The sequence below is a fragment of the Haemaphysalis longicornis genome, unplaced genomic scaffold, assembly GCF_048455015.1.
Source record: "Haemaphysalis longicornis isolate Haplotype H1 unplaced genomic scaffold, Haemaphysalis longicornis Haplotype H1 scaffold_10, whole genome shotgun sequence".
NCBI classification, from domain to species: Eukaryota; Metazoa; Arthropoda; class Arachnida; order Ixodida; family Ixodidae; genus Haemaphysalis; species Haemaphysalis longicornis.
The window spans coordinates 57497278-57569366 of record NW_027526204.1 but is presented as its reverse complement, the minus strand read 5'-3'; the positions used below and the strand labels follow the sequence as shown (position 1 = coordinate 57569366).

The 72089-nt window shown below is 49.1% G+C and overlaps 2 protein-coding genes across 2 annotated transcripts; both read right to left on the bottom strand.

Annotated features, from left to right (window-relative positions):
* Nucleotides 1–6261: 6261 nt before the first annotated feature.
* LOC144159853 (uncharacterized) lies at nt 6262–7111 on the bottom strand (the record flags this gene model as incomplete). The annotated part of the gene is made up of 1 exon (XM_077691517.1): nt 6262–7111. A coding segment is annotated over one exon (795 nt), but the record flags the coding sequence as incomplete, so codon positions are not given.
* A 39382-nt stretch (nt 7112–46493) lies between these two features.
* Nucleotides 46494–71816, bottom strand: LOC144158583 (uncharacterized). Its single transcript, XM_077689567.1, has 2 exons — nt 71456–71816; nt 46494–48271 (listed from the first exon to the last, which is right to left on the bottom strand). The coding sequence occupies exons 1-2, from the start codon at nt 71773–71775 to the stop codon at nt 46672–46674; spliced, it is 1920 nt and encodes a 639-aa protein (XP_077545693.1). The 5' UTR covers nt 71776–71816; the 3' UTR covers nt 46494–46671.
* Nucleotides 71817–72089: the final 273 nt, after the last annotated feature.

Genomic DNA, 72089 nt, shown 5'->3' with positions numbered 1-72089 from the left:
GAAGCTGCTGATCATGGACTCCACATGGCCTGGCATCGGATAGTTCGCATAGCCAAGGAAGAGGCCGCGCACCGATTGGCTCGGCGTATAACGCATCCGCTGAGACGATACGTCGCGCTAGCAGAGTCTCGTTCGAAAACGTCGACCAAAACGACGAGCTCAGTCTGGCGTTCCTCAATTCATGGTCATTGAAATTCCTTGCGGACGGCGTCAAACACGACAACACAACGATACTGAAACTCAACTTTGCGTCCGTCAATGATACCCTACAGCAGCCTCGCCATTCACGACTTCCGCAAGGGTGCAAGCTTCGCTGATGTTTTAATGCCCTTTTTAACGCGTCTGTTAACATCGACGTTATGGTACATTCATCGGTAGCTTGATAAAACAATTAAGGTGCCTCCCCTACATTGGCGAATTACGGGAATTCATTTGAACGGCCCGGCCACTCCCGAAGTGGACATGAGTTAGGTTTTCGTATTCCGAGGAATTGAAGGGAATTGTAATTGGATTGTAATTGTAATTGGAAGAAAATGGGGACGCTCATTCCACCACACTTCCATCCGCGACAGGGCTTAAATGTGATAGTTGCTGTGCGGCGCGCGCTATGGCGACAGATCCGTGCCAACACACGACACGCACACAGGCATTCCAGTTAAAACGTTGGAGCGATACCAGCCAATCTTTTCCATATTCTCATTCCCTGCCCGACGCTTCGCCCGGGGTCCTCAGCGTTTTACATTAAAGCTTTCTAGCTCTACAAGGAAACGGTTCTTTCGAGGCTGCGGTATGACAAACTCTAAACGCGGCGGAGGCATCGGCGGTGGCGAAGAGGGGTGCGAGAGTTTTTACTCACGGAGCACAGTGGAGGTGGCGCGACGAATTTACCCAGCGTTCCCCGCGTGGAGTCCCTGCTCGCCGGCGGCGGTGGCGGCGGTACGGCTTGGTCGTCCGTTTTAGCGACGGTTGTTTTGGGCCTGTTTTGGCGCAGCTTCGCGTCCATTCCGCGCTTCGCTCGCACGGCTTGATTAACTTGTTCGACAGCACCTCCAGGGCAAACAGCACCCGACGGAATGACGGGGTCGTACGGCAAACACACGTTAATGATTGGTTTGCAGGGAAGCAAAACAAAATGTACAAACCACATACAGACATCAGGCCGCTAGAGAGACGCTACCTTTTGCGCACTGCTTCCCACGAATGGGACTCCGTTTTCTAAATTGGTGAATACCAATTAGGTTGTGTTTTAAGAGGTAGCGCAAAAGGCGAAAGTAGCAACTGGTTCTGATAACTAGCGATTCTAAAAGTTCCCCAAGCTTTCTTGCAATTCTCAAACTTAAACTAACTAGTTTAAATCGGTATAAATGGGAATCACTAAGCTCACGTGCCGAATTGTTTCGTTATCTGCTCTTGTGTCGCGCGGTGGTGTAGCCCCAAGCTTGCACACCGCGAGGGAGGAACTCCGGGCCGCACTCCAGCGACTCGGTGCACCAGCCCACAAGCTGGAAGACTTCCTGTTCCCCACGGGATCCGACGCCTTATAATGGGAGGTCTTCAGGCACCTCCTCAACTTTCTGGTTGGGAGAGGACTAGCGCAGTGTTTGTAGCCGTCGAGCGTCGGACCACGCAGACGAAGGCGACATAGGCTGTCCCCCACTCACCTCCTTCTTTCCTCTTTCTCTCTCCCTATCTTTTGACAACCCCACTTCCCTTCCCTGGGCTGGGTTGTATGAGGGTGAACTCCCCGACTGAGTTCAACAATATCCCCAGTTCCGTTTCCTTTCGCTTCCCTGTTCTAAGCCGGCCCTGGCCGCGCTGCTGCTGCGTCCAGGAATTCCAGGTAACGGCTGGCAGAATCTCTGGTTTCACTCTTTGTAGAACCACGTGTGTGAACTCAAGCGACGTCTCATAGCAGTTGTGCGTGTCGTCTAAGGCTTTGATTTCCAACCACCTTGACAGCATGGATTTGAGCGATTTTTTTTATTTCCCCACCCTTCGTCACCGCGCTGCCCGCGACGTCTATCGCGCAGAGGGCGGGTGGGAGAGGATGGGGTAGTGAAAAAGGTAAACGGAATTCGCAAACAAAGCAGGCGATGAAGTACCGTTTACGCTCTCTCTCTCTCTCTCTCTCTCCACCTCACACGAAGTAGTCTTGCTTCTGTGCAATGCCCCTGCGTTTTTGCAGCGTGGAGACGACTAGTTTGGTTGCATAATTTTGATTGATTGATTGAGGGGTTTAACGCGCCGACGCAACGCAGGCGATGAGGCGCGCCGTAGTGGAGGGCTCCGGATTAATTTTGTCCACCTGGGGATCTTTATCGTGCGCCGAAATCTCGTACACACGGGCGTTTTTGCTTTTCGCCTCCATCAGAAAAGCGGCCGCCGCGGCCAAGGTTGCATTATGTTGGGCTGCGCTTTAGGTTACACTGTACACAAAATAAGAGAGAATCCACGAACAAAGGCGACAGCGCAGAGGCGATTTATTTATTACGAGTAGGACATTTGCATGGACATCATGAGGGACACGAAAATGCCTCAGTAAGAGGCTTCATGAACACCGCTGCAGAGGTCAGCAGACGGCCCCATCGGGCAATCCGTGGCTCCACTGCATAATTCTTAGTTCAGCGAAGTGCCTGAAAATACTTCACTTTTGTCAAACCCACCGATCAAGCGAGCAGAGCGCATACGTGAGCTCATGCTAAATCATGCTGACGGCGCCTGAAAGAGACTTTATGAAAAGCTGCTTTATACGTTCGACAAAATGAATGATTTATTGATTGTTTGATATTAGGGTTTAGCGCGCCGACGCAACGCAGGTGATGAGGCGCGCCGTAGTGGAGGTCTCCGGAATAATTTTGACCACTTCGGGATATTTAACGTGCGCCGAAATCTCCTATACACGGGCGTTTTTACTTTTCCCCTCTACCAGAAAAGCAGCCACCGCGGCCGGGAATCTAACCCGCGTGCTCGTGCTCAGCAGCGCAACGCCTTAGTTACGGAGCAACCGCGGCGGGTGACAAAAGGATTGCAAAAGCAAGCGCAAAGTAGACGGGTTCGATTCCCGCCTGCGGCGTCCGCTTTTCTGATGAAAGCGAAAGGCAAAAACTCCCTGCCTACACGTCAACGCAAACGTTGGAAGGCACGGGCACCACGATCACGCTCCACGAATTGATCACTACGCCCAAGATCGGCCAGGTTCGCTGACTCCGGGATTCCAAACAGGGTATCCAAATTTCGAAGAGCCTCGAGTATGAACTGAGAGAAGAATATCAGCGCAAGACCCAGCTCACTCCAAAGACCCGAGCTAGAAAATTGCTCCCTACCAACTAACATGAGCAGCACAAGGCACAAGGACCGGAGAGCACTGCACGCGAAGGCTCTCCTGAAAATTATTGAAAGGACACATCCGGATACTGGAATGCTGTACACGGAGGCCAGTTTCTCCAACGAAACAGTTATCATAACAGTTGTGGACAGTGAATTGGAGCCAGTTCCAGCAGCCACAGAATAGAAACTGCAATAATTAGCCGACTTTGAATCAAGAGCAATAGCGAGAGCCATTGAAAGCTACACACAGAAAGACTGCCCAATAATATTCTCCGACTCGCAAGCGGCGTGTCGCCAGCTCATTCACAACCGTCTGAACACAACTACGGCAATGATAAAAGAAAAAGCGATGCAGAGTAGCTCGACCCGATTCAGGCTGCTCTGGGTCGCTCGGCATGAATGCATCCCTGGATATGAGTCCGATAATGCTCCGGCCGCGAACTCAAAAGCCGGACACCAGCGGATGGTCATCCTAGGGCAATGCCCTTCTCAGGCAGCCGCTACATTGAAACACGAGAAGCTCTTCGGGAGGCACGCCTTTCCAGACAGCTTTTTCCGGCACCTCACAGCACAATAACACGACGGCACTCAGCTCATCATCATCATCACCAGCCTATCTCCGCCCACTGCAGGGCGAAAACATCTCCCACTATTCTCCAATTATCCCGGTCCTGTGCTAATTGCGACCAATTTATCCCCGAAAACTTCTTGATCTCCTCTGCCAATCTAACTTTCTGCCGCCCCCTGCCCCGCTTACCTTCTCTAGGGATCCACTCTGTTACCCTAAATGACCAACCGTTATCTTGCCTTCGCATTACATGGCCTGCCCACGTGCATTTCTTTTTCTTAATCTTTGCTAATATGTCCTTAGCACGTGTTTGTTCCCTGACCCACTCCGCTTTCTTCTTGTCCCTTAATGTTACACCTATCATTTTCCGCTCCATTGCACACTGAGTCGTTCTCAATTTAAGTTGAACCCTCTCAGTGAGCCTCTAGGTTTCTGCCCCGTAAGTGAGTACCGGTAAGATGCAGCTGTCATACACTTTCTTCATCAGCGACAATGGTAGGCTGCTATTCATTATCTGAGAATGTCTGCCATATGCACCCCGCCCCAATCTTATCCTTCTAATTATCTCTGCTCATGGTTGGGATCTGGAGTCACAACTTGGCCTAAGTAGATATATTCGCTTACCGCTTCCACTGCCTCACCACCTATCTCAAACCGGTGTGCTGTCCCGAGGTTATCATTACGTTAGTTTTCCGCATATACATTTACAGACCCACGGTTCTACTCTGTTTGTCCAGTGCGGTAACTATCCTTTGCAATTCGGCTCCCGAGTTACTTACCAAGGCAATGTCATCAGCAAATCTGAGGTTGCTGAGGTATTCTTCATTAAACCTTACTCCCACCTGTTCCAAATTCAATGTTCTGAATAATTCTTGCAAACATGCCGCAGATAACATCGGAGAGATTGTGTCTCCTTGTCTGACGCCCTCCCTTATAGATATTTTACTTCTCTCCTTGAGGAGGACGATGGTAGCTGTGTACCCACTGTAAATATCCTCTAGTATTCTTACATAATGCTCGTCTACACCCTGGTTCCGTAATGCCCGAATGACTGCTGAGGTTTCGGCCGAGTCAAAGCTTTACATAATCTATGAAGGCTATATATAGAAGTTGAGTATACTTGGCGCAGTTCTCTATCACCTAATTGGTCATGTTATTATGTTACATTGTTAAATGGCCTTTACATAACCCTGCTTACTCATTAGGTTGACTGAAATCTAAGGTGGCAGAAATTCTGTAACCGAACCTTGGTAAGTACCTTGTAGACTGACAGTAGGCTGATCGGCCTGTAATTTTTCAAGTCGTTCATGCCACCTTTCATATGGATTATAATGATGTTCGCGTACTTCCAAGATTCCGGTACCCTCGCGGTCATTAGGAATTCCGTGTACAGGTTTGCCAGTTTTACAAGTACAATTTGCCCATCATCCTTCAAGAGGTCTGATATCTAACTCACCAGTTGCTTTGCCCCCTTTCGTTTCTTTCAAAGCATTCCTTACTTCTGTCGTTACCGATGGGATGTCTATCTCCTCCGAACTTTGTCTTTCGGCATTAACCTGCATGTCCCGTTTACTGTTCAGATCTCCATAGAACTCCCCGGCTACTATGACTATTTTATCCCTATCTCTGATCACATTGCCTTGCTTGTCTTTAGGTGCATACATCTGATTTCTCGCCACGCTTACACGCCTCTTCACTGCTTTCAGGCTGCCTCCATTTTTTACAGCATATTCGATTCTCTCCACATTATACTTCCGTATGTCTGCTGTCTTAGGTTTATTGATTACGCTCAATAAGCGTAAGACGGCACTCAGCTATACTTAGACAAATACGGACCCGGTCGCTTCACACTCATTGCATAATGCATGAACTCCGGAAAATGGAGGGTACACCACAATGTCCACACTGCGGGGAATAGCCGGTCATGTATCACACACTTTGCACTAGCACCCAGATTCCCGCCATACCTCACGTAACTTCCGCAAAGTGGGAGGAGTGGCTGGCCGACTCAACCACTCAAGGTCTGCGACAGCTGACCGAACGGGCAGAGTTGGCCCTCAGCTCCATACCAGGAGCCCCGGACTAGGGGCACCTTCTTTCAATAAACTTTTATCTCTCTCTTCTCGTATCTTTATACTGTGCGCATATCTACTTCTAAACGGCATCAGCTAACAGAGACCACAGGTCATCATCGTGTCGCGCAAATAACTCCTAATTTGAAACATCACTTTTATTTGAACCAGATCAACGCATAAAAATCATAAAAAGGCACTCTGTCAAAAATCACGCTAGAAAATCTGAGGACGTCCACATTTGCCAAAGCAAAAGCCTTCGGAGTTCGTTCAATGAGTATGTTCAAGGTGTACTTTAGGAATGACTGTGGTCTCAGAATTTGTATAGGGCAGAGATTTCACGCGCACATTACCGCTTTTTGCGACAGAAACAAAAAGTATGAGCACGGTTTGAGCACGTAGACGTCTCAGCGAACCAAGTGACACGGGTCAGAGCCGTGACATTTGTAATGCTGCCCACACGCACTTGGACAGTGCCTTCGAACACTGCGCTGCCAGGAGAAAGCTTGACAGTCACCCAGTAGTGGTGCACATTACTTTCTCGCTCAGCAGTCGTTTGCTGGAGGGTCGTGACGTCAAGAACATCAAGCAGCGTATACTGCGAGCATTCGGGCGTCTTCCGAAGCTCGTCGTTGATCTTTAACACCATGTAGTCGGCCATGGATACGGCGAGTGTTTCCGACACGTAGTCGTCGACCTGGATGCTGCACGTGCACCAGTCGCGCGAGATGGAGGCGTCAGCACACGTCCTCGTGTCGGGCACCTCGTGCAGTAGGCTCAATCCGTACGTCGTGTTGGGCCGCTCCAGGCGCGGGTATTCGAGCAGTTCGACGAGCGTGGCGTGGATGTCGAAGGGGGTGGTGAGGCGCCGCTGGTTGACTCGAAGACTGCGTGCTGCTTCCGGGTGCGCCCCCAGGAACCACGCTGGGAATGCGAGGAAGGCAAAGGGTTGCCGGTCTTCTAACTTGCCGAAATATGTCTCCCTGATGCCCCCGAACCTAATGCCGTGGTCACTGAGGAACACGAGTAACGTCCGACTGAGCACGCCGGACTCGCGAAGCGACTGCAGCAGGTGGTGGACAGGGGCATCAGCGTAGCCGGCATTGTTTATATCGCTGTGAGTGATGTCGTTGACCCAGGCGAAAGCGAAGAAAGGTCACTGTCCTATCGTCTGTAAGAACCTTCTGAGATAGTCAAGGAGCTCCTCGAAGGGCATAGTAGGTCCCAAGCATGGAACGCCGAACGAAGCCTGCCTAGAATATTGTTCCATGGCCTGAATCACCGGTCGCAGATAGTAGTCCGCTGGTGCACGCCTGAAGCCACGGCCGTGGTAGGTGAACAGCCCAACGGAACTGCTTTCTTCGAGGTGCATCGTTGTGTAACCGCGCTTGCCATAATTACTCGCGATGAAGCGACTTATTAGGGGATCATAGAACCCATCCGGTGCAGCTTCGGTGACTTCAGAGTTCGTGAGACCCATGAGAAGTGGATACAGGTTCGGAATGGTGTTCAGACCAACTTTGTTATATCCATGCAGTTCAAAAGCACGGAGCTCTTCACGCATTAAGCGCACTGTGTACGGAAATTGTCTTTGCAAGTTTAAATTCGAAACCGAATGAACGCCGAGTATTAAAACACTTAGGTTATGGGGTGTTTGCCGTATCTTTTTTCGAAGTCGTTCCTCGCTGCGCTTTTTAAAGATAGGATTGAGGAGGAATTGCTTGTGGAAATACGACTTTGGATATTGTTTTGATGCGCACTTGACGAGCAGAAACTCTTTGGATAGGGGCTTCCCGAATGAGAGTCGTCGATTGCGCCCTTTCATGTACGCTTTATCAGGCTCCTCCAACGATTTATTCCGGTATATCTCCCGGTATCTGCACGTCAAATCACTGGGATGCACGCTGTGAGCCACGAGATTTTCCTTAATGATGACGGGGTGGCCATTCCTGTGGGGGGAAGCACAAAACATAGAAAGGTTAGCAGCATGCGATCAACTGTGGTTCATAAAATGATCTTGCACATTTGGTATGACGAACGTGTTGGCGCCATGCGAAGGCGGGCAGGTGCGGGGATTCCCTAAAAAGTTGAATGTTACGCCGTAACGCATTCAGCAATAAAACATTAAATACCAGATTCGATACGATCCCTTATCCATACTAGGTATCGAGCCTTCCTTCCGTAAGGGCGTTGGTAATGGAGAGATATAAAAGAAAATTACGCCCACCTCCCCTCGCGGGAACCCTGGTGTGATGCGACACTGCATGGGGGTTCAGTTTGGGGTTCAGTTTGGGGCGGCATGCCGCCGCAGCGCGGCATGCTGCTTATGTTCACATCGCCCGAAGGAGAGGAAAGCGCGGAGAGAAAGATTACTGCACATGCGCACCGCGCGCGCAGCGCCGCCCACCGGCGAAGTAAGAGCACATCACGCCACGCGCTGCGCCGCGTGCCCACCTGCAGCTGTTTGGGAGAGAGCGTTCGCTGTCGGAGAGAGGAGAGGAGGAGAGGCGCAGCTGCACAGACGCCGACTACGCCGGACAGACGCAAGAGTGACATAGCACAGCGCATGAGATGCTCTCAGTGTCGCATCGAAAATATTCTATCCGATTCCACCCTGCAAATGTGGATGTTAACAGATCTGTTCAGTAATCGCCACTCCGTAACAACGGTCAAACTGTTTTTTTATGTCGTTACGATACACACTTACGGGCACACTCAAAATTGCGGATATATTACTGGATAATTTCAAATCGATAAACGCAGGCGTTTTCTTTACTCGTTGGCTGGTCATGATAGGCGTGGCATAGCAAGCCGAACAAGAAGGGCTTTTTGCTTCGCTTTGCCGACACATCCACCTTCAAATCAACGACTACAGCCACAGAGGTTGTGCAATCGAAACGAACCACTTTCCGGGGGAACTCCGGGAACACCTAAGCATATATGAAGTGTTCCAAATGCGAAAGCAATAATGTCGAGTTGTGCGCGTGAGACGCTTTGCTTCCGCCCAGCGTTCTGGAAGGGATTCGCCGTGTGGCTGCTGAACTCGAGTTGCTTGGCTATCAGTCCATTCCTTAAACTTTCGATTGGCTTCTGTTCCCCCTTTACCAGTTCTGGGGTGCCCCTCAAAGACACTTTTTCCCCCTCTGCTAGTGCTCGCATTCCCCTTGCCTGCATCCCAAACAATGGGAGCCAGCCTTGGGACGCTCGACTGTCGAGATCCAGACCGTCATTATCTCCAGCGCCGAACAGGTTGCAAATACTCCCCGCCCCCTTCGTTCAGCAATAGATAAAGAATTTTTCTCTCTCTATTTAAAATTATTTTAGGGTCATGCACTTTAGGGGATCGGGCTGTCGGCGTCTCATGCCGTCGTCATCTCACGTAGTCACGGTACTAAAACACCGGAACACTCCTTTTGCAACGTCTCGCGCTAGGAAGTAACGCGTAGCAAACGAAGACACCGGGACACTCGGTGTTTACCGCCTCGTGCTGGAACATTTCACTTACGTGAGCAAAGACACTCGTTTGCCAACGCCTTGCGCTAGAAAGCTTCGTGCTTCAGAGACACGACACTTTTCCAGGTCAGCATGCTGCAGCGTGTGACACGGGGAGAACTGACGGCAAATCTGTCTCTCATTTAATTGCTTAAAGGGACAGACAACCGATTTTTGTCGCGTATATGTTCTCTAGCTCATATGAAAGCCAGCGTGTTATATAGCCCGGTAACCACAAGCAATTTCTAAACAGATCGGCGGAAATAATTTTAATTTGGCAGGAAACTTTCTGAAATCAGAAGGGTGGCGGTTCGTAGTGTCGAATCTTGGCACTACAATATGTGTCCCTGTCACGTGTCCTGCAAACCTAGCAGCTACTGTAACGGCTGAAACGTTTATTTACGTATTGAAAACCTTTTAACACAAGTATTTATGCAATGTTAAATTGTATATGTATTTCTAAACGTTATTTTGAAAATTCTAAAGACACGCCGCCCGCCGCCGCCGGGTTGCTCTCAGTGTGGCTAACTGAGCCACCATGACCAGAATCAATTGCAGCGTTCAGTAAACAGACCCAGTGAAGGAGCTTTGACGATTCTGCCTGAGGCATAGGCGTTTGTTCTGCCAAAATCTTTGATTTCAGTTTCCAAATACACCAACGGCAGCTTAAAAAAAAAAAAAAACGTCGCGCCCGGGGAGAATCGAACTTCCCGCCTCCACAACGTGAAGCCAGATTCTACCCATCGTCTATCCCAAAATATGGCGCATTCGTGCAAAATAGACCGTTGCATTAAAAACACACATAAAGGAACAGAAAAGCCTGTGATTCAAAATTTTTAGCTTGGGACAAGTTTTTAAATGTCGTTTTTTATTTCGCATACAGACAAAAGTATGTTGCCGGGCTGCTCTGTGCCATGGTTGCCAGCATCATTTTTGGGAGGGACACATACGCATCGCAGATCTAAAAATTGCGATTTAAAAAGTTCTAGGGTGTTATCAGCAAAACCGTTGGTCGTCAAGGTGCTTTAAGTGATGCCCTTTCATTTGGGATAGAGAATATATACTCAACAAAAATCGGTTGTCTGTCCCTTTAAATCCGGTTCCACGCAAAAGTTGGCGCCACACGTGCAAACCTGGTAGCCTAGATACAGATAAAGGAAGACTCACACGTAGCGTCAAAGCTGAGATAACTACGTAAATAACTTCCTTTTTATATGAAGATATCTCCAAGCGAATTTCAGCAGTAATAATACGCACAGTTTCAGCAGCAGTAATACGCAGTTTGTTAATAGTAGGAACCCTGATGACCTTGCGAATTTCAAAAGGTACAGGAATGGAATAAATCGACGTCTCCGTAGAGTAAACAAGCCTATTTTAGTAGCGTATTCAAAGAATCGGGTAAAAGCCACCCAGAGGAACTCTGGCGCAAGTTAAACACCTTTCTGAACCGCAATAACTCCATAAATGATGTAAATGGAATCGTAAATATTATTACGGTCCTTTCACGCTTAGAATTTGCTGAAGCGATTAACACGTACTTTATAAATCCTATAAATAGCTCACCAACCAGCCTGTTTCTGATTATTTAACTGTGACGAATAAAAATACACTTTTCCGAGTCCTGAACAACGCCGCACAAAATACACACACTTTTCGCATCCATAAACAACAGCAATGCGTGGCATATTGATGGTCTTAAGATTAAGCCAAAAAAATGGGTTCTAGATTGTCTTTCACCTGCCCTGAAACATATCTTTAACCTCCCTTCGAGCTCTGGTATGTTCCCAGAAAAGATGAAGCGAGCCAAAGTAACAGTTATACACATATCTGACAACAAAAATAATTTTTGGAATTACAGACCGATTTCCATGCTCCCAAGAAGCGTTAGAAAAGGTCATATCTTCAAGATTGATATCTTTCTGCGAAAAGCATTCTATATTATCCCCACGTCAGTCTGGATTCCGTAAGGGAATGTCTACAGAGCTTTCCCTATCAACCAAAAAAAAAAATACTATTATTAAATCCTTTGAAAGCAAGAAACTGGTTATGGGCATTTTTGTCGACTTCTCAAAAGTATTCGACTCAATAAATTACCGCACCCTCTCAGAAAAATTCAAGTATTATGGATTTCGTGGTGTTGCACTGAAACTTCCGAATTCGTATATAACTAGCAGAAAACAGTGTGTCAAAATCGCTATTTTAGTTCCTAGTTTCACAAATTTGACAAATCGAGTCCCTCAAGGGAGCATACTTGGACCAATATTATTTAATTTATGCATTAACGATATTGTAAGCATAACAGATCAAACTTCCTCCATAATTTGCGCCGATGACATAAGCCTTTTTGTACAAACTGATAACCCCAAATAACTGTGTTTTAGTGCAAATACCACGCTAGAAAAGCTAAACTGCTGGAGTGCTGTTTATTCCTTGCAAATCAATGGTATGGAAACAAAAGCTGTCGTATTTAGGCCATATCAGAGACATATTGAGTACAATTTTTTCATGCATGTTGGTAATATTAGGATTGAAGAATTTTTGGATGTCAAAACTTAAGGCATTATTTTTAACCGGCTTTTACTGTAGAATACACAGGTAAAGCGGGTGCTGAGCAGTCTGGCAAAGATTTCTGGTATTCTTTGCAAATTTCGTCATTAGTTGCCCATAAAAATAAATATAATTGTTTATAACTCGCTTTTCTCAACCAAAATCAGTTACTGTGATTTGGGTTTGGGCACAATATCGAAGAATAATAATATAAACAACATATTCTCTATTAAAAAGAAAGCACTTCGAAATGTTGCAAATGTTTCCTACGATATGTCATTACGCGATTATTGTAATTCCCTGAATATCGTACCCGCCCACAATTGTACAGTTTTATTTTGCTGGCTAGTTATAAAAGGAACTAAAAGGTAATATTACCGCATTTCTATCACTATGGAACCTGAGAAAGGTTCTTGATACAGGATATACATTTCTTAATCAAGCCACTTGGTCGGTTCCTTTCCCTAGAGCCACTCATGGGCTAGAAAACATTGATAACCGTATATCTCGTCTATTAAATGACCTGATTTTAGAAGGTGTTAACAGAGACAGTATTTCTATATCCGAATTAAAGCATTATTTCATAAATTGCCATTCTTGAATTGTACACAAGCATTGTGGTTAAAAGCGCAATGACAGGTAAATACATGTAGATGCTCAAATTTTGTTGTGTTTTTGCTCGGTTTTCATTTCCAATTAACAGCTTTATTTCACTGAGTCGTAAACTGCTGTCACATTATTTCTCGTTGAACATGATACGGTTCCTATTTCGTACATTATTGTGTTGTTTTGTTTCAATATTTTGGGGGCTACTTGGTTTTTTTTCTTTTTTCCATACTTGATTTCTTTCTTTCTCTCCTAAATTGGGTCACTTGAGTGATCTATTAGAAATATTTAAGTTAGCAGTGTTTTTACCGTGTTTTTTTGTGCATTCCTGTAGTTGATATTTTCTATTATTTCTGTTTTTAGTAACGTTGCACAATCTGTTCCTCTACTGTACAATGTGTATTTCATTTCATTAACAGCTGCACTCTGCCCCAGCTCACTGCCTTGTAAGGGGGGATGAGACAGTCAAGCCGATATAGCATCAGCTTCTTGTTTCCTCTCCCTGCATTTTTTGCTATATGAAAAATACAAAATAGACTGAAATTGAATTTGTGTAAGAGCGATTTTAAATCACTTTTAACATTCACGCGCACGCGGATCCTCAGAACGGACGCACTTTTGACATCGGCATCCCCGTTACGTCGTCTGCTACTCGTCTGCATCGTTTGAATTCACACACGTGGCTCTACAAAGAGTGAAACCAGAGATTCTTAGAGCCGTTACCTGAAATTGGCGGCGGCGGCATTCTGAACGCGGCAGCATCGGCCAGGGCCGGGCTAGAGCGGCGGAGGCCACCGCTGTAGCCCGGTCGTGAGTCGGGAGAAAGAAAGCGAAGAGGAGCGTCTGTCGAAGGATGAGACAGCGGAACCTAACCATTCTGATGTGCTAGCTTGGGTCTATACCACCGCGCGACACAAGCGCAGACGCTGAAACAATTCGGCATGTGAGCTTAGTGATTCCCAATTAAACCGATTTAAACAAGTTAGTTTACTAAATTTGACGATTGCGAGAAAGCTGAGGGACTTTTTTAATCGCTATTTATCGGAACCAGTTGCTCCTTTGGCCTTTTGTAACACCTCTTAAAACACAACGGAATTGGTAATCGCCACTTTAAAAAAACGGAGTCCCATTCGTGGCAAGCAGTGCGCAAAAGGTAACGTTTCTCTAGCAGTTAGATGTCTGTACGTGGTCTCTATGTTTTGTTTTTCCCGCTCTGAAAACCAATCATCAACGTATCTTTGCCGTACGACCACTTAATTACGTTTGGTCCGGGTTACCTAGGACGTGCTGTCGAACAAGTTAATCAAGCCGTGCGAGCGAAGCGCGCAATGGACGCGAAGCTGCCCCAAAACAGGCCTAAAACAACCGTCGCTAAAGCAGACGACAAAGCCGTCCCGCCCACGCACCCGCCGGTGTGAGCAGGCACCCGTGCGTGGGGAACGCTGGGTAACCATTCGCTGTGCCATCTACACCGTGCTCTGTGAGTAAAAAGAGCCCTGCCCTTCCCCAGGCGCGTTGGGAGTTTCTTGTCGCCCACGCCACGGAGGAAGAGTTGGCTATTAAAGGCAGAAGGCTTTTACCCCTCAAAAACTACTTCGACTTAAGAATATCAAAAAGCGCTCGCGGCGCACGTTCGTAGCAGTGCTCCGAATTCAAGAGTAACGAAAGGTTACAGTAGATGCCACGACCAGTAGAACGTGGCAAAATTACAAGTATTTGCACGTTTACTGTAGACTACGTGCACTGACATGTCTAATTTCAAGTAATATTTTCATGCAATCCATCACATCTTTTTTTATTGTAATCTTTACTAGCCACTGGCTATGGGTCATGGGTCCAAACACTGTTTTGCATATATTTTGTTGCGGAGAAAAAGAACAGTAAATTTAATTGAATTGAATTGAAGAAGAAAACGAATCGACCTAAGCAAAGCTCCATCGTGATTACCCTGGGAGGAGCGAAACTGGCAGCGAAGAGCGTAACAAGCGCACGATAACGAGACGAGAGGCATTTACGTGGAACAGGCTACAAAACACACTTGTCTTTTGAAGACATTTGCACTTAATTGAGAAGACACCTCAGTAACCTCCGATTTGCTGATGACGTTGCCTTGCTAAGGTAACTCGGGGGACGAATTGCAAAGCATGTTTATTGCACTGGACAAAGCGAGTAGAACCGTGAGACTGAAAATTAATATGCAGAAAACCAACGTAATGATTAATAACCTCGGGACAGAACACCAGTTTGAGATAGAGGACGAGGCAGTGGAAGTGGTAAGCGAATATATCTACCTAGGCCAAGCTGCGACCCCGGATCCCAACCATGAGGCAGAGATAATGAGAAGCATAAGATTGGGGTGGAGTGCATACGGCAGACAATCTCAGAAAATGAATGGCGGCCTACCATTGTCCCTGAAGAAGAAAGTGTATGACAGCTGCATCTTACCGCTACTCACCTACGGGGCTAAAACTTGGAAGCTCACTAAGAGGGTTCAACTTAAATTGCGGACGACTCATCGAGCAATGGAACGGAAGATGGTAGATGTAACATTGAGGGACAAGAAGAGAGTGATGTGGGTCAGGAAAAAATCGTGTGTTAAGGACAATTAGTAGAAATTAAGAATAAATGGACGTGGGCAGGGCACGTAATGCGAAGGCAACACAACCGTTGGTCATTAAGGATAACAGAGTGGATCCCTAGAGAAAGCAAGGGTGGCAGAGTGCGGCGGAACGTTAGATGGGCAGATGAGATCAGGAAGTTTGCGGGGCTAAATTCGTGACAGTCAGCACAGAATCGGGGTAATTGGATATTAATTGGTGAGGCCTTTGCCCTTGAGTGGGCGTAGATAGGCTGGTGATGATGATGCTGAGAAGATACGCGGCCAATATTTTTTGCCGGCCTCTGATCTATCGAAAGAGGCACCAGTCGGCATCACCAGCAAGCTCTTAGCTGACGCGAGCAGCGTCTACAAAAGTGGCGTGTCCGCGAATTTATCAAGCAACATGTCAAAACTGTGAAAAGGGTGCATCATTGAGCGAGAACAACCGCATGTAGGCCCATTTAGGTAATTCCCGCTCATGAATCACGCCCCACTGCGACTCGGGACATAGTAATTCGCGCCCAAAGTGCACTTCACAAAAGCTCGAATTGTTTAATATTGCTTTAGTAGCCCAGATTTGATTGCAGAAAGTAGCAGAAGGTAGCACTGTGGTAGCACAGATTTGATTACAGAAGGCGCACGGAAGGAACAGTGCGGCCACCAAAAAATTGGCCCCGTATCTGCTCCTTTCGTCGCAAATGTGACGAAAGACGACATTCGTCTGGAGGCTTTGCGATGTTACCGCCTGCTTTATCTTTCCCGCTCACCTTTCATGCTGTTCCTCTCCCGTCTCGCTCCTGCCAAGATATACACGCTAAAGGTTTGCTCAAGTCAAGTTACATTTACGGCGTTCCACTGCTGCAGGCCGGGTGCCTCGATGCCAGCGCCGCCGTACGGCGTAGACGCGCGTGAATTGAGGCACCCTACTCCAACGTGTATACATTTAAACTTAGATGTAACGAACCCCTATGTAACGAATTCCTGGATTTAAAGAAGTTTTTCAATTCCCCGTTTCAACCTCCATTGAAGCCAAGTGTTTGCGACCTCTATGCAACAAAGGAGTTGCGACGGGTAACCTTGATGTAACAGATTGGCTACGCTGATTAGTTAGTGTTTCATGCACTTTTTTTGGAAAATCCGCAGGCGAACTGCACTAATTTAGCGAATGTCGCCGCCCGCTCCGGAATCTCCCGTGCGTTTCCACGTGTGAGTGCGGTGCCGGTCACGTGCTTGGCCTGCCTGTCGGCGTCTTCACGGATATGTGTGGTGTCGGTTCGTCGGTGATCAGTTTTGCTGGCAGAAAGCGAAAAGTGTTGTCCTCCCAATACAAGGTCATAATTTTAACTGCCGTCTCCCCCGGCGAGAAAGAAGAATGGTGCAGGCTCCCAGCTAAATCCCCTTAACAATTTCGAGTGCAGAAAAGAGCAACAGTTTCGCGAAAAGGCGTCATTTAGGTGTAAGTCTGGTTCTTGAAACGCGTTGAGGCATCGACAATCGGTACTAAAAAGCACAAGTGATGAAGTTACGTTTGTGAATACGGAGGCCGTGTACTAGCAGCAGGCGCAAACGACCCAGTGTTTCATTGTGAAATATGTCCTTGAAGAAGCGTGAGTTCAGCATCACTGATGTATAACATATTGGTTTCGTTTCTGCTTCATTCACTCGAGCTTCAACTCGAAAAACTGCGTGTAACGAAAAAATGCGAATTTCTGTCGACTTCGTTATATCCAGGTGTAACGGTGTACCGTTAACAGCGAGCAGTTACCCCCGCCTTAGCCAGATGGCGCCAGCGCTGCACTCACCACTACTCTGGCTTTTTCGAGTTTCGGTTTCACCGTAGACCCCCATGTGTCCGGTGGCAGTTGTTTAGCCACGAAGAAAAGTGATAATTTAATATTGTAGACGCACTCGATGCTCATGTTGGCCGACGCGAAGCGGAACAAAACGTTCGTGGAACCACGTCAATGTACGGAACCATGTGAATTCTACGGCGCGGCAACACCAACCTTGATTCAGTCATTCGCTCTTACGCGCTTAGGTTCGCTCTACAGGACCCACGTGTCGGTCGTATTACAACAGGTAGGTCAGCGGAAATGTGGAAAAGCAGAGAGTGTATTCAGAGAACTGTATTGATGCCTGCAGTGCGCTCTTTCGCTCGTAGAATGATTCGATGCTTGAGTTGGAATATGCGCCGTGTGTGATAAGGTGTTGTTGAAAGCACACGATCGTCTCGGGATACAGCTTCTCTCTTTCGAGGTACTCTTGCCACCTGTTTAGCAGGACGTGCTCAAGGTCCTTGCCCACGCAGGACGTGAGCGAGATTGGGTGGAGGTTGTCGGTGCTCGGCAGTTTTCCTGGTTTGGGGTGAGTATGATATTGGCCTTCTTCTGTTGTATTGGTTGTGTGCTGGTTTTCCAGCATTTGTTGTAGTACTCCGTTAGTTTCCTCATGGATCGATCTTCTAGATTCTTGAGGGCTTTGTTTGTGATGACGTCTCAACCGGGTTCCGATCTGCTGGTGAGGTCACACACAGTGCCGTTCTGACCTCCTCTACTTCGATGTCCCCGTCGAGGCGCGCGTTGCATCAGCCCTTGTACAGTCCGTGGTTGTCAGTTGGTATCGAGGGGAGGTATTTGTCTTGTAAAGCAGAGAAAAAAACGTTATCGATTGCAGCTGCGGCTCCGAACGTATGCTCAGTCTGGGCCCTCAGAGAGCTTCACATACCTTCCAAAGGCAGAACCCAAAAATCTGAAATTTGAACGATACATTCCACTGCGCAAGTCGCTGATGTAACTTGTTCTTAGGGTACAGCAGAGTCCGATGCAGAGCGACAACTGAGGTGGAAAAAGTGAAAATTCGCCCCTTCAACTCTCTGTAATTAGATCCTATGTCGGGTCCCGATTGGCGGCATACATGGTTATCGCTGTCAAACCATTAAGTCATCCATAAATAAAACTTTTTGCAGAAAACCTGACAAGAATTAGTGCACGAATGCACGAGCAAACATTCAAACTGAGGACACATCCAAAATGTCATCTCGCAGAGGCTACCAAACCAATTATGAAATGCATAATATAAAAATACGAAAAATGCTTTTATCTGGTACTAATGTGCCAGATCGGGAAATATTGGTATGTGTTAACAAAGCTTGATCACCCGAATTGAGTGTTTATACACTTCACTTTATACGCGCTAAGTATTATTTTGCGATTTCAGCGCGAGCTCGCATAACGTACGTTGACATATCCACACGTAAATGCGATGTTTCCGTCCACTGTATGCGCCATATGACAGTTTGAATGTATGTGTTTCCATAGTCGCAAATTAGCACATACCTAGAAGGAAACAATTGATAATGCGTGAGAGGTATTTAAGGCAGAACGCGTCAGCTCGAAGTCAGCTGGCAATAGAACGCGTACCGCTCCAGCTTTTTCATCGCACGTTGAAGCATAAAGAAGTGGCAAAGGGATAATATACAACTTCCACACCACTCCAGAATTATTTTGTTCTACAGTGCTTCACATTCATAATATATATTGTGTCCACATCCAATAATTTCAACGTAGGCCGGAAAGGAAGCCTTTTAAAACAAGTTTCAGAGGGTTATTGCAGTTAAACCCGGATATAACGAAGTTGATAAAAATTTGCAACTTTTCGTTACATCCAGGTTTTCGCTACATGCAAGTTTCGAGTTATGGCTCACGTGAATGAAGTAGAAACGAAACCGATATGCTAGACATCAGTGACGGTGAACTCACCATTCACGGATTGATTCCACTGTGAAAAACTGCGTGCCTACTGCTTTCCCACGAGCTTAGTCTCTACACGGCATTCCAAAAAAGCAAGGTCATTTACCCCCTTCTTGACAAACGTAACTTGAGTATCACTATTGCTTTTGACACTTTTCGGTGCCTTAACGCGTTCCAAGGAACAAACTTCCGCTTAAAGGACGCCTTTTTGTAAACTTGACGCTCTTTTCCGCACTTAAAATTTGCGAGGGGGTGCTCGCATTGAGCGGCAATGTTATTTGTCGCCGATGAGGACGGGATTTAAAATAGCGAGCTTATCTTGGAAAGACGAAACTTTTCGGTTTCTGGCAGCAGAAACCATCACCGACTAACGGACACCACAGATAGCAGAGGAGACGGGCGACACGCCGACAAGCAAGACTAGCTCCTAACGGACACCGCCCTCACACGTGGAAACGCACGGTAGTTTGCGGTGCTGGCATAATTCGCTAAATTAGCGCACTTCTTCAGCCGAATTTTCAGAAAAAGTGCAAAAAAACAATAGCTGATCAGGGTAGCGAATTCGTTGCATCAAGGTTAACCGTCGCAACGCCTTTGCTGCATAGAGGTCGCAAAAACATTACTTTCAATGGGCCTGGCGTTGGGGAATCGAAAATCCGTTAAATTCAGGAATTCGTCACATAGGGGTTCGTCACATCCAGGTTTGACTGTAATACAGGCATAATTGTGCTTTATTACACGATGTTACAGCACTTAGGTTTTTATTTTCTTACTCTTGAGATAGTTCCTAGAAGAAAAAAAAACTAAAACAACCGGACAGTTATTTGGACAAAACGCGTCAACAGGAAACTAGGCGACGAACTCCAATCAAAACCGCGCTAAAACAACATCTACGTGGGATTCGTTGTGACTAAGTAACGTCTGAACGTAGGAACTCCTTACATAGTTGGACAACAAGCCCCAATTCATTGCAATACTTCAAAAAAATGGCCAAATTCGCCCATCGAGACGCGCCGGAGCCCTCCGATGCGAACGGGCACCAGCGATGGCCACGGCGAGAAACACGTGCGAAAAGCTCGACAAAAACTCGTCTGGCGAGGAAATAACATTGTCGGTACTAAACCTACACTCTCCAAGATGCTAAAAACAATAGGTAAAAAACAAATGACATTTCGGGGCCTGTAGGGGTGCCTTGTTCACATATGAAGCGAAAAGCAGCTCGGCCTTGTTTATACATGCGTAGAGTTGTGCAAAGCGCATGCGTATGTTGCAGGCATTGGCCATTGGATGTGGTAGGATTCTCGGAGTAGGCGGGTTGATAATATTTTCTCGGTGGCACTGATTCTGGCCGAATCCCATGCGATGACATGACCGGTTACGTTTTCGTGTTGTGCCAAGGCGTTTAGCTGGGTGCGGCCGTTAGCAACGTCGTTTTTGTACTCCTTTTTTCGCCTCTTGAAGTTTACAGTTTCACCAATGTAGGCTGCGTCGCAAGTCTGGCAAGGAATCTTATAGACCACCTATAGAATCCTATCTGTAGATTATTATCTATAGAATGGAACCTTATCTTATCTATAGAATGGAATCTTATATAGCGGGGTGGTCTATAAGATTCCTTACCAGACTTGCGACGCAGCCTACATTGGTGAAAATGGAAACTTTAAGAGGCGACTAAAGGAGCACGAAAACGACGTTGCTAACAGCCGCACCCAGCTAAACGCCTTGCAGAACATCAAAACGTAACAGGTCAAGTCATCGCATGGGATTCGGCCAGAACAATTGCAACCGAAAAAATATCATCAACCCACCTACTCCGAGAATCCTTCCACATCCAATCAACCCCGCACGCTCTTAATCGGACACGTGGGCCCGGGCCTGCAACATACGCATGCGCGTTGCACCGCTCCACGCATGTATAAATACGGCCGAGCAGCTTTTCGCTTTATATGTGAACGAGGGACCCGTACGGGATCCGAAACGTCATTTGTTTTAAATGCAGAGCATCTCATTAACTCACGATGTCACCCGCGTTGGCGTCCGTACTCCGCGTCCGCATCGCCCCCCCTACACTATATAAAAAAATAATGCTTGCCGGCGCCAGGTTTAGATCCTACGACTCGGCGGGCGGAACGCAAGGTGCACGGTACTCTACCAACTGAGCCACAAAGCCGACACAGAACGGAAGGTTACGAACGTGCCTTATATCCTTGACTCATTCAACCGTCGGCCAGAGGTGCGCCCTCTCCCCCGCGTCCTCTTCGCCTTCTCTCCGCTCGCAACGCCCTCTCTCGCCGGGTTCGGTTCGGGCGCACAACAGGTGGGGACGTGCGCAACACCCTCTCTCGCCGCCTTAGGTTCGCGCGCAAGAACAGGTGGGGCGCTCGCATCGCGCTCTCTCGCCGCGGTCGGTTCGCGCTTAAACCACATATGTCGTTCGCGCGCGCTGCGGTCGCTAACATCTGTGGCGTGATCGTGACGTCAGCATCACGCGTTCGCGTGGTGGCGATTTCGGCGCTATAACACTCTCTCGCGAGGGGCATTGGATTGGATTCGATTGGATTGGCTTGGATTGGCTTGGATTTGGATTGGATTGGATTAAAGTGGATTGTGTTGGATTGTGTTGCGTCATAGCCGCGCCACGTTGCGTCATAGCCGCTCCACGTTGCGTCATAGCCGCGGCAGAGGCTTCACGGCACCTTTCACCATCGACTTCATCGACAATGTCTACGCTGGAAGACAACAATTACAACAAAAACAACCAATACGTAATCCATACGACTTGCAGGCGCGCCCGCCCGCAGAAATTCTCTGCATTTGATCGTGCCCTCGCGAGGGGGATGTTTGCTTTTTTTACCTATTGTTTTTACCATTTTGGCGAGTGTAGGTTTAGTACCGACAACAGCCCGAGAAATACTATCGTCTTTAAAATTAAGGCGACTGCGTCTCATCCTAGATCCGCAATAAATTTATGGCAAGCTTAAAGGTAAAATTACAACAGCGGAGCCGTTTAAGTGCACTGGTGGCTTTCAATGGACATCGTGCGTGGGTGTTAAGCGTTATTCGAGTGCATTTCCGCCGAGATCACCGCTCACAGTATTTGAAGCAAAGACCCGGGTTGGAGTGAATGAGCACGCGGGTGCGTAATGGAGGTGTTCACGGTTACCTTCCGACAGTGAGAAAATGGGGCTTCCCTCGGCAAGGGTGTTTCCCGGAGCGTCGCCGAAAGTATTGCCGGACCGACGGGTCGAAGGGGTTGTACTGAACCATGGTGCAGCCGGCGGTTGTGATGCGGTGGCCGATGGGCCTCGGACGAGGCCTAGGATGGTAGCCACGGCCCATGGTGAATGGTGAACGTACAGGTGCCCGCTGCCCCGCCGATGAGCTCCCCATTTTATAGCACACGAAGAAGCACAGGGCCACAGTTTGCAGGGCAACCAGCATTGCATGCGTCGACCGTAACGAGGATAGTGGAAAAACGCCCATGCCACTGTTTCTGCGTCTTCTGTTCCGCCCGTTGCCTCGAACGTTCTGAAAAGATGTAGAAGAAAAGGAATGGCCTGATATTATACTGGTCACTGTAGTTCTCGAAATATGCAGTAGAACAACGCTATAGTAAACCCATTGGGAAAGAACGAAGCACTTACTGTAGCAGGGAGCTTGTTTTAAAGGGAACCACTGCGAACACTAATTGTGGAACCTCGCAATGCTAGTAGTCGATCATTTCGTAGCGGAGGCGGTGTCTGCAGGCCCATCCACGCACTCGACCCCGATTGTTGGTTGGTTGGTTGGATCCTTAGGTATGGCGCATGCCCACGCGGGGGATTGGCCAAGAAGCTGCCTGTAATGATGAGGCTCTAACCGTTTTATTTTAGAGAGAAAAAAAAGTGTACGAGAAAACTATTGAGAGAAGAACAAGAAATCTTTGGATAGAACAGGATTGTCAGAAGAAAAATTACTAATGAAGACATAGCTGTCTAGCAGGCCATCCGGCCTGTCGCTGAAACAAAGGAGTGAAAAACGATCACAACATCTCTGTGGCGATATCCTAGGACGGAAGCACGCAGGGAAAGAATAGCGGGTAAAGATAACGGGACATTCAGCTGAAGGTGCGTGCGTCGCATCGAGGAAAAGCTGCGGCAATTTAAAAGAAAGTGTTCAATAGTTTCGGGGGCCTTGCAGAAAGGGCATTGACGAGATCAAGCCTGACCAGCTTTGGGTCGATAAAAATTTCAGGGGGGATTCTGCAGCGAAATTTTGTGATTGCACGTCACATTTACGAGATTCACAGAATTTAGCCTTCCATAAGTGAGAGAGGTGAATATAGTCGGAGTGGCTACGGGAATGCGAGAGTACGCGCTCTTCTCTGCTCCCGGAAGGAAAACATCCCAGGACGTGCTGCTTGCACTCAGCCACCCATCAAATAAGTTCTTCAAGAAGATTTGATTTGATTGGAAAAGACTTTACTGCCAAGGATTTACAGAGGCGGGAACCGATTTACGGCTCCGCCTCAACGCGGTCTACCTCGCTTCTTTTTTCGCAGCCCTACTGAGCACTAGCTTCTTTTCGGATTTCGTGCCCATCAAGCGCGGTGAAGATCTGCTGGATGGCGCACCCTTGATCTGACTTGCTGGCCGACTCGATGGCTTTTTGAAGTTTCACTGGATACACAACGAAACAAGCACTGCCGGTTTCGGTGGCACAGTCCAGCATACCGTTCCACCGGTCGGCCGGTCCCTTCTTACACACACTTCACAGGGCGTCAGACTACTCCTGCAAGCAAATCCGATGCAGGGCTGCCGGTGATGTGACCGACACTTTCTAAAGTGTTTTTAGCAACGCGGTTTCCTCGCGACACAGCGACCGATGTGGCGGCGGGCACGCACGTCTCGAAAGCCGCATGTTCTTGAGTGTTTCGCCATAGCCTCTGGCTCTGTCCTTGTTCTCCGACCACCATTCCCACTCGGGATGACTCTCCACATTGCCGCATGTTCTTGAGTGTTTCGCCATAGCCTCTGGCTCTGTCCTTGTTCTCCGACCACCATTCCCACTCTGGATGACTCTTCACATTGGCAGCGTGGTGTGTAATAGCGCGAGCCTCCCTGCGGGGCGTCTCGTTGTGGTTGAGTGTATACGGACAGCATTCACCCGCGTCCGTGCGCATCAACCTGACTTCCACTCTTCTTGACTCCGCCAACGTCGTATACCTGCGGGAATGCACCCTCTGAGTAAAACACTACGCCGTCTGGTACCACCGCCTACCTGGTGTTCAGCTTCTAAAGAGCGGTCTTGACTTTGGCCGTCGTGACGTCTCGATCTAGTTACGCGGTCGAGACCCCAGCGTACGCCCAACGTTACTAAGCCCCCGTTTTGGATAGATACTGAGGTGTTCGCGAGTCGGAGTCCGAGGCAAAACTGTTTATTGGAGCCAAGCGCAACGTTGGGAGCGAGTGAGTCTCGAGAGAAGAGAGAGAATCAAGAACATAATGAGGGCAAAGACCCGAGCGTGCCGACGGCGGGCTGTAACACGAGAGGTCGTGTCGAGGCGCCCGTGGAGTTCACGCAAACGAAGTGGCAGTATGCAGATTGGGGGCTGCAGTCTGTGGGTACATAACAATAGTTGATCCGACCGTTCGACAGGTTTCGGCCGGCTTCTATACTCGGTGACAACTAAAGAACGGCACCGGAAGTTGCCGCTGTGCCTTATCACCGTAGCCGGATGTTTCTCCGCGCGGCGCAAGTAGGGCGTTACTGGGAATATTTTGAACATGGCGTGAGCCGTTCCTATAATTTTTTGGACTTAATATGCTTATAAACGACAACAGTGACGACAAACAAACTGCGCGAGACAGTCGCAGACGATATCACGCATTCATAGCAAACCCCTTTCAAAACCCGCGCGCACTGACGTCACGGGTCCGGCGCTTTGGCGGAGTGATACACTCCAAGACGTGGTGCCGTTCTTGAGTTGTAACCGAGTATAGCGAATCATTTTGGACGGTGTCACACCCCGGCTCGGCCATTGCCAGAGCGATGGCGATCTCCTCTGCTTCGGTTGCATTCTCACACCGCATACTCGCTGACGTACACACTCGCTCCGTTCTCGCATTGTTGCTAACCACTGCGTATCTCGCCTCGACTTCGTCTGCTGCATCCACGTATACTTCGATCTTGGTCTCCTCCGCTCCCGGTTGTGCTCTCGCTGTACGTTCGTCAGGATGGGACTCCTCCGTACGCTTTCTCGAACCTTATCACTGAAGCCTTGCGAGGCGAGTACACCAGGAGTTCAGACTTGGGCTCCTCGATGTCGCAGACTGCTCTCTGCCGCTTCCTCTCGATAGCAGCGTTCGTGCCGCCATTCGCCTATAGCTAAATATCGTCGGCATAGATTGGTAACGGACGTCCTTGACTCCCGCCACCGCTTCGGCGATCCGGATCACGACGATTCTGGACAGCTTAAGTTCCGCCAAGGCAAGGAGCTTGTTGGCCGCCGACGTCCGGTACGTTGCGAGGGATGCAAAGTCTTCCGTCTGGCGCGCTTCGATGAATGTGTTCGCACGTTGTTGTTTAGAGAGGCCGGCGGCTTGGTGAACGAAAAAGCTGAGGCGTCCGATTTTCATGGTAGCGCGGTTGGCGCACCCCGTGAGTTTCTGGACGATGGTGGTGGGCGTTGCCAGACGGCTTGAGCACGTTTGGCGAACCCTACCTAGCTGCCAAGAGGCGCCCATCGTGCTCTGCTATCTGTGCCGACGAGTGTCTGAGGCGGCCCAAGCAACACGGCTTCAGCCGCAGGACCAGCGAAGGCGAAGCAAGGGCTAGCACGAATTTCTTGTTTGCGTGCGGGTAGGCAGGAACAGCTGCGAAGAGAAGAATTCGCCTTGTCTTGCTTGTATCGGTTGGCAGGAGCGTTCGCAGACGCCTGCGCAAGACTGGGGGTTTGTGTTTGACCTCCAGAGCCAAATCGAACTGTGGACGGGATGGTGGCACCTTCGAACCAGACGCACACGCCGGAGGGGGGCCCGTCTTTTTCTTCATAGCTTGTAATGGAGGTCTGGGGACGAATAGGGGATGGCGGAAATTTAACGCAAGCATCATTGACCGTTCGCATTGTGGAACTCAGTTATATTATCGAAACAGATCTATTGTTCATAGCAAGTTTTATATCCCCCTGATAACTATTAGCACAATAATTATGATTTTAATGTAACGTCAGATTATATTTATTCCCCTCGTGACTCAGCTAATTAACTTGAGCCATCGCGCTTTAGGCGCGGAGTGGATCACAGTGACATCCTGTCACGACGCACATACAAACGGAGAAATTTTCCCTTGGAGCATAGGCAGCGTGCTTGTCTCTTTTCCGCATGTAGCAGCGTCATCATCATCGTCTTCCCCACCTTCAGTGTCATGATTGTAAATCAGGACGCGGTTGGTACGTGGTGGATTCCTAGGACTAAAGCGGCGCTCTGCTTTCAGCTGCTCGTCTACTTAAAGTTTACCGAAAAGTGTACTAGCAGCCTTATGGTATCCCTAACGCGACTTGAAGCGACACTGAAGTGATTTGTAAACATTGAGGAATTACTAACGCTAACTGAAGTCTGGAGTCTAAAGGCGATGTTTCAAACCACTCTAGCCGCGTTTCCGCGGCGTTGTTCAATAGAAAAATCAATTCGGAAATGCTGTCCTCTCTGCATTCTCATTGGCTAATACCTATAACGTTTCGTATGACGTCAAAACAAGATGGCTTGGTTTGACTGCCCTGCAGCACGGCTCGCTGACCCTCCCACATAATCAGTCGGCCCAGCTTTTGGTCGGCCCGGGTCGTCGGAATTCTTTCGCTATGTTGAAGCCAGGACACGTTTGTGCCTGAAAGGATGTGCTTTTAGTTTATTAGTTTGTAGACTGTACCAACCTTTAAGTCCAAGCCACTCTACACACGCGCACGTTACGCGTCGCTTTTTGCTACGCTAGTAAAAAAAAAAACCTTAGGCCAATGGAAGGACGGCAAAAAGTCAGTGAAGAAATATTTAGTACTAGGGAATAAAATCAACCCAACCGTTTATCGCATAGGGTAAAACCAATGTGCGGAAAACATTTTTTGCCCTGGGTGAACTCGCACATCGGTCAGGAGCACGACCAGACACCTGCGAACACTTTTCCGCCTAAGTAACGCAGTCGCTACAGGTGAGATATTTGTGGAAATATTGGGGGATGCTACTGCACAAGCGCTATTCGAGAAATGTTCATCTAAGTTGCTTTGAATGCTAAAACTAAATAAAAGCTTGTGTAAGCTAGCTCTGCATTATATATTTATATTTTCATCTGTGGCAGTGCTGGCTTATGGCAGAATGGTCTGGAGCTATAGGCATTTGGTTTGCAATTCGCAAGTTGCAATCCCCAACAGGGGAAGGTTTTTTTTAGAGTGATTTGTTGGCTTTGGGGCAATGTTTTCTATACTGAATTCTGGAACAGTGCTGGAACAGTGCTGGATGAGTGCCTGGTACACGAGCATTGGCTGTAGTACGGATCACGGAGTAAGATAAAGAGGAGCGCCGACTGTGACCCAGAAAACATCATTTGCGAGGGGCGATAATGTCCCCGCGCGACCGGCGCCCAGCTTTCGCTTTGCTCTCTCCCTCTTCTGCGCCCCTCTCGTCGTTGTGCCTTGGTGGTACGTTGCTCTCCCCTGCTCGCTCTCCGCAGCGACTTGTTGCCCTTCGCTGGGACATCTCTCTTCTAACATGTCAAACTCTGCGCGCAATCACGAGACGCTCCCGGAATCTAAATCACGGTGCGGCGCGGCCGCAATGAGCGGCGGGGTAATCGCACACCGCCACGTATGTGACGACTGCTTATTCGCTAACAGGGAACGCTTAGTCTGGAATAATCAAGGCGGGCTGTAAAATATCGATATGAAATCTAAGATGAAATCGGACGATGATGATTGAGCCAGAGTAATATCGCACACTGCAACAATGCACTCTAGCCTGATTCGGCTTACGGTAAAGCGGTACAGTGCAAAAATTGCTCTTTCTTGGTTGCCTGCTACCCTGCCGCGCGCTTAACTATTTATGCTTGTTCTGCACACAAAGTTTACGTCCGCAGTCGACAAAGGCGTGCGGCAATGATGCGTACAGTTCCACGCAAGAAATTTGCGGCTGCGACCTTGCCATGGATATCGAAAGGCGCTGTCAGCATCATTACGCGAACATAGAATTTCGAACGCTATCTTTGCTTCCACCCGCGTCGTAACTTACGGCCCGATGTTCACTGTCACTGTGCGGTCGGGTAATCTTGTCGATGCCGCCAGCGCACACCACCAGGTGCATTGCTGAGCATGTCGGCAACAATTTGGGACAAGCCGCGTCAGACGCTTCGCTCTCAGCGCATCAAAACTTCAGCGGCTGGCGGCGTGGCTAATCTCCACGCCCTTCAAGGACACAGAGGCCCCGTCGATCGCAACAGAGTCCTCCTATGCCCCGCGACTGCCGGTCCCTCCCGACAACGGGAGCCGATCGGACCGACCGGGGACCTCGAGTAGTCCGAGCGACGGCCGGGCACAAAGCCTCGTGGTCTAAGCCCGAAGTCTTAGGACTGAATAGCCTAGACTGATAGACAGGGGGACGAGGCCGAGCCCTGCGTGGCCGGACCGAGTCTCTTGCATGCCGGATGTGGTCAATAAAGTCTTTTCTCTCTCTCTCTCTCCTCCTCTCTCCCCTCTCTCGGACTCAACGTGCCCGAGGCTATGAACGACTTACGAACTCTGGAAAGAGTGTTGTGCGTGTTCCCACTTGTTGCGTTTGACCGTTATCGCTTTTGGGTATAAATAGAGCTGCCCAAGCGTTGTAACTCATTCCTGTTTGAGCAGCGAATCGATGTTGTCGCTCTGCTCGAGTCCTGTATTGTAACCTCGCCCGTCGGGGCATTCTTCTTTGGCTTCGGCTCACCTCTCGCTATGAAGTAAACAGTTTACGTTAGCCTATCAGCGTCTGGACCTGTTCCCGGCTGCAGTCGGCCCGCCCGGTCGCAACAACTGGTGGCAGCGGTGGGATGGCAACTTCGTAACACCTGGAGCCAGCGGTGCGAGACCTAACACCACGGACGTCAAGGCGGCTTCGGACTTCGCAGACTTCACGGCGGTCAAGGGGGAGTGCGGGACTTGTCTTCACTGAGTTTTACCAGGCTTCTGAGGATAGCTGGTAGGGCGTGTGTTTTTGTCGCGTGGGTTAATCGCGCAAAACATTTTTGGAGCATTGGGAAAGCAGTACTCTAGACCGGCCATGAGTTTGAATGCGTTGAAAAAACCGCAGTTGTTGGAGCTTGCAAAAGAGTTGCGCTTGGATGTTACGGACGCGCTGAGAAAGCCAGAGCTGATACAGGCTATACTCTCTGTCGGGGCTGACGATGAGGAGCTGTCGGAATGCATTGAGCTGATCAATAGCAGGGAGACCGCGAAACGTCAGGCCGCCGAGGCAGAGGCTAAACGTCAGGCTGCAGAGGCTGAGTGCCAGCGTGAGGAACGCGAGGAGAAAAAGCGAGAACAGGAGCTCGAAAGGCAGAAACAAGAACAGGAACGCGAGGAAAGAAAGCGGAAAGAGGAACGCGAGGATAGAAGGCGAGAACAGGAGCGACAGCATGAGCTGGAAATGAAGCGTCTAGACGTCCAGGCGTCTCGACCTAGGCGTGAGAGTGACAGCAGCGCGCCAAGCGTGCAGTCTGCGGCGACTGAGCGACCTACGTTGCGAATGTGTGACCTAATGCGACCCTACAAGGTAGGAGAAGACATCGGTCTTTTTTTGGTCAACTTCGAGCGTACGTGTGAGAGGGCCCAGTTTAGCCGAGACTCATGGCCGCAAAAGCTGCTTACGCTTTTGCCAGGTGAGGCATCCGACGTGATGGCCCGCTTGCCAAAGGAGGAGGCGGAGGACTATGAGAAAGTCAAGTCTAGCCTCCTGCGTAAGTACAGGCTCTCAGCAGAGGCGTTTCGCCAGAAGTTCCGTGAAGCCGAGAAAGCCAGGGGTGAGTCGTACTCTGAGTTCGCCTACAAGCTGAGGGCAAACATGGAAGAGTGGTTCAAAGAGGCAAAGGCTTTCGGAGAGCACGATAAGGTAGTTGAGTGCTTCAGTCTTGAGCTGTTTTACCGCCGTCTACCTGAAAACCTGAGACTCTGGGTGCAAGATAGGCCAGGGGTAAATACTGTGGATAAGGAAGCTCAACTAGCCGACGAGTTCATCGCACGTCGAGGTGCGCAGGGGCCGAAAGGCGGCCAAAAAGAGTTCAGGCCGTGGCCTGATAAGTTAGGGCCGAAAGGCAGAGCTCCCTACGAAAAGAGAGGAGCAAAAGTGACCGAATCCGCGAATAATGAAACGGGATCGGAAAACGAAAAGAGCGCAAACGCAGAGGCACAGCGCCGAAAAAAGGCTTTCGAAGCGCGCAAGCAGTCCGCGTGCTACAATTGTGGCGAGACAGGGCATTTCGCAGCTAGTTGCAAAAAGGGCAAGCTTGTCTTTCACATAGTACACCAGGATGAGGAGAGCAGACAAACTTTTAGAGCCCTACGTACGCGAGCTTGCAGTTAACTGCAAACCGTGCCGAGTTCTTCGCGATTCCTCAGCAACAATGGACGTGGCCCACCTGTCCTACGTCGAACCGCACCAATTCACGGGTGATTGCGCGTGGATAAAACAGGCCGTAGAAGTGCAAAGCGTGTGTCTTCCGATCGCCAGGATAACCATCGATGGTCCTTTCGGAAAGCTCGAAACCGAGGCCGCTGTCTGTCCCAGCCTTCCGGCGCAGTATCCGTATCTTTCCTCGAACAGGTCAGATCAGCTGCTGCGCGAAAGGGGACTCGTTTTCGGGGAAGGAATGGTGTTCGCGCTGACGCGCTCGAAGGCTCGCGAACTCGGAGCGAAGGCGGCGGTTGAAAGCAGGAACGATTCGCGAAAAGAGGAGGTGGGGAAGCTTGCTGCGACTAGCGCCGACGTTGCTTCCGAACGCGGCCAGTCGGCCTCCTTGCAGGTTCACATCGCGGGTGTCGAGCAGCAGCAGCAGCCCGCCGAAACAGATGATTCTCTGGCAGAGCTTTTTGTAGCACCTACGTCGGAAAGTTTAGAGCGGTTGCTGCACGTCGGTAGTACGGCACTGAGCGCGGAGCAAAGAAAAGATCACACGCTGGAAAAGTTACTGGATAATGTAACTGAAGTGGTTGCGAAAAAGAACGTAAGGTTCCAGGCGAGGGAGGAGATACTTTACCGCAAGTATCGAGACCGGAGAGGGGTGGAGTATGACCAATTAGTTGTCCCGCAGGTCTATCGTCAGGATTTGTTGTGTCTCGCACACGGCAACTCGTGGTAAGGGCACCTAGAGCACAAAATTCAACTCGAGCAGGAAGAAGCGAAGCCTGAGTTAGAACTATTGCTCGAAAAAGACCTCGTTGTCGAGGAAAGCACCACCGTGCCAGCGCTGCCAGTAGCAGACTCTCGGGAGCGCGAGTCGGAGGTGACGGTTGCAGCCCAGCAGCGCGGCAAGGTTGCTGAGAGAGATAAAGACGGCGCATTAGCTCAGACTGTCGGCAGAGGCGGCAGAGGGCAGTCCGTGTCCACTGAGTGCGATCATGTGTCGGCGTTTGTTTTGGAGATCTCGGCGGAGTGTTCGGACGGTTCGAATTCGCGGGAGGCCTTGGGAGCGGCTACAGGTCTGAACATGAACATTTCGCAAGATAGCGAGGTTTCACTGGAGTGCGTAAACCATGAGGCTACCGAAAGGCATCACGAGTACGCTGAAACGGAGGTTGTTTCTTCAGACGGCGGCAGTTCAGAAGAGACCTACGTTGTGGCAAAGCCTGCTGCCGAGGCAGCGAATGGTTTGCACGGCTCAGTTGGGAGTAATCGCGACCTCGCCACTGAGCCAGCCTATTCCGTTCTTCCACCAGCTCAGGTAGCTGACCTCGAGCAACGGTCAGCCGAACTCGTAGAGACTCTGGTGTCTGGGGCGGCTCAGCCGTCTTTTGAGACAGGGCAGCCTGGTTGTAGTGTAGTTCTGGCAGTGAGGAAGGAGAACAGGAACACGCTTCGGTCTTCGCGTGCCGAGGCTGTCGCTGAAAGCGCGAGGGACGACGAGGTAGTGACTGTAGGGAACTACAAGGTGACTAAAGAGCTCGTCGTGCCCATTTCACTCCCAGCTGATGCTCCCGACGATAGGCCAACATCGGCTGAGCTAGTTGAGGTTCCGGAGTCTCCTGTGGCTGAGCCGAAGTCGGGAACCGATCAGCCTAGAGGAGAGAACATAAACGCGTCCCGACGTTTGTTTGCCGAACGCGTTGGTGAAAAGGCGAGCAAGAAGGATAGAGGGAAAACTTCCGCGCGTACTTGTGGCGCATGTTTCTGTACGGGCACGCCTAGGGGCAAAGCCGTGAGCTCGCATCGCGCCAAGGGAACGCCGCTTCCAAGAAGGAGTGCGCGCCTTACGTTTGAGCGTTGGAAAATATCGCTCGCTCCTCCGCGCGCTCGACTGTTGTCGAAGCGAACGGCCGGTGTCCTCTCACGCGGTCGCAGCAGTCTCTTTCAGAGAACGGGCGCACCTAAAGTGCGATACAAGAAGGGGAAAACTCGAAGCAATGATGAGAGCTCGAATCGCAGCTCTCAGAGCGAGAAGTGGCCTGTAGACGCCTGACTTTCTCAAGTTCAATGTTTTTCCTGACGCAGGTTTCGCCCTTTACGATTACATTTTTTTTTGTGTGTGGGACATTTTCAATCACGCGAAATGCCACCTTTCAAGTTTGTCACTTGTCTGAAGTACTGCTGGGCAAAAATATAACTAGAGGAGTTAGTTATTAGCGTATTTTATCGTAACTAAAAGCCTGGTACAGCTTCAGTGTGGATTTGTCTTCGCACTTGCCTGCGATGCGGTTGTGTCTTACTGTGTTGTTCTGTTGCTTGCGTGACCAAGCCAGAGACGTTCTTGGGGAGCACTACTCGTCCAGTGACCCGCCCGGTGAAGCTCCAGCACGGTGTCGTACAGCGAAGGCCTGGAGTCGAGCGTCTGCCGAACACTTCACTTCGACAGCATCCCTCCGGACAATGGTTGAAGACCCTTGTCCATCGGGATCTCGGACCCCCGGCGGAGAAGCTGTTACAAATCGGCTAGCGCCGCAGTACTTCCCCGCATCACTCCTCGGCTGTGCAGCGAAGCCACTCGTGCGCCTTTGAAAACACGAGCCACCATGTCGGCAACAAGTTGCGACAAGCCGTGTCAGACGCTTCGCTCTCAGCGCATCAAAACTTCGGCGGCTGGCGGCGTGGCTCGTCTCCACGCTCTTCAAGGACACAGAGGCCCCGTCGATCGCAACGGAGTCCTCCTCTCTCCCCTCTCCCGGACTCAACGTGCCCGAGGCTATGAACGGCTTACGAACTCTGGAAAGAGTGTTGTGCGTGTTCCCACTTGTTGCGTTTGACCGTTATCGCTTTTGGGTATAAATAGAGCTGCCCAGGCGTTGTAACTCATTCCTGTTTGAGCAGCGAATCGATGTTGTCGCTCTGCTCGAATCCTGTATTGGAACCTCGCCCGTCAGGGCATTGTTCTTTGGCTTCGGCTCACCTCTCGCTATGAAGTAAACAGTTTACGTTAGCCTATCAGCGTCTGGACCTGTTCCCGGCTGCAGTCGGCCCGCCCGGTCGCAACAACCTGTGTTATTATCTTAAGAATGACGACATCGACGGAAGTCTGCCCTCTGCATGTCGTATCTACGTGTCGTAAATAACAGCTGCACAACCAGTTGAGGGGTCGCAAGTACTAAGAAATTAGAGAGGGATGAGGAGAAAGCAAGTGACGTGTCGAAAAAGCGTGCACCATATCGGTACTAATTCATTGATTGTGGGGTTTAACCCGACGGCGCAACGCAGGCGATGGGGTGTGCAGTAGTTGAGGGCTCCGGATTAATTTTGACCAGCTGGGAATCTTTAACGTGCGCCGAAATCTCGTACACACCGGCGTTTTTGCTTTCCGCCTCCGCAGAAAAGCGGCCTTCCCGGCCGGGAACCGAACCCGCGTCCCATGTTGGTACTAAGTGGAGTTGTGATACGGAAACACTTCTCGGAGCGTCCCCCGCGTCCCCTGGCTTGGCACTCCTCACAACTAGCCTGAATAGATGACTATAGCCTGGTCGTTCAGTATCAGCACCCCGGTTCAGCACCCTGGTTCGTTCGTCTAACGTGTTGAAGTGTGCAGGCGCTCTGTACAGTAGAAGAGCCACGACTTGAATGTAGAAGCTGCTGATCATGGACTCCACATGGCCTGGGAGCGGATAGTTCGCGTAGCCAAGGAAGAGGCCGCGCACCGATTGGCTCGGCGTATAACGCATCCGCTAGAGACGATACGTCGCGCTAGCAGAGTCTCGTTCGAAAACGTCGTCCAAAACGACGAGCTCACTCTGGCATTCCTCAATTCATGGTCATTGAAATTCCTTGCGGACGGCGTCAAACACGACAACACAACGATACTGAAACTCAACTTTGCGTCCGTCAATGATACCCTACAGCAGCTTCGCCATTCACGACTTCCGCAAGGGTGCGAGCTTCGCTGATGTTTTAATGCCCTTTTTAACGCGTCTGTTAACATCGACCTTACGGTACATTCATCGGTAGCTTGATAAAACAATTAAGGTGCCTCCCCTACATTGGCGAATTACGGGAATTGATTTGAACTGCCCGGCCACTCCCGAAGTGGACATGAGTTAGGTTTTCGTATTCCGAGGAATTGAAGGGAATAGAAATTAGGCACGTTTTCACTCCCCGGATTGTAATTGGAAGAAAATGGGGACGCTCATTCCACCACACGTCCATCCGCGACAGGGCTTAAATGTGATAGTTGCTGTGCGGCGCGCGCTATGGCGACAGATCCGTGCCAACACACGACACGCGCACATGCATTCCAGTTAAAACGTTCGAGCGATACCAGCCAATCTTTTCCATATTCTCATTCCCTGCCCGACGCTTCGCCCGGGGTCCTCAGCGTTTTACATTAAAGCTTTCTAGCTCTACAAGGCAACGGTTCTTTCGAGGCTGCGGGATGACAAACTCTAAACGCGGCGGAGGCATCGGCGGTGGCGAAGAGGGGTGCGGGAGTTTTTACTCACGGAGCACAGTGGAGGTGGCGCGACGAATTTACCCAGCGTTCCCCGCGCGGAGTCCCTGCTCGCCGGCGGCGGTGGCGGCGGTACGGCTTGGTCGTCCGTTTTAGCGACGGTTGTTTTGGGCCTGTTTTGGCGCAGCTTCGCGTCCATTCCGCGCTTCGCTCGCACGGCTTGATTAACTTGTTCGACAGCACCTCAAGGGTAAACAGCACCCGACGGTATGACGGGGTCGTACGGCAAACACACGTTAATGATTGGTTTGCAGGGCGGGAAAACAAAATATACAAACCACATACAGACATCAGGCCGCTAGAGAAACGCGACCTTTTGCGCACTGCTTGCCCCGAATGGGACTCCGTTTTATAAATTGGTGAATGCGAATTATTTGTGTTTTAAGAGGTATCACAAAAGGCGAAATTAGCAACTGGTTCTGATTAATAGCGATTCTAAAAGTTCTCTAAGCTTTCTTGCAATTTTCTAACTTAAACTAACTAGTTTAAATCGGTATAAATGAGAATCAATAAGCTCACATGCTGAATTGTTCCTTTATCTGCTCTTGTATCGCGCGGTGGTGTAGCCCCAAGCTTGCACACTGCGAGGGAGGAACTCCGGGCCGCACTCCAGTGACTCGGTGCACCAGGCCACAAGCTGGAAGTCTTCCTGTTCCCGACGGGATCGGACGCCTTATAATGGGAGGTCTTCCGGCACCTGCTCAACTTCCTGCTTGTGACAGGACTTGTATTGTATATTGGGCACCCAACTCTAATGTGCCGCGCACGCGCAGTTTCTCTGGTAGCAAGCGCACGTGTCGAAGATTGTCACTCCAACAGCATATCTGTTAGAAGGTGAAAGACACGCCCTCTTCCAAATACTATATATGCAGTATGTGTGTAATAAACGTGGTTCTTTTCCCCCACTGCACCGGCGTGGCTTGTTTGGCGTTATACACAAAACGATACATGGTGTCAGAAGTGGGATGCGGATCCAAGCACCGTTTTGATCTTCGACGGCAGCAAAGACGACGCAATGGATTCACTGAGGCCGCCTGGCCCTTTGAGCACGACAGGAGAAGCCGGCAAGAATTGGCAGACGTTCAAGCAGAGATTCGAGCTTTTCCTGGCGGCATCGGAACCGAATGAGAAGCAGCGATCTGTGTCGTCGAAGACAGCGCTCCTTCTTAGTGCCGCCGGTGAGGACGCCATCGAGATATTCAACACGCTGAGCTTCGCAGAAGGCGAGGACAAGACCGACTACACGACTGTCATGAAGAAGTTGGACAACAACTTCGCGCTGCGGACCAACGAAGTGCATGAGCGCTACATTTTTCGGAAGAGAGTTCAGAGCCAAGGGTAGCCATTTGAACACTTCTTGAGAGACCTGAAGAAACAGGCGCGGGCGTGCAACTTTGGCGCGCTTCTCGATTCCATGGTCCGAGACCAAATTGTGTACGGAACCAACGATGACAAGGTGCGGGAAAAGCTGCTCAGAGACTGTGAGCTGACTTTGCAGAAGGCTGAGCACGTCTGTAAGGCAGCCGAAACATCGGCTCTACACCAAGAAGCCTGGGTACGAGACCAACAGGAAGTACACGCCGTCCGTAAGGTAATCCCGACACCCGAGACAGGACAATCCAAGGTCTACAAATGCTCCAAGTGCGGACGCACGCATCAGCCAAGAAGCTTTCCCGCCTTCGGACGAACGTGCAGGAAATGCCAAAGGAGAAAGCACTTTGCGATTTGTTGCAAGACCACTGCAATGGTGGGTGAAATTCAAGATCGCGAAGTCGACTTCAGCGTTCTAGAGGTGTCTGCAAGAGGCGCAATAAGCCAACGGGACTGAATGGTTCGAGCTCAAGTCAACAACGTGTCTGTCGAGCTAAAGATCGACACAGGATCTCAGGCTAACTTGCTTCCCTGTGGAATATACGGCCGAATTTGCCCCAGTCCTGAAATGAAGCCCAGCAGCGCGGTGCTTCACTCATACGGTGGAGGCACGATCAAGCATCTCGGAATCATCAAAACGGAAGTGACGCTAGGGGATCTAACTGTTCCTGTCGAATTTTTTGTGGTACGTAAAGGTGGTCAGGCAATCCTGGGCCTTCAAGCAACCGAACACCTTGGGCTGCTGTCACGCGTTCACAGCGTATCCCAGGACGGCTGCGAAGGACTTGTGAAGGACTTTCGTCACCTGTTCACCGGGATCGGCGGCGTTCAAAAAGCATATCACATGGTTCTTCATGACGATGCCGTTCCAGTCATTCAAGCTGTCCGACGCGTGCCATTGGCCCTGACAGAACCATTACGAGGACAATTCGAAAGGATGGAGCGTGGTGGCATCGTTACAAGAGTCACCGAGCCTACTGACTGGGTGAGTCCTCTGGTGATATTTAAAAAAAACAACGGGAAAATTCGTCTTTGCATTGACCCTAAAAGAATAAACGAGTGCATAAAGAGGTAGCACTACATGATGCCGCGGCGAGAAGACATCAAAGCCGAGTTAGCTGGTGCTACAGTGTTCCCCCGATTAGGCACTAACTCTGGATTCCACCAAATCCCTTTGGATGACGCCACATCGCAGATTTGTACCTTTTCCACCCCGTTCCGTCGCTACCACTTTTTTCGATTGCCCTTCGGCATATCGTCCGCCTCGGAGGTCTTCCAAAATACGCTGAATGAAATTTTCGAAGGTCTTCCCGGCGTGAAGATATACTTAGACGACATTCTGGTTGGGGCTCGTCAGCTGAAGAGCACAATGAGCGTCTTAAATATATGTTGCTAGCCGCAGAACGCGGCGGATTAACCTTCAACCCTGATATGTGCAGTATCGGTGCGCACCAAATCGAGTTTCTTGGAGATGTGGTCGATAAAGCAGGCATCAGGCCAAGCTCGGCACTGATAAACTGCATGCTGCACACGCCGACCCCAGGGGACAAGCTGGCGGTGCAAAGGATGTTAGGCGTCGTCAATTATTTCAGCAAGTTTCTGCCTTCGTTAGCTCAGAGAACAGCTCTTTTGAGGAGCTTGATTAGGCAAGATGCCGTTTTCGAATGGACCGACAACCATGCAAAACAATGGAAAGAACTGTGTGACTGCCTAAGCAAACAGCCCTTGCTGTCGATATTCGATCCGGCCAAAGCAACAAAAGTGTCTTGCGATGCGTCACGGGACGGGATCGGTGCCGCGTTATTGCGGTGTCACGACACATGGAGGCCTGTGGCTTATGCGTCACGAGTGCTTACCGAAACACAGCAGCGATACTCTCAAATTGAAAAGGAGGCGATGGCCGTGGTGTTTTGCTGCGAAAGATTTAATCACTTCGTCTACGGCCGACAGTTCACGGCTGAAACAGACCACCGCCCTTTGATCCGTATCTTCCAGAAGGCTATTGGCGACATGCCTTCGAGGTTGCAAAGATTTTTTTTTTGAGATTGCTGCGTTATGACGTTGAGCTCAAATTTGTTCCAGGTAAGCAGCTCCTCCTGGCCGACATGCTGTCACGTGCCACAACAGAGACCACTGCGTGCGATCTCGACAGCAACGATGTAGAGGTACATGCTGTGAGTATAGTCTCTTCCCTCGTAAGTGAGGACATATGGAGGCGGCTGCGACAGAAACGGTGCGAGAAGAACAGCTGAAACATGTGCTAAGCGATCTAGAAGCTGGAAAACGGTTGGAGGGGCCATGGAAACAATTCGAGGGAGAGCTATCGCAGGTAAAAGGAGTACTGCTGAAAGACTGCAAAGTGGTTATTCCAGCTAGCATGAAACGTGAGACACTGGAAAGGTTTCACCAAGGGCACCTAGGAATTACCAAGAGCAAAGCGAGAGCACGACGCCTTGTGTTTTGGCCGGGAATAAACTCGGACATAGAATCGTTCGTCCGGACGTGTTCTACCTGCAAAAAGTATGCGTACAGCCAGCCTCGGGAGCCTTTACTGATGCGCCCTGTGCCCGACCAACCGTGGTATCGCGTCGGCATGGACATTTTCGAGTACGGCGGGAAGTCGTACCTATGTTTTTATGACGCCATGTCAAACTTTCCCGTAGTTGAACTGCTTGAAGACACCTCGGCTAAAACGGTAGTAGACGTAGCAAGTTCTGTCTTTACCAGGCACGGCATACCCATAGAAGTTTGTTCTGACAATGGTCCTCAATTTTCCAGGTGTGAATTCCCATTGTTCTCACGACTGTACGACTTTAGGCATGTCACGTCTAGTCCAGGATACCCCCGTTCTAACGGACTGGCTGAAAAGGGCGTCCATATAACTGAACGCATCCTGAAGAAAACGACAGAGGCGAAACAAGATTTCTGGTTGGGACTTCTTGTTTTCAGGACCACTCCACTTGAGTCAGGCCCCTCGGCTGCTGGGCTGCTGATGGGGCGACGGCTCCGCACAACCATTCCCGACGTTCAAGGCAACCCCAGTCGCGAGGTAATCAGGCGCCTCCAGACGGACCATTCTAGAGGACCAATGGTACCTCTGAATCCAGGAGATTCGGTCCGGATTAAGAAGAGTGCCTGGGCGACGAAAGCGCAAGTCCTCGGACATTCCGTTCACCCCAGGTGGTATACAGTCGTCACTGAAAACAGCAGGGTGTTGAGACGCAACCCCCAGCACCTACTACTGACCAGGGAGCCCTTTCGACGCGACGACCAGGACGACAATGAAGATGACGTCGAGGCAGGGCCCGCAGCGGCGACAATGCCTGCTGAGCCTGCTGCCCCCACAAGTGTCTCATCCACACCGCACTGAGAAGGTCCCTGAGACAACGTCGACCGCCTGAACGTTTGGCCTACGACCAGAACTTCGTGCAAGTGCCTTGAACTAGTGCCTCAAAATTTCATTGGTGTTATCTGTAGTTTCTTTGTTATTTCTTGTTTTTGTAACGGAGGAAGATGTATCGTATCTTGGGCACCCATTTCTAATGTGCCGCGCACGCGCAGTTTCAATGGCAGCAAGCGCACGTGTCGAAGATTGTCACTCCAACAGCATATCTGTTAGAAGGTGAAAGACACGCCCTCTTCCAAATACTATATATGCAGTATGTGTGTAATAAACGTGGTTCTTTTCCCCCACTGCACCGGCGTGGCATGTTTGGCGTTATACACAAAACGATACAGGACTAGTGCAGTCTTTGTAGCCGTCGAGCGTGGGACGAGACGAAGGCGACATAGGCTGTCCGTCACTCACCTCCTTCTTTCCTCTTTCTCTCTCCCTATCTTTTGAAACCCCCACTTCCCTTCCCTGGGCTTGGTTGTATGAGGGTGAACTTCCCGGCTGAGTTCAACAATATCCCCAGTTCCTTTTCCTTTCGCTTCCCTGCTTTCTTAATAAATCACTCCCCGACACCCCCCCCCAGGATGGCTTCGTACCGCTGTCTCACTCTTCGAAAGACGGTCCTCTCCGTTTTATTTCTCCCGACTCACCGCCGGGCTAGAGCGGCGGCGTCCGCCGCTCTATCCCGGCCCTGGCCGACGCTGCTGCTGCGTTCAGGAATTCCAGGTAACGGCTAGCAGAATCTCTGGTTTCACTCTTTGTAGAGCCACGTGTGTGAATTCAAGCGACGTCTCATAAGCAGTTGTGCGTGTCGTTTAAAGCTTTGATTTCCAACCACCTTCACAGCATAGATTTGAGCGATTTTTTTTTATTTCCCCTCCCTTCGTCACCGCGCTGCCCGCGACGTCTATCGCGCAGAGGGCGGGTGGGAGAGGATGGGGTAGCGAAACAGGTAAACGGAATTCGCAAACAAAGCAGGCGATGAAGTACCGTTTACGCTCTCTCTCACTCTCCACCCCACACGAACTAGTCTTGCTTCTGTGCAATGCCCCTGCGTTTTTGCAGGGGTGGACATGACTAGTTTGGTTACATTATTTTGGGCTGCGCTTTAGGTTACACTGTAAACAAAATAAGAGAGAATCCACGAACAAAGGCGACAGCGCACAGGCAACTTATTTATTACGAGTACGATATTTGCATGGACATTATGAGCGACACGAAGATGCCTCAGTAAGAAGCTTCACGAACACCGCTGCAGAGGTGAGGAGACGGCCCCATCGGGATATCTGTGGCTCTATTGCATAATTCTTAGTTCAGCCAAGTGCTTGAAAATACATCACTTTTGTCAAACTCAACGATCCATAGAGCAGAGCGCATACATAAGCTCATGCTAAATCATGCTGACCGCGCCTGAAATACACTTCATGAAAAGCTGCTTTAGACGTTCGACAAAAGGAATGATTTATTGATTGATTTATCGTAGGGTTTAACGCGCCGACGCAACGCAGGTGATGAGGAGCGCCGTGTCGAGGGCTCCGGATTAATTTTGACCACCTGGGGATATTTAACGTGCGCCGAAATCTCCTACACACGGGCGTTTTTGCTTTTCGCCTCAATTAGAAAAGCAGCCGCCGCTGCCGGCAATCGAACCCGCGTCCTCGTGCTCAGCAGCGCAACGCCTTAGCCACGGAGCAACCACGGCAGGTGACAAAAGGATTGCAGAAGCGCAAAGTACACGGGTTCGATTCCCGCCTGCGGCGGCCACTTTTCTGATGAAAGCGAAAGGCAAAAACGTCCTGCCTACATGTCAACTCAAACGTTGGAAGGCACGCGCACCATGGTCACGCTCGAAGAATTGATCACTACGCCCACGATCGGCAAGGTTCGGTGACTCCGGGATTCCAATCAGGGTATCCAAATTTCGAGGAGCCTCCGGTATAAAGTGAGAGAAGAATATCAGCGCAAGACCCAGCTCACTCCAAAGACCAGAGCAAGGAATAAAATAGCCCCCTACCAACTAACATGAGCAGCACAAGGCACAAGGACTGGAGAGCACTGCACGCGAAGGCCCTCCTGAAATTTATTGAAAGAACACATCTGGATACTGGAATGCTGTACACGGACGCCATTTTCTCCAACGAAACAGGTTTCATAAGAGTTGTGACCAGGGAATTGGAGCCAGTTCCATCAGCCACAGAATAGAAACTGCAAAAAGCAGCCGACTTTTAATCAAGAGCAATAGCGAGAGCCATTGAAAGCTACACACAGAAAGACTGTCCAATAATATTCAGCAACTCGCAAGCGGCGTGTCGCCAGCTCATTCACAACCATCTGAACACAAATTCGGCAATGATAATAGAAAATGGGATACAGAGTAGCTCGACCCGATTCAGGCTGCTCTGGGTCGCTCGGCAGGAATGCATCCCTGGATATGAGCCCGCTAATGCTCCCTCCCGCGAACTCAAAAGCCGGACACCAGAGGATGGCCATCCTAAGGCAATGTCGTTCTCAGTCAGCCGCTACATTGACACACGAGAAGCTATTCGGGAGGCACGCCTTTCAAGACAGCTGTTTCCGGCACCTCACAGCACAATAACACGACGGCACTCAGCTCATCATCATAGTCACCAGCCTATCTCCGCCCACTGCAGGGCAAAAACCTCTCCCACTATTCTCCAATTATCCTGTTCCTGTGCTAATTGCGACCAATTTATCCCCGCAAACTTCTTGATCTCATCTGCCAATCTAACTTTCTGCCGCCCCCTGCCACACTTACCTTATCTAGGGATCTACTCTGTTACCCTTAATGACCAACACTTATCTTGCCTTCGCATTACATTCCCTGCCCACGCCCATTTCTTCTTCTTAATTTCTCATAATATGTCATTAACACGCTTTTGTTTTCTCACCCACTCCGTTCTCTTCTTGTCCCTTAATATTACATTAACTTCTATTCCATTGCGCGCTGAGTCGTTCTCAATTTAAGTTTAACCCTCTTAGTGAGCCTCCAAGTTTCTGCCCGAAGGTGAGTACCGGTAAGATGGAGCTGTCACACTTTCTTCTACGGGGGCAATGGCAGGCTTCCATTCATTATCTGAGAATGCCTGCCGAATGCACTGCACTCCATTCTTATCTTTCGAATTATATCTGCCTCATGGTGAGGATCCGGGGTTACAACTTGGCCTAAGTAGAAATATTCGCTTACCACTTCCAGTGCCTCGCCACCTATCTCAAACCGCTGTGCTGTCCAGAGGTTATCATTACGTTAGTTTTCAGCATATTAATTTTCAGTCCCACGGTTCTACTCTGTCTAGTGCGGTAAGCATGCTTTGCAATTCGTCTCCCGAGTTACTTAACAAGGCAATGTCATCAGCAAATCTGAGGTTACTGAGGTATTCTTCATTACCCTTACTCCCACCTGTTCCCAATCGAATGTTCTGAATACTTCTTGCAAACATGCCGCGGATAACATCGGAGAGATAGTGTCTCCTTGTCTGACGCCCTTCCTTATAGGTATTTTACTTCTCTCCTTGAGGAGGACGATGGTAGCTGTGTACCCACTGTAAATGTCCTCTAGAATTCTTACATAATGCTCGTCTACACCCTGGTTCCGTAATGCCCGAATGACTGCTGAGGTTTCGGCCGAGTCAAAGCTGTCCATTATCTATGAAGGCTATATATACAGAAGTTGAGTATAGATCGCGCAGTTCTGTATCACCTAATTGATCCTGTTATTATGCTACATTGTTAAATAGCCTTTACATAACCCTGCTTGTTCTTTAGGTTGACTGAAATCTAAGGTGGCAGAAATTCTGTAACCGAACCTTGGTAAGTACCTTGTAGACAACTGACAGTAGGCTGATCAGCCTGTGATTTTTCGAGTCGTTCATGTCAGCTTTTATATGGATTATAATGACGTTCGCGTTCTTCCAAGATTCCTGCTTTGCCCCCTTTCATTTCTTCCAAAGCCTCCCTTACTTCTGTCGTTACTGGTGGGATGTCTATCTCCTCTGAACTTTGTCGTTCGGCATTAACCTGAATGTCCCGGCTACTGTTCAGATCTCTATAGAACTCCCGGCTACTATGACTATTTTATCCCTATCTCTGATCACATTGCCTTGCTTGTCCTTAGGTGCATACATCTGATTTCTCGCCACGCTTACACGCCTCTTCACTGCTTTCAGGCTGCCTCCATTTTTTACAGCATATTCGATTCTCTCCACATTATACTTTCGTATGTCTGCTGTCTTAGGCTTATTGATTACGCTCAATAAGCGTAAAACGGCACTCAGCTATACTTAGACAAATACGGACCCGGTCGCTTCACACTCATTGCATAATGCATGAACTCCGGAAAATGGAGGGTACACCACAATGTCCACACCACTGATCTCCACTAGAGTTGCTGGATGGCGCTTGCTCTCCGGCGCACGGCCGCCGGAAGTTCGCGCGCTCGTCCCTGAAGTCGGGCCGTTCCAGCATAGCGCATGCTACGCATGGGCTGGTTTCGCACGCATTCCGCCAAAAATGCCTGCTTGTTGCGCCGTCAACTGCACAAGCAGACCAAAGTAGTCGTCTGGGAAGACGTTTCACTTGGAAGTATTACAATATTCGGTACGACGTGCGTGATACGCAGCGAAACGCAAATGTCATATCAGTTTCGTTTTTAAGCTGTAGCTCTTGTTACGCAGATTCCCTAGCTCTAAGCCGGATTTATACCGGCGTTGGGTGGCAAACTTATACCCTAGTTACACGGCGAAAGTAACCACAGTTAAGTTTAACCGTGGTTACTAAACTTTAACCGCGGTTATCGCAAACTGCGGTTTTGGATGTTACACGCGAAATTGCAATTTTGGTGACCGCAGTCACTTGATTATGAGCGCAACAAATATAAATGCACACTTTTAATTTCACGATAAAAAAAACAAAAGAGAAGCAGTGTAGACAAAAAGAAATGTCGTTAAAGCATTCGCTTCTGACAAACGCAACGCACTCGTGCGCGGCGAGAAGAGGGGCTTCCCCAACAGCTCGCAACCGGCTTGGTTTGCTTAGGTCTGTTCGGTGTTGGGAACTTTCAGTTAGCATCGCGGTAGATATTTTACCACCGCTATCTCTACAACTGCGAATTACAATCCATAACACAATTTTTCACCGCACGAACACGCATTTGCTCCATGCGGAAGTTCTTTTCCGCGATCAGATTGATTTCGTAGAGCGGCGATGCGATAATTGCTGCCGTGGTCTGGGCCGGTTCGGGCCGCAAGCAGTGCCGTGCGGGCAGGCGCGCCGGCGTGTTTACAGGCACGGCCGACGCGCGCGCCGATCGTTTCCGAGTGCTGAAAACGCTTCAAGATTGCCTGCTATATCCATTTTTGGCGGACGACGCGCGGAATTAACAAATTTAGCACGGCTTTTGTCGTAGTTGATCGGGCGGATCGGGAAACGATCGAGCCGCTGCTGACGGGCAGTCTCGCTGATTGCGAGAGCGATGCTAAGAACGCAAGCGCGTCTTGGGGACAGCTTTGGGGCGCCCGCTATTTGAGAACCTTCGTCTCTTCCGAACGCCAGGTGATTTTGTTGTTTTTTTTTGCCTCCGCTGATGCGCCGCCACTTGGGTCCGAATTGAATTGTGCGATTTTGAGCACTGCGGCTGCGGAAACTGCGATTAGCGTGCCCGAACTGGCCAAGCTCAGTTTACGTTAACCATGGTTAGCGACGTAACCGCAGTTTCGCCTGTCGTGTAACGCAGCAAACTGCGGTTTTGTCTAACCGCGCTTTTCCTTAACCCTGGTTAACTGGGCCCGTGTAACTAGCTCTCCATCCCCAGGCAACAGGCTCTGCAGTGACCACTTTACTGACAACTGTTTTGACAGAACGGGCGCACGAACCCGCGGCAACAGCCTGACGTCGTGACCACGTTGTTTTTTTTTCTAGTATAAATCCCTAGCATAAGTTTCTAGCATAAATCCCGTTAGAGCTGCTTCGTCTCCTCTCAAACCAAGACCCAAGTGGCATTTTCGTTCTCCTTTGCAATTAAATTCTGCTTCATATTAACGTCTCATATCTCGGTATAGCATAAGTTGCGATCTGTACGCGATGTGTACAGCCAAAAAGCCATAAAGTGAGAACAAAATGCCAAAATGCGCCAGTGGGGACGCTTATCAGCGGGTGAGAAGCGTAGCAGACGCCTGACTTCCGGGACGAGCCGTTGAACTTCCGGTGGCCGTGCGCGCGCCCGGCCGCGACAGCGGCGAAGCGCCATCCAGCAACTAAGTGGAGATCAGTGGTCCACACTGCGGGGAATACTCGGTCATGTATCACACACTTTGTACTAGCACCCAGATTCCCGCCATACCTCACGTAACTTCCGCAAAGTGGGAGGAGTGGCTGGCCGACTCAACCACTCAAGGTCTGCGACAGCTGACCGAACGGGCAGAGTTGGCCCTCAGCTCAATACCAGGAGCCCTGGACTAGGGGCACCTTCTTTAAATAAAGTTTTATCTCTCTCTCCTCGTATCTTTATACTGTGCGCATATCTACTTCTAAGCGGCAACAGCTAACAGAGATCACAGGTCATCGTCGTTCTCGCGAATAACTCCTAATTTGAAACATCACTTTTATTTGAACCAGATCAACGCACAAAAATCATAAAAAGGCACTCTGTCAAAAATCACGCCAGAAAATCTGAGGACGTCCACATTTGCCAAAGCAAAAGCCTGCGGAGTTCTTTCAGTGATTTTGTTCAAGGTGTACTTTGAAGAATGACTGTAGTCTCAGAATTGGTATAGGCCAAATATTTCACGCGCACATTACCGCTTTGTGCGACAGAAACAAAAATCCTTAGCATAGCTTGAGCACGTAGACGTGTCAGAGAACCAACTGACACGGGTCAGAGCCGTGACATTTGTAACGCTGTCCCCACGCACTTGGACAGTGCCTTCGAACACTGCGCCGCCAGGAGAAAGCTTGACAGTCACCCAGTAGTGGTTCACATTACCTTCTCGCTCAGCAGTCGTTTGCTGAAGCGTCGTGACGTCAAGAACATCAAGCAGCGTATACTGCGAGCATTCGGGCGTCTTCCGAAGCTCGTCGTTGATAATTAACACCATGTAGTCGGCCATGGATAGGGCGAGTGTTTCCGACACGTAGTCGTCGACCTGGATGCTGCACGTGCACCAGGCGCGCGAGATGGAGGCGTCAGCACACGTCCTCGTGTCGGGCACCTCGTGCAGTAGGCTCAATCCGTACGTCGTGTTGGGCCGCTCCAGGCGCGGGTATTCGAGCAGTTCGACGAGCGTGGCATGGATGTCGAAGGGGGTGGTGAGGCGCCGCTGGTTGACTCGAAGACTGCGTGCTGCTTCCGGGTGCGCCCCCAGGAACCACGCTGGGAATGCGAGGAAGGCAAAGGGTTGCCGGTCTTCTAACTTGCCCAAATATGTCTCCCTGATGTCCCCGAACCGAATGCCGTGGTCACTGAGGAACACGAGTAACGTCCGACTGAGCACGCCGGACTCGCGAAGCGACTGCAGCAGGTGGTGGACAGGGGCATCAGCGTAGCCGGCATTGTTTAGATTGTTGTGAGTGATGTCATTGACCCAGGCGAAAGCGAAGAAAGGTCGCTGTCCTATCGTCTGTAAGAACCTTCTGAGATAGTCAAGGAGCTCTTCGAAGGGCATCGTAGGTCCCAAGCATGGAACGCCGAACGAACCTAGCCTAGAATATTGTTCCATGGCCTGAATCACCGGTCGCAGATAGTAGTCCGCTGGTGCACGCCTGAAGCCACGGCCCTCGTAGGCGAACAGCCCGAAGGAACTGCTTTCTTCGAGGTGCATCGTTGTGTAACCGCGCTTGCCATACTTACTCGCGATGAAGCGACTTATTAGGGGATCATAGAACCCATCCGGTGCAGCTTCGGTGACTTCAGAGTTCGTGAGACCCATGAGAAGTGGATACAGGTTCGGAAGTGTGTTCAGACCAACTTTGTTATATCCATGCAGTTCAAAAGCACGGAGCTCTTCACGCATTAAGCGCGCTGTGTACGGAAATTGTCTGTGCAAGTTTAAATTCGAAACCGAATCAACGCCGAGTATTAAGACACTTAGGTTATGGGGTGTTTGCCGTATCTTCTTTCGAAGTCCTTCCTCGCTGCGCTTTTTAACGATAGGATTGAGGAGGAATTGCTCGTGGAAAGACGACTTTGGATATTGTTTTGATGCGCACTTGACGAGCAGAAACTCTTTCGATAGGGGCTTCCCGAATGAGAGTCGTCGATTGCGCCCTTTCATGTACGCTTTATCAGGCTCCTCCAACGATTTATTCCGGTATATCTCCCGGTATCTGCACGTCAAATCACTGGGATGCACGCTGTGAGCCACGAGATTTTCCTTAATGATGACGGGGTGGCCATTCCTGTGGGGGGAAGCACAAAACATAGAAAGGTTAGCAGCATGCGATCAACTGTGGTTCATAAAATGATCTTGCACATTTGGTATGACGAACGTGTCGGCGCCATGCGAAGGTGGGCAGGTGCGGGGATTCCCTAAAAAGTTGAATGTTACGCCGTAACGCATTCATCAATAAAACATTAAATACCAGGTTCGATACGATCCCTTATCCATACTAGGTTTCGAGCCTTCCTTCCGTAAGGGCGTTGGTAATGGAGAGATATAAAAAAAATTACGCCCACCTCCCCTCGCGTGAACCCTGGTGTGATGCGACACTGCATGGGGGTTCAGTTTGGGTTTCAGTTTGGGGGGGGGGGGGGGGGGCATGCCGCCGAAGCGCGGCATGCCGCTTATATTCACAGCGCCCGAAGAAGAGGAGAGCGCGGAGAGAAAGATTACTGCACATGCGCACCGCGCGCGCACCGCCGCCCACCGGCGAAGTAAGAGCACATCACGCCACGCGCTGCGCTGCGCGTGCCCACCTGCAGCTGTTTGGGAGAGAGCGTTCGCTTTCGGAGAGAGGAGAGGAGGAGAGACACAGCTGTGCGGACGCCGACTACGCCGGACAGACGCAAGAGTGGCATAGCCCAGAGCATGAGATGCTCTCAGTGTCGCATCTAAAATATTATATCCGATTCCACCCTGCAAATGTGGGTGTTAACAAATCTGTCCAGTAATCGCCACTACGTAACATCGGCCAATCTTTTTTTTTTATCTCGCTACAATACACACTTACGGGCACACTCAAAATTGCGGGCACATTACTGGATAATTTCAAATAGATAAACGCAGGCGTTTTCTTTACTCGTTGGCTGGTCATGATAGGCGTGGCATAGCAAGCCGAACGAGAAGGGCTTTTTGTTTCGCTTTGCCGATACATCCACCTTCAAATCAACGACAACAGAAACAGAGGTGGTGCATTCGAAACGCACCACTTTCCAACGGACCTCCGGGAACACCTAAGGATTTATGAAGTGTTCCAAATGCGAAAGCAATAATGTCGAGTTGTGCGGGTGAGACGCTTTGCTTCCGCCCAGCGTTCTGGAAGGGATTCGCCGTGTGGCTGCTTGACTCGAGTTGCTTGGCTATCAGTCCATTCCTTAAACTTTCGATTGGCTTCTGTTCCCCCTTTACCAGTTCTGGGGTGCCCCTCAAAGACACTTTTTCCCCCTCTGCTAGTGCTCGCATTCCCCTTGCCTGCATCCCAAACAATGGGAGCCAGCCTTGGGACGCTCGACTGTCGATTTCCAGACCGTCATTATCTCCAGCGCCGAACAGGTTGCAAATACTCCCCGCCCCCTTCGTTCAGCAATAGATAAAGAATTTTTCTTTCTCTATTTAAAATTATTTTAGGGTCATGCACTTCAGGGGATCGGGCTGTCGGCGTTTAATGCCGTCGTCATCTCACGTAGTCACGGTACTATAACACCGGAACACTCTTTTTGCAACGTCTCGCGCTAGGAAGTAACGCGTAGCAAACAAAGACACCGGGACACTGTTTTTACCGCCTCGTGCTGGAACATTTCACTCATGTGAGCAAAGACACTCGTTTGCCAACGCCTTGCGCTAGAACGCTTCGTGCTTCAGAGACACGACACTTTTCCAGGTTAGCATGCTGCAGCGTGTGACACGAGAACTGACGGCAAATCTGTCTCTCATTTAATTGCTTAAATCCAGTTCCACGCAAGAGTTGGCGCCACCGCCTCAGCAACCGCGCGATTGCTCCTCCCACAGGCGCTTCTCCAGCGCCAAATCAGCTCTGGCCACGTGACAAGAGAGAGACTTACAATCTTTGAATACAGTTACACACTGCATGCTTCGCCGCACCCCAGGTTTCACGTTACAGGAGATGTCTCGATATTTTCGTCCCTCTTTCTACGACTCGCTGAGCTGCCACAAGCTCCATTCCGCTACTGCGGAGTTACAGAGCGTGCTATAGGATGACTCGCGCTTCGATAACACGCAGCGGTTCGGCGATATTGATGCAACGGCATTGAAAAATGCATAAAAATCTAACTTGACGCAGTTTCGCTTCAAAATGTATTGCTAGTTTCTTTTCCACGCAGAAAAACACAAGGAATGTTAAAGTGTACTGCCCTTGTGTTACATGCTTATCCTCTCCGTGTAGCGTTCTTCCACGTGTTTGTTCATTACGTAATAAGCGTCACAATTTCGTGCAAGCTCGGATGCAATTCTGCATGCATGATTGCTATTGTGACGGTAATTCTCGGAGCTTTTAAAGACGATAGTCTTCCTTGGGCTACTTAAACCCAGAAATTTTGGTCTGTCTGTATGTCTGTCTGCCCGTCTGTCTGTCTGTGACTCGATTCAGCCACCCGGCCAAAGCAAAACAATGCCTGCGCAATAGTCTTATATAGTCACAGCTAAATCTACCCGTCTGTGTCCGGTGTAATGTTCATACTTGTCAACATTGTTGAAGAAGAACAAGACATTACGCAAATATGAGACAGCAAATCAATACAGAAGTGATATTTGCAGTGTTCTTTATAAAAAAATCAAACATGCTTGACTTTTGCGAAATTAAATACTTCATCAACTGCAGAAAAAGAATTCCCTCCGCCGTCGCCTGCTGTCACCCTCGCCACTTTAGCTTCTGGCGCGATTTTAAGAAATCAACCGGCAACAGTTACGCAAGGTTCCACTAGATAGGTTCCACGTTCTGCTTGCAACGCACGTGGAGTAGGGAAACGCGGTTCTATAAACGTTGAAGTAAGGCACCTCGATTAACGCGCGTCTTCGCCGTACGGCAGCGTTCGCATCGAAACACCCGGTTTGGAGTGGTGGAACGCGGGAAATTTAAAATGAATTAAGCAAACCTTTGGCGTCTTTACCTTGGGTGGAGCGTGACGCAAGAGGAACAACATGAGAGGTGAGCGAGAAAGCGAAGGGAGGCCTTTACTTTGCAAAAGCCTATAAAGACTATCGTCTTTTGACGGCATTTGCAACGAAAGGAGCAGATACGCGGCCATTTTTGTTACCGGCCTACGGTCGAAAATCCGTGGTTACGAAATGATGCAAATACGAAGGGTTGTAAAATGAAACAGCACTGGGGGTGGGGTCCTCACCTTAACACATTTACAGCGGAACTGTTGCACACTATTTTCAAGGAGGTAGATGCGTCTGTAGAACCAGCGTGCACACGTGGAAACCTGGTAGCCTTGATACAGATAAAGGGAGACTCACACGAAGTGTCAAAGCTGAGATAACTACGAAAATAACTACCTTTTTATATGAAGATATCTCGCAGCGAATTTCAGCAGTAATAATACGCACAGTTTCAGTAGCAGTAATAGGTTGTTTGTTAATAGAAGGAACCCTGATGACCTTGCGAATTTCAAAAGGTACAGGAATAGAACAAATCGACGTCTCCGTAGAGTAAACAAGCCTATTTTAGTAGCGTATTCAAAGAATCGGGTAAAAGCCACCCAGAGGGACTCTGGCGCAAGTTAAACACCGTTCTGAACCGCAATAACTCCATAAATGACGTAAATGAAATCTTAGATAATTTTACGGTCATTTCATGCTTAGAAATTGCTGAAGCGATTAACACGTATTTTATAAATCCTATAAATAGCTCACACAACAAGTCTGTTTCTGAATATTTAACTGTGACGAATAAAAATACACTTTTCCGAGTCCTGAACAACGCCGCACAAAATACACACACTTTTCGCATCTCTAAACGACAGCAATGCGTGGCATATTGATGGTCTTAGGATTAAGCCAATAAAATTTGTTCAAGATTGTCTTTTAGCTGCCCTGAAACATATCTTTAACCCCCCTTCGAGCTCTGGTATGTTCACAGAAAAGATTAAACGAGCCAAAGTAATAGTTATACACAAATCTGACAACAAAAATAATTTTTTGATTTACAGACTGATTTCCATGCTCCCAACAAGCGTCAGAAAAGGTCATATCTTCAAGATTGATATCTTTCTGCGAAAAGCATTCCATCTTATCCCCACGTCAGTCTGGCTTCCGTAAGGGAATATCTACAGAGCTTTCCCTATCAACCAAAAAAATAATATTATTAAATCCTTTGAAAGCAAGAAACAAGTTATGGGCATTTTTGTCGACTTCTCAAAGGTATTCGACTCAATAAATAACCGCACCCTCTCAGAAAAATTCAAGTATTATGGATTTCGTGGTGTTGCACTGGAACTTCCGAATTAGTATATAACTAACTGAAAAGAGTTTGTCGAAATAGCTATTTTAGTCCCTAGTTTCACAAATTTGACAAATCGAGTCCCTCAAGGGAGCATACTTGGACCAATATTATTTAATTTATGCATTAACGATAATGTAAGCATAATAGATCAAACTTCCTCCATAATTTACGCCGATGACATAAGCCTATTTGTACAATCTGATAACCCCAAAGAACTGTGTTTTAGTGCAAATGCTACGCTAGAAAAGCTAAACCGCTGGAGTGCTGTTTATTCCTTGCAAATCAACAGTATGGAAACAAAAGCTGTTGTATTTAGGCCATATCAGAGACATATTGAGTACAATTTTATCCTGCATGTTGGTAATATTAGGATTGAAGAAGTTTTGGATGTCAAAACTCAAGGCATTATTTTTAACTGGCTTTTACTGTGGAATACACAGGTAAAGCGGGTACTCAGCAGTCTGGCAAAGATTTCTGGTATTCTGTGCAAATTTCGTCATTTTTTGCGAATAACAATAAAACTAATTGTTTATAACTCGCTGTTCTCAACCAATATCAGTTACTGTGGTTTGGTTTTGGGCACAACATCAAAGAATATTAATATAGACAACATATTCTCTATTCAAAAGAAAGCACTTCGAAATGTTGCAAACGTTTCCTACGATATGTCATTACGCGATTATTGTAATTCCCTTAATAGCGTCCCCGCCCACAATTGTACAGTTTTATTTTGCTGGCTAGTTATAAAAGGAAGTAAAAGGTAATATTACCGCATTTCTGTCACTATGGAACCTGAGAAAGGTTCTTAATACAGGATGTACATTTCTAAATGAAGCCACTTGGTCGGTTCCTTATTTCATTTCATAAATTGCTGTTCTTGAATTGTGCAAAAACATTGTGGTTAAAAGCGCAGTGACAGGTAAATACATGTATATGCTCAAATGTTGTTGTGTTTTTGCTCGGTTTTCATTTCCAATTAACGGCTTTATTTCACTGAGTCGTACACTGCTGTCACATTATTTCTCGTTGAACATGATACGGTTCGTATTTCGTACATTATTGTGTTTTTTATGTTTCAATATTTTGGGGGCTACTTCGTTCTTTTTCTTTTTTGCATTCTTGATTTCTTCCTTTCTCTCCTAAATTGTGTCACTGCAGTGATTTATGAGAAATGTTTAAGTTAGCAGTGTTTTTACTGTGTTTTTTCTGCATTCCTGTAGTTGATATTTTCTAATATTGCTGTTTTTATAACGTTGCACAATTTGTTCCTCTACTGTACAATGTGTATTTCATTTCATTAACAGCTGCACTCTGCCCAGCTCACTGCCTTGTAAGGGCGGATGGGACAGTCAAGCTGATATAGCATCAGCTTCTTGTTTCCTCTCCCTGCATTTTTGCTATGTAAAAAAATGCCAAATATACTCAATTTGAATTTGTGTAAAACCGATTTTGAATCAATTTTAATAATACTGCGCACGCAGATCCTCAGAACGGACGCCCTTTTGACATCGGCATCCGCATTACGTCGTCTGCTACTCGTCTGCATCGTTTGAATTCACCCACGTGGCTCTACAAAGAGTGAAACCAGAGATTCTTCAAGCCGTTACCTGAAATTGGCGGCGGCGGCATTCTGAACGCGGCAGCATCGGCCAGGGCTGGGCTAGAGCGGCGGAGGCCACCGATGTAGCGCTGGCGTGAGTCGGGAGAAAGAAAGCGAAGAGGAGCGTCTGTCGAGGGATGAGACAGCGGAACCTACCCATTCTGATGTGCTAGCTTGGGTCTACACCACCGCGCGACACAAGCGCAGACGCTGAAAGAATTCGGCATGTGAGCTTACTGATTCCCAATTAAACCGATTTAAACAAGTTAGTTTAGTAAGTTTGAGAATTGCGAGAAAGCTGAGGGGCTTTTATAATCGCTATTTATCGGAACCAGTTGCTCCTTTCGCCTTTTGTAACACCTCTTAAAACACAGCGGAATTGGTAATCGCCAATTTATAAAAACGGAGTCCCATTCGTGGCAAGCAGTGCGCTAAAGGTGGCGTTTCTCTAGCAGTTAGATGTTTGTACGTGGTGTCTACGTTGTGTTTTTCCCGCTCTGAAAGCCAATCATTCACGTATCTTTGCCGTACGACCACTTAATTACGTTTGGTCCGGGTCACCTAGGACGTGCTTTCGAACAAGTTAATCAAGCTGTGCGAGCGAAGCGCGCAATGGACGCGAAGCTGCCCCAAAACAGGCCCAAAACAACCGTCGCTAAAGCAGACGACAAAGCCGTCCCGCCGACGCACCCGCCGGTGTGTAGCAGGCACCCGCGAGTGGAGAACGCTGGGTAACCATTCGCCGCGGCATCTACACTGTGCTCTGTGAGTAAAAAGAGCCCTGCCCCTCCCCAGCCGCGTTGGGAGTTTCTTGTCGCCCACGCCACGAAGGAACAGTTGACTATTACAGGCAGAAGGCTTTGTTTTAAATTATGCCCCTGAAAAACTACTTTGACTTAACAATATCAAAAAGCGCTCGCGCCGCACTTTCGTAGCAGTGCTCCCAATTCAAGAGTAACGAAAGGTTACAGTTAGAGTTCCTCTATATAGCTCACGCAGGGAGCTAAGAGTTGCGGGACCCCTTTCCACGCGCCGCCGTGACGACGTCATTCCGGTTGTCCATGCCGCGAAGAGAAGCCCCCCCTACGGCTGCGCCGCAGCCGCTGACGCGGGCGGCCCCGCGCCCCACCCAGGAACAGCAGCAGCACCAGCGTGAGTGACATTGCAGAAATTCAGCGTAGCTGCCGTAATATTAGAGTGAACTAGAATACTTGGGTAGTGGAAAAAGCGGCGGCTGCTCCCCATGGCGCCCTTGAAGCCAAACGTGTTAACCGCCGCGCGTGGCGCTGGTGTGCCCCGCCCGAGGAGATCCCGAAGAGGCGCGCGTTGATCGACGTGCCGCTATGCTGCTGTTCGGCGATTTACGCTGTGTTTTGATGCTGCAAATGGTTATTTTTTGTGTGTAATTACAAGAGTAGCCTTGCAGGCACTGCACTGATCCTTAAGTCTTCTTGATTCTGTCATTTATTGGTAATACGGACAGGGTGTTATGCGTGCGACGGTCTCAAATTGCAGAAGGACCATGACTCATGCAGTTTGAAAGGATTGTGCAGTATTGTGGGGTGGGACTGCACCCCTAATAAATTTATGTGATTGCTAGAAATATTTTATATTTGCGATTTGTTTTACCCTGCTTTTCTTTGTTGAGTTCCTAACTGTTCATAATTATCTTACGTCTGCAAGACGTGGGCAGTACATTTCATGAACTTGTGCATTTCTAAAGCGCTAATTATTTTATGTTAATGGGTAACCAGCGTTCTAATGAACTGCGCACTTTTAAAATGATCGCGCGATAAAGTGTGTCATGTGGTGCTGCTCTTAGAACTACGTACGGTTGCGAATGTTGATGCTTTTCGCTGGCAAGTTTTTAAAACGTATCGTGTGTGTTGCGTAAATTAGTGCACTGCAAGGGCCCGGGCCAGGTAGCACGCATTTCTCGGGCCCGGGCCAGGCTCGGGCTTGAACAAAAATATTTTGGGACGTGCTTGCCCGAGCGCATGATGCAGTGTCTTCGTGATGGTTGATTCCAAAAAGTTTCCGCATTGATCATTTTGCTTAAATGAAAAACAACAAAATCAAAGTGCGAGGTCACTGCGGCGCCGTTAAAAATATCTTTCGCTGATACTATACTAAAAAAATATTTTCTATGTCAGGATATATATATATATATATATATATATATATATATCTTTCTTTCTTTCTTTCTTTCCATCTTTCTATCTTTCTATCTTTCTTTCTTTCTTTCTTTCTTTCCAAATTCTTAATCTGTTTCAATGATCTACCACATCCTCCCCTTTGCTTTCCGAGGTTTTCTCGACTGCCAACCCTTATTTCTGTGTTATTTTCAACGAGCCCCTCATTTCCTATTCTGATTCGCTACATGCATAGCGAGGGCCTCTGTTCTGGCAGTCTTGTTGCCAAAGGGAGCTTAAGAGGGTTCAAAGCTGGTCGACCACTCTGGACATGTCGTAGACACTCGAGTCACGACCCGGGGGTTAAAAAGAAGGTCCCCTTCACCCCGATTAGTCCGAATGGCGCTGGCTACCACCCCCAAGCACAGGAAACAAACATACCTAACATAAATACCCCAGAAAGTGAATGGGAAAATCGCCCCGCCGGTAGCGTAGTGGTTATCGCACCAGACCGGTATTCTGGAGGTCGTGGGTTCGGATCCCACCTGGCGGGCATTTTTTCTTCACTTTCTTTCTTTCTTTCCAAATTCTTAATCTGTTTCAATGATCTACCACATCCTCCCCTTTGCTTTCCGAGGTTTTCTCGACTGCCAACCCTTATTTCTGTGTTATTTTCAACGAGCCCCTCATTTCCTATTCTGATTCGCTACATGCATAGCGAGGGCCTCTGTTCTGGCAGTCTTGTTGCCAAAGGGAGCTTAAGAGGGTTCAAAGCTGGTCGACCACTCTGGACATGTCGTAGACACTCGAGTCACGACCCGGGGGTTAAAAAGAAGGTCCCCTTCACCCCGATTAGTCCGAATGGCGCTGGCTACCACCCCCAAGCACAGGAAACAAACATACCTAACATAAATACCCCAGAAAGTGAATGGGAAAATCGCCCCGCCGGTAGCGTAGTGGTTATCGCACCAGACCGGTATTCTGGAGGTCGTGGGTTCGGATCCCACCTGGCGGGCATTTTTTCTTCACTTTCTTTCTTTCTTTCCAAATTCTTAATCTGTTTCAATGATCTACCACATCCTCCCCTTTGCTTTCCGAGGTTTTCTCGACTGCCAACCCTTATTTCTGTGTTATATATATATATATATATATATATATATATATATATATATATATATATATATATATATTTATATATATATGAGAAGAAAAACTTTGAACAAGGTAAAAGCACGATTGTGGCCTACGTTTCAGCAAAGAGAACTTGCTTTCCTAAGGGCCCTGAGGAAAGCAAGTTCTCTTTGCTGAAACGTAGGCCACAATCGTGCTTTTACCTCGTTCGAAGTTTTTCTTCTCTTATATATATATATATATATATGAATCAAAGAAACGTGACATGCACACGTCATTCGGCCCTATTAAATATTTCGAAAAAAAAAGCCGAATAGCACTGGCAATGACGACTGCAACCTTGATATATATATATATATATATATAGATATATATTTATATATATATATATATATATATATATATATATATATATATATATATATATATATATAGAGAGAGAGAGAGAGAGAGAGAGAGAGAGAGAGCGAATCAGAAAATGGGAAATGAGGGGCTCTGTGAACTAAGACAGAAAATAAGGGTTGGCAGTCAACAAAACCTCGGAAAGCACAGGGGAGGTTGTGTTGGGTCATAGAAACAGATGAAGAATTTTTTGAGTCAGAAAGAAAGTGGTGAAAAAACGCCCGCCGGGTTGGGATCCGAACCCACGACCTCCAGAATACCGGTCTGGTGCGAAAGTGGTGAAAAAATGCCCGCCGGGTGGGATCCGAACCCACGACCTCCAGAATACTGGTCTGGTGCTTCATCTGTTTCTATGACCCACCACAACCTCCCCTTTGCTTTCCGAGGTTTTCTTGACTGCCAATCCTTATTTTCTATATATATATATATATATATATATATATATATATATATATATATATATATATATTTATATATATATATATATATAAAGAAACATAAATGCGATATATATGTATATATACTCGCTCTAGGTTGAAAAGGCCGATTTTTTTCGGGCTCATACTCTGTCGGACGCGGGCTGATATAAGCAGTCTAGCGGGCTCAGGCTTATTTAAATTTGTGTGTGTGTGTGTGTGTGCAGGCACACTTGCACGCACACACACACGCAGGCACGGACGTACACGCACGCACGTGCGAACAGACACGCGCGAACACATATACACGCACGCGCGCATGCACGAACACACATACACGCACGCATGCACGCACGGACGCACGCACGCGCGTGCACACGCACGCGCAATAAAATTATGTTTATTTAATAAATGAAATGATCACGCAATAAAATTATGCCGTGTGACGGTGCTTTTCCGAGAATTGCGGTTGCGAATCCTGTATTTGCGCTCTTTTCGTTGACTTAACTGAACTTTTAAGACATCTGTCATGTGTGCTGCATGGGTCAAATTTGAAAAAAAGAAAACGGGAAACGCTTGCGTACGCACGACGCAGTTTCCTCGGTATGCAGATCTTGATAGAAAAATCAGCAAGAAAATAAAGAAAAAAATCAGAAGTGACGTATGCTGGCCAGCCTAAAGCACGCCACTCTTTCCTCAGTTGACACAATACGATAGCGAAATAATCAAACAACGAAGACAAAAATATCGGCATGATAACGAGCTCAATCGCTAAATTACGGCGCGGTCTGCTCGGTTGGCTAAATGGGATGAACAAATGAGCAAACAGTAAATACACGACGTAGCTAGCTTTTCCATAAAAACCCTGGTACATTAATACATTATCAACTGTTTTTACACGAAAAAAGAACTGTAGCCCCTCGGAGAATGCCCCAACACACGCCTACCCGCTGCTACCCGAGGCAAAAAAGCGCTCGATGATGATGATGATAATGATGCTTAGTGGCTTCCCCTTTGTAACGGGGTGGCGTTGCACAGCGGCCTTAGTCGCAATGCCACTGTACAATCACCTCGGGCGGGGCACGCGAGCGCCACCGCACGGGGTTGACACGAAGTGCCTAACTTGGCGGCGCCCGTTTTTTTCCACTACCCAAGTATTCTAGTTCACTCTAGTAGAAACTCCGCTAGGGGACCGAGGGATGCTCACGCAATCCACGTCGGCTCCGGCAAAACCTCTTCCCAGACCGTGCCTACTGCCTTCAACCGCGTTCAGTGGCACACCATCGAGTCCCCGACGTGAGTTTTCGCCCGGCACCAATTTTTCGTTATTTCAACCTCAGTTCTTTAAATCATCGGCGCCTGAAGGTTCCACCCCAGTGTTCCGAAAGCTAGGCCTACTAGGCCTAGCTCGGCCCCGACGTGCTCGCCGCATCAACCGGCGCGGTCTCTCCACCACGGAAGCCCGTCGGAGGCGTCGCCATGGAGAATCTCGTTGAGGGGGTGGATGTGGACCCCGAAGAGTTCAATCACCCTGACTGGACGGACGTCCACCGCCGCCAACGTTCACTACAAACAAGCCATCGCCAGGCTGACCTTCCTCCGGCCACCAAGCCTAATGCCGGCAAGGAGCAGCCTTCGCCCTTACGTCATCGACGCCCTGAAGCGAGGGCGCCTCCACTAATCCCTCTGACCTCCGAGGATGTCTAGATCGTTCACAGACCGCGCGGTGGTCTCGATGTCTCCGCGCTACCACCCGCTACGATTGCCGACGTAGTGCTGACTCAGGCCAATCTTCCCTCAGCCACGCGGACCAAATACGACCGCACAGGATCGCCAATTATTTCCTGGTGAGCACACCCTCCGAAGAACACGCAAAAACATATGCGGCGATAACCTCCCTTCAAACCAAGAACCAGGCTTTCCATGTCTCGGCCCATGTGGCCGCTAAGTCCAACACGGTCACCGGAGTGATATTTAACATCCCAGAGGACGACACCAAAGAGCAAGTCTACAAGAGTATTTGCGAGTTCAACCCTGATCTTCCAATTTTGGACGCTAAAAGACTGAACACGTCGAACATGCCCAGATACTTTTCCACGGAACAAGGGTACCTTTCTAGATACGATATCGCTCAACGACGTACCGTTGTTGCCCATTTCGACGAAAAACCGAAGCCTGCCCCCTGTGCTCGTCTTAAGGCCACAGGCCGGATGTCTGCCCCCGGAACAAGTTGCCGCCCCGTTGCCCCCGGTGCGGCCAAGGTAACCCCACGGAGCAACACCCATATCACGCGCAATGCATCGTGTGTGGTGGCGCCCATCTCACCGGCTCAACGGACTGCCCCAGGAGATATCAACCCAAGCGCCAAACCCCCAGCTACGCCCAGTTCGCATCGCAGCACCTTTCCCAGTCCGCTACTACCCCACCTGGCCATGGAAAAGAGGACCCCAGACGTCACCCTCCCCGGCCCTGTTCCTCCAGACAAACCGAGCGTGGACCGGACCTGTCCGATCGATCCCTAGCCGGGGCTGCAACCTGGCCACCCCTGCAGAGCGCAGCAGGGACGACCCACCAAGCCAGCAATCTCTTGACCCCCCAGGTGAGCTGCTTAGCGCCGTCCACCCACTGCTCCGGGCCATTCTCCTCTTCCCCGTCGGTCGCATACGCGGATGTCCTCAAGGAGCTTGCGGCCATCAAAGCCGCAATAGTCTCCCTCAAAAAATAAAATGAAGCTCTCCGCCAGGAGAATCACATGCTCAAAACACATGCTTCCCCCTCGCGTGATAACCCCTCCCCTCCTCCCCCTTCTCCCGTTAAACGGAAGGCAGTCTCTGATGCCCCATCCGCCCTCGAGGCCGTTCACCAACATGACGCTGCATTGAAAGACCAGATCGCTCAAGTCGAGAGAAAATGTACTCAAGCCCTTGCCGCGCAACAGGCTGAATACATCTGCCTCCACCAGAACCTCCTCGCCAATATAGGCCCTATTCAAGGCAACATTGAGTCATGGCGCGCGGAAATGCAGTCAACCGTCCGCGAACTATTCGCCGCAGTAAACGCTCTTACTCCCTCTCGGACACCTCTCCCGGGTTGCGACGCACTCACCGACGAAATGTAAAACGGATACTCTCCGGGTCTGGCAGTGGAACTGTAGGGGGTATCGTAACAAGCGATGCGCCTTACAGACCTTCTTACAGGCCCAAGAAACTCCCCCCATTGTAATCACTCTTCAGGAAGCAGTTACAAAAGTCTCGCTTGCCGGCTACAAGGCCTATCAAGGAACGCGCGATCTAACCACTGCCGTTTTGGTGCATCGCAACGTCTCGGCAGAACGTATACAATTTGACAGCTTCGCGATCCCTCACGATTTAGTGGTGGTATACCCTCCGCAACGTGGTGACATCAAACTGTACGTACTAAACTTTTATAGCTCTCCCAGATCAGTCAACCACTCATTCGACCAATTACTCTCCTTAGCAAAACGCGAGGCCGGTCCCCATGCACTCCTTGTCACGGGGGATTTCAATGCGCCACATACCGCCTGGGGGTATCATCACAGCACCTGCAAAGGACAGCGCCTCTGGATCACATACAGACACTCCGCTTTGTGATTGAATCGGATTCGCAGACCCCAACGCGTGTGGGTAACAGCGTTCAGAGGGACTCCTCCCCGGACCTCACGCTCACGTTAAACGCTCCTCAGACAGCCTGGGCCAACCTGACTCACACACTAGGCAGCGATCATTTCATAATTCAAACCACGCTGTCCTTAAGCAAACATTCTCATACTCGTCTCCGCAGGACCCACTTACCATACTGGGACAAATTCCGAGAGGTGCGCCGTGGTCATGACGACCCACAAATCTCACCGCTAGGTCTCGAGCGCTGAGTCCAGCAAATGGTAGCTGATATCCGAAAAACCAGTATTCCCCTTGATCCATGCATACCGGCGCAAACGGTCGACCCACACCTACAGCATCTTTGGGCAGCGTACTGCGGCATACAGCGCCGATGGCGGAAGAAAAACATAATAGGAAACTTCGGCTTAGGGTAACTCGTCTCGAAGCGGAAATTCTCAGATACTCGGCTGAGGTTACCCGTGAACGATGGTTTGAGATCTGTGACGGCATTAAAGGCACCTTAGGAATGAAACGCACCTGGTTCCTCTTAAGGCACCTTCTAGATCAGACAGACTCTAAGACGGAACAACGCAACCTCCTCACGGTTATATTACAGAAATTCTCGGGGGACAACGAACAGCTCCTGCGCACATTGAGCACGCATTACATCCCCACCGGTCCCTCAATTCCACTCGCGTCATACCGCGGCTCGCCTAACGAAACACTGGACGCACCCATCTCGGAAGCAGAAGCGAGAAGCGCCCTCCTACTGATTCGGCCAGGATCCGCACCAGGTGCAGATGTCGTGACCAACAAACTTCTTTGCAACCTAGACGACCCTTCTATTACGGCTCTAACTGCTAACTTTAATTATTACTGGACTCAAGGCACCCTTCCCCTAGCATGGAAACATGCCTCCATAACATTAATTCCTAAGCCAGGCAAACCTCTTACTATCGAACACCTTCGACCCATATCTCTCACTTCGTGTTTGGGCAAGGTGCTAGAAGATGTAATCCTTAACAGACTAACCGCTCACATCAGAGCACGGAGGCCTTTCCCACCACAGTCCTAGGGTTTCGACCTAAACTGTCCACCCAGGATGTCCTCCTCCAGCTACACCAAGAGATAATTTCCAACCACGTAAACGCGACGCAGCGGCGATCCTTGCTTTGACAAAAGCATTCGACAGAGTCTCCCATAGTGCAATCCTCAGAGGCCTACAGTCTATCCACCCAGGAGAGCGCACTTACAACTACGTACGCGATTTTCTCACCGCACGCACTGCCGCACTCCAGATAGGTGAGCTCCATTCTGATCGCATCCGACTTCCTTCCATAGGTACACCCCAGGGTTCAGTATTGTCCCCTCTTTAGTTCAATTTGGTAATCTTGAACATCCCCAAAAAGTTAGGTTCGGTACCTGGCCTCCGATACAGTCTATATGCCGACGACATTACGTTGTGGGTACCAGGAGGTAGCGATGCTCAGATAGAAACCATCCTTCAACAGGGTGCCCATATCGTGGAGACAGAAGCGCAACTCGCTGGGTTATCCTGTTCTCCAGAAAAATCTGCCCTGCTCATTCTCCCTGCCCGGTCTTGTTGTGATTCGCCGAACATACAAGTTTCCCTCGGCAACTGGACAATCCCAGAGGTGCAAACCCTTAAGGTGCTAGGCATAATTATACAACGCAATCGAGGTAACGCTAAATTCCTATCCCTACTTACCTCTAAAGTAAATCAAACTATTGGCCTTATTCGACGAATCGCTAGCCGTAACCACGGGCTCAAGGAGAGAGAACGAATCCGTCTAGTTCAGGCTTTCATCATCAGTCGGATCACGTACTCTCTCCCCTACCTTAAGCTTACCACCTCCGACATAGACAAAATTGACTGCCTCATCCGAAAGGCATACAAGGCAGCATTACAAATCCCTCTCTACTCGTCCACTGCCAGACTCGCCTCGTTTTGAGTATACAATACTGCAAACGAGCTACTAGAGACCCATCGTATTAGTCAGTTACGCCGCCTCTCTACCACTTACACAGGGCGGCACATTCTTCACCGCTTACGAATTGGCATCCCGGCAATGGCAGAGAAGGAAGCTTCGTTGCCTCGAGACATCCGAGACTTCCTCTGCATATGTCCACTCCCGCGCAACATGCACCCAGTGCATCACGCGGAGCGCAGGTGCCAGCGCGCCCGTGCCCTTTCAGATATAGACCCCATCTCCCCCACCACCATGTATGTAGACGCCGCGGAGTACGGACACGCGGAAGGATTTGCTCTCGCAGTGGTGACTCACCCCAACTCTCCCCCAGTCACTTCCCTTACCGTACGGACACCTTACCCCACAACGGCGAAAGAGGCGGCAATAGCCCTGGCCCTTATCACTAGGCCACAACCACACAGTATAATCACTGATTCGAAGACGGCTTCATTCGCGGTAGCATTTCGACTACGGCACTCAAAACTATCCTCCAAAATCCCCCTCATCAACCAGACGACATCGTCAGGACTGCGGCCCACACTGGGGTGGGAGGCAACGGGGCGGCCCACAAAACAGCACGATATCTCACCAGCCGTGCTGGGCTCGCTCCTGCTCCCTACCATGGTGCTCGGTCGGCCCGCGATCGACTGCTCTCGTACCAAGAGGTCACGGAGCATTACCGATTGTCCCGCCGCCGCTACACCCTGCCCACACATCCCTCACCAACGATCAGGAGCGCCTATGGCGACTCCTTCAGACAAACTCCCTCGCCCGTCGGTCCCTCCTCCACAAGATCTATCCCTCTGAGTTCCCTTCACCCAACTGTCGCCTCTGTTACTCCTTGGACACTCTAACCCACGCCATGTGGGCCTGCCCTCTTAACCCACTCCCCCCATCTCCATCGTCGAGCAGTGGGAGGACGCGCTGGGCAGCTCGCAACCGGGGGTGCAGCTACTTCTGGTTGACAATGCTGCCACCGTCGCCGCCAGCCTTCGGCCGGCAGCCACCACTCGTTCTTAGCCAACTTCTTTGGAAAATAAAGTGATTTCTCTCTCTCTATAGTAGTATGGTGTCTGGAAGGGGAAGTGTGACGGGCGGAAGCGAGAGGCTGCACAGATCAGCGATTACAGCTCCTAGGTGGCGCCACAATGGGGGAGGGGAGCTAGCGCTAGCGCTGATACGTTTCCACCAAAAGTACGGAGTGCCGGTGGTTGGCATTATGTTTCTTCCGAAATCGCCCTTGATAGGCGGAAATTTGATTTGTGTCCGTAAATATGCTACGCAAAAATTGTGCAAGCAGTTCCTCAATTGAAGAAACGACGAAAAGAACGATGTAATTTGGAACTGGCGCTGACACATGTTGCGTGCAGACGGCTTCGTTGCTACGCTGGTTCTTTCGCGTCTTTCGGCACCTAAGCAGACGAGCTCCTTTCATTGTCCAGAGCTAGAACGGCTGTCTGTTCGATGCAGTCATTCACTAACAATGCTGCGCCTAGATATTTGATATTTTCGCCTAGATAACGAGACGAATGGCATTTACGTGGAACAGGCTACAAAACACACTTGTCTTTTGAAGACATTTGCACTTAATTGGGAAGATACCTCAGTAACCTCCGATTTGCTGATGATGTTGCCTTGCTAAGGTAACTCGGGGGACGAATTGCAAAGCATACTTATTGCACTGGACAAAGAGATTAGAACTGTGATACTGAAAATTAATATGCAGAAAACCAAAGTAATGATTAATACCCTCGGGACAGTACAGCAGTTTGAGATAGAGGGTGAGGCAGTGGAAGTGGTAAACGAATATATCTACCTAGGCCAAGCTGCGACCCCAGATCCCAACCACGAGGCAGAGATATTTAGAGGGATAAGAATGGGGTGGAGTGCATACGGCAGACATTCTCAGATAATGAATAGCGGCCTACCATTGTCCCTGAAGAAAGTGTATGACAGCTGCATCTTACTGGTACTCACCTACGGAGCTAAAACTTGGAGGCTCACTAAGAGGGTTCAACTTAAATTGCGGACGACTCATCGAGCAATGGAACGGAAGATGGTACGTGTAACATTGAGGGACAAGAAGATAGTGATGTGGGTCAGGGAACAATCGTGTGTTAAGGACATATTAGTAGAAATTAAGAAGAAATCGACGTGGGCAGGGCATGTAATGCGAAGGAAAGATAACCGTTGGTCATTAAAGGTAACAGAGTGGAGCCCTAGAGAAGGCAAGGGAGGCAGAGGGCGGCGGAAAGTTACATGGGCAGAGGAGATCAGGAAGTTTGCGGGGATAAATTGGTGACAGTTAGCACAGGTTCGGGGTAACTGGATAATAATGGGTGAGGCCTTTGCCCTGCAGGGGACGTAGATAGGCTGGTGATAATGATGTTGAGAAGATACGCGGCCAATATTTTTTGCCGGCCTCTGATGTATCGAAAGAGACAGCAGTCGGCATCACCAGCAAGCTCTTAGCTGACGCGAGCAGCCTCTACAAAAGTGGCGAGTCCGCGAATTTATGAAGCAACATGTCAGAACTGTGAAAAGGGTGCATCAGTGAGCGAGAACAACCGCATGTAGGCGCATTTAAGTAATTCCCGCTCATGAATCGCGCCCCAGTGCGACTCGGGACATAGTACTTCGCGCGCAAAGTGCACTTCACAAAAGCTCGAATTGTTTGATATTGCTGTAGTAGCAGAGATATAATTGCAGAAGGTAGCAGAATGTAGCAATGTGGTAGCAAAGACTTGATTACAGAAGTCGCAAGGAAGAAACAGTGCGGCCACCAAAAAATTGGCCGCGTTTCTGCTGATTTCGTTGCAAATGGCGACGAAAGACGATATTCGTCTGGAGGCTTTGCGAAGTTAACGCCTGCTTCATCTTTCCTGCTGACCTTTCATGCTGTTCCTCTCCCGTCTCGCTTCTCCCTGAATATACACGCTAAAGGTTTGCTCATGTCAAGTTACATTCACTGCGTTCCACTGGTGCATGCCGGGAGCCTCAATGCCGGCGCCGCCGTACAACGTAGACACGCGTGAATCGAGGCACCCTACTCTAACGTGTATACATTTGAACCTGGATGTAACAAACCTCTATGTGACGAATTCCTGAATTTAACAATGTTTTTAATTTCCCCACTTCCACTTCCATTGAAGCCAAGTGTTTACGACCTCTATGCAACAAAGGAGTTGCGACGGGTAACCTTGAAGTAACGGATTGGCTACGCTGATTAGTTAGTGTTTCTTGCACTTTTTCTGGAAAATCCGCAGGCGAAATGCACTAATTTGGCGAATTTCGCCCGCTCCGGAATCTCCAGTGCGTTTCCACGTGTGAGTGCGGTGCCGGTCACGTGCTTGGCCTGCCTGTCGGCGTCTTCACTGATATGTGTGGCGTCGGTTCATCGGTGATCAGTTCTGCTGGCAGAAAGCGAAAAGTTTTGCCTTTCCAATACAGGCTCATAATTTGAATTGCCGTCTCCTCCGGCGAGAAAGAAGAATGGTGCAGGCTCCCAGCTAGATCCCCTTAACAATTTTGAGTGCAAAAAAGAGCATCAATTTCGCGAAAAGGCGTCGTTGCGTCCTAAGTTTGGTTCTTAATTGAAACGCGTTGAGGCACCGAGAATTAGTACCGAAAAGCAAAAGTGATGAAGTTGAGTTTGTGAATACGGAGGCTGTGTACTAGCAGCAGGCGCAAATGACCCAGCGTTTCAGTGTGAAATACGTCCTTGAACAAGGGTGAGTTCAGCATCACTGATGTCTAGCATATTGGTTTCGTTTCTGCTTCATTCACGTGATTAACTCGAAAACCTGCATGTAACAAAAAAATTGAAACTTTTGTCAACTTCGTTATATCCAGGTGTAACGGTGTGCCATTTACAGCGAGCAGTTACCCCCGCCTTGACCAGATGGCGCCAGCGCTGCACTCACCACTACTGGCTTTTTCGAGTTAGACCCCCATGTGTCCGGTAGCAGTTGTTTAGCCACGAAGAAAAGTGATAATTTAATATTGTAGACGCACTCGATGATCATGTTGGCCGACGCGAAGCGGAACAAAACGTTCGTGGAACCACGTCAATGTACGGAACCATGTGAATTCTACGGTGCGGCAACACCAAGCTTGATTCAGTCATTCGCTCTTACGCGCTCAGGTTCGCTCTACAGGACCCATGTGTCGGTCGTATTAAATGTGGAAAAGCAGAGAGTGTATTCAGAGAACTGTATTGACGCCTGCAGTGCGCTCTTTCGCTCGTAGAATGATTCGATGCTTGAGTTGGAATATGCGCCGTGTGTGCTAAGGTGTTCTTGAAAGCACACGATCGTCTCGGGATACAGCTTCTCTCTTTCGAGGTACTCTTGCCACCTGTTTAGCAGGACGTGCTCCAGCTCCTTGCCCCCTTGCCCACGCAGGATGTGAGCGAGATTGGGTGGAGGTTGTCGGTGCTCGGCGGTTTTCCCGGTTTGGGGGTGAGTATCATACTGGCCTTCTTCTATTGTATCGATTGTGTGCTGGTTTTCCAGCATTTGTTGTAGTACGCCGTTAGTTTCCTGATGGATCGATCGTCTAGATTCTTGAGGGCTTTGTTTGTGATGACGTCTCAACCGGGTGCCGATCTGCTGTTGAGGCCACGCAGTACCGTTCTGACCTCCTCTACTTCGATGTCCCCGTGGAGGCGCGCGTTGCATCAGCCCTTGTACAGTCCGTTGTTGTCAGTTGATATCGAGGGGGGTATTTGTCTTGTAAAGCAGAGAAAAAAATGTTATCGATTGCAGCTGCGGCTCGGAACGTATGCTTAGTCTGGGCCCTCAGAGAGCATCACATACCTTCCATAGGCACCTCTCGAGAACCCCAAAATCTGAAATTCGAACGATACATTCCACTGCGCAAGTCGCTGAAGTAACTTGTTCTAACGGTACAGCAGAGTCCGATGCAGAGCGACAACTGAGGTGGCAAAAAGTGAAAATTCGCCCCTTCAACTCTCTGTAATTAGATCCTATGTAGGCTCCCGATTGGCGTCATACATGTTTATCGCAGTCAAACCATTAAGTCATACATAAATAAAACTTATTGCAGAAAACCTGACAAGAATTATTTCACGAATGCACGAGCAAACATTAAAACTGAGGACACATCCAAAATGTCATCTCGCAGAGGCTACCAAACTAATTATGAAATGCATAATATAAAAATACAAAAAATGCTTTTCTCTGTAGCCTAATGTGCCAGATCGGGAAATATTGCTATGTGTTAACAAAGCTTGATCACCCGAATTGAGTGTTTATACACTTCACTGTATACGCGCTAAGTATTATTTTGCGATTTCAGCGCAAGCTCGCATAACGTACGTTGATATATCCACACGTAAATGCGATGTTTCCGTCCGCTGTATGCGGCATATGACAGTTTCAAGTATGTGTTTCCATTGTCGCAAATTAGCACATACCGAGAAGGAAACAACTGATAATGCGTGAGAGGTATTTAAGGCAGAACGCGTCAGCTCGAAGTCAGCTGGTAATAGAACGCGGACCGCTCCAGCTTATTCATCGCACGTTGAAGCATGAAGAAGCGGCAAAAGGATAATATACAACTTCCACACCACTGCAGAATTATTTTGTTCTACAGTGCTTCAAATTCATAATATATATTGTGTCCACATCCAATAATTTTAACGTAGGCCGGAAAGGAAGTTTTTTAAAACAAGTTTCAGAAGGTTAGTACAGTTAAACCTCGATATAACGAGTTTGATAAAAATTTGCAACTTTTCGTTACATGCAGGTTTTCGTTACATGCAAGTTTCGAGTTAAAGCTTACGTGAATGAAGAAGAAACGAAACCGATATGCTAGACATCAGTGACGGTGAACTCACCATTCACGGATTTATTCAACTGTGAAAAACTGCGTGCCTAATGCTTTTTCCACGAGCTTAGTCTCTACACGCATTCCAAAAAAACAAGGTCATTTACACCCTTCTTGACAAACGTTACTTGAGTATCACTATTGCTTTTGACACTTTTCGGTGCCTTAAAGCGTTTCAAGAAACAAACTTCCGCTTAAAGGACGCCTTTTTGTAAACTTGACGCTCTTTTCCGCACTCAAAATTTGCGAGGGGGTGCTCGCATTGGGCGGCAATGTTATTTGTCGCCGATGAGGACGGGATTTAAAAAAGCGAGATTATCTTAGAAAGACGAAACTTTTCGGTTTCTGGCAGCAGAAACCATCACCGACGAACGGACACCACAGATAGCAGAGGAGACGGGCGACACGCCGACTAGCAAGCCTAGCTCCTAACGGACACCGCACTCACACATGGAAACGCACGGTAGTTTGCTGTGCTGGCATAATTCGGTAAATTAGCACACTTCTTCTGCCGAATTTTCAGAAAAAGTGCAAAAAAACAATAGCTGATCAGCGTAGCGAATTCGTAACATCAAGGTTAACCGTCGCAACGCCTTCGCTACATACAGGTCCCAAAAACATTACTTTCAATGGGCCTGGCGATGGGGAATCGAAAACTTCGTTAAATTTAGGAATTCGTTGCATAGAGGTTTGTTGCATCCAGGTTTAACTGTAATACAGGCATAATTGTGCTTTATTACACGATGTTACAGCCCTTAGGTTTTTATTTTGTTACTCTTGAGATAGTTCCTAGAAGAAGAAAAAACTAAAACAACCGGACAGCTATCTGGACCAAACGCGTCAGCAGGAGACTAGCCGACGAACTCCAATCAAAACCGCGCTAAAACAACCTCTACGTGGGATTCTAAGTAACGTCTGAACGTAGGAACTCCTTACATAGTTGGACAACAACCCCCAATTCGTAACAACACTTCCAAACAATGGCCAAATTCGCCCATCGAGACGCGCCGGAGCTGTCCGATGCGCACGGGCACCAGCGATGGCCACGGCGAGAAGTACGTCCGAAAAGCTCAGAAAAGTCGAATGGCGTCACGCCGGCCAACATGGCCGCGCCCAGGGCCATGTTGGCTTACCAGACTTGCGACGCAGCCTACATTGGTGAAACTGGAAACTTTAAGAGGCGACTAAAGGAGCACAAAAACGACGTTGCTAACGGCCGCACCCAGCTAAACACCTTGGCAGAACATCAAAACGTAACCAGTCATGTCATCGCATGGGATTCGGCCAGAATAATTGCCACCGAAAAAATATTATCAACCCACCTACTCCGAGAATCCTTCCACATCCAATCAACCCCGCACGCTCTTAATCGGACACGTGGGCCCGGGCCTGCAACATACGCATGCGCGTTGCACCGCTCCACGCATGTATAAATGCGGCCGAGCTGCTTTTCGCTTCATATGTGAACAAGGAACCCGTACGGGCCCCGAAACGTCATTTGTTTTTTACCCATTGTTTTTACCATTTCGGCGAGTGTAGGTTTAGTACCGGCAACAGCCCGAGAAAGACTATCGTATTTAAAATTAAGGCGATTGCGTCTCATCCTAGATCCGCAATACATTTATGGCAAGCTTAAAGGTAAAATTACAACAGCGGAGCCGTTTAAGTGCACTGGTGGCTTTCAATGGACATCGTGCGTGGGTGTTAAGCGTTATTCGAATGCATTTTCGCCGAGATTACTGCTTACAGTATTTGAAGCAAAGACCCGGGTTGGAGTGAATGAGCACGCGGGTGCGTAATGGAGATGTTCGGGGTTACCTTCCGACAGTGAGAAAATGGGGCTTTCCTCCGCAAGGGTGTTTCCTGGGGCGTCGCTGAAAGTATACCAGGACCGACGGGTCGAAGGGGTCGTACTGAACCATGGTACAGCCGGCGGTTCTGATGCGGTTGCCGATGGGGCTCGGACGAGGCCTAGGAGGGTAGCCACGGCCCGTGGTGAATGGTGACTGTACAGGTGCCCGCTGCCCCGCCGATAAGCTCCCCATTTTATAGCACACGAAGAAGCACAGGGCCACAGTTTGCAGGGCAACCAGCATTGTCAATATGGACCGTAACGAGGATAGTGTAAAAACACCCATGCCACTGTTTCTGCGTCTTCTGTTCCGCCCGTTGCCTCGAACGTTCTGAAAAGATGTAGAAGAAAAGGAATGGCCTGATATTATACTGGTCACTGTAGTTCTCGAAATATGCAGTAGAACAACGCTATAGTAACCCCATCGGGAAAGAACGAAGCACTTACTGTAGCAGGGAGCTTGTTTTAAAGGGAACCACTGCGAACACTAATTGTGGAACCTCACAATGCTAGTAGTCGATCATTTCGTAGTGGAGGCGGTGACTGCAGGCCCATCCACGCACTCGAACCCGATTGTTGGTTGGTTGGTTGGATCCTTAG

What these genes read in the sequence shown, in the direction of transcription:
- LOC144158583 (XM_077689567.1), bottom strand. Translation starts at nt 71,775, where the DNA reads ATGGGTGTTTTTACACTATCCTCGTTACGGTCCATATTGACAATGCTG. An exon ending in CATTTTCTCACTGTCGGAAG is followed by an intron (nt 48,272 to 71,455) that starts GTAACCCCGAAC and finishes TTCCCCCCACAG; the next exon opens with GAATGGCCACCCCGTCATCA.